Source organism: Rutidosis leptorrhynchoides, chromosome 8, assembly GCF_046630445.1.
Source record: "Rutidosis leptorrhynchoides isolate AG116_Rl617_1_P2 chromosome 8, CSIRO_AGI_Rlap_v1, whole genome shotgun sequence".
Lineage (NCBI taxonomy): Eukaryota > Viridiplantae > Streptophyta > Magnoliopsida > Asterales > Asteraceae > Rutidosis > Rutidosis leptorrhynchoides.
Window position 1 is genome coordinate 169,417,524 of NC_092340.1, and position 72,089 is coordinate 169,489,612.

At 32.6% G+C, this 72,089-nt stretch overlaps 1 protein-coding gene across 1 annotated transcript; it reads left to right on the forward strand.

The window, feature by feature from the left end:
- The first annotated feature begins 24,902 nt into the window (after positions 1 to 24,902).
- LOC139863937 (uncharacterized) lies at positions 24,903 to 26,768 on the forward strand. Its single transcript, XM_071852537.1, has 6 exons — positions 24,903 to 25,040; positions 25,175 to 25,444; positions 25,559 to 25,629; positions 25,737 to 25,867; positions 26,331 to 26,464; positions 26,583 to 26,768. Exons 1-6 carry the CDS (start codon positions 24,903 to 24,905, stop codon positions 26,766 to 26,768), a joined length of 930 nt encoding a protein of 309 aa, XP_071708638.1.
- Positions 26,769 to 72,089: the final 45,321 nt, after the last annotated feature.

Below are 72,089 nucleotides of genomic sequence, written 5' to 3' on the forward strand. Positions count from 1 at the left end.
GTTCTCCGTTGTTACTCAGTGGCGAATTAAAAAGTCTTCGGAAAAATCCCAAATTTTTACAGTAATTATATTTATTTATTTTAGTCATTATGATATAAAATTTGATCATTAATTTATTAAATAAAAATTACATCAACTGTCCCTCTCATTTCTGGGTAAAATATAAAAAGTGTTAAAACTTAACAAATAGTTTCTAAATACAGTTTTAATAAGCCTAAAGTTTATAGAACTCATTTTCGTATCACCGATTATTTTAAAATTACATAAGTTTGAATTTAACTTGCTTAATATCAATCAAAACATCAAACGAGTATTACAATCATTTAATATTTATTTTTAATTTTTTTTATTTATAAATAGAGATATATTTTAAATAATAATTATTATAATATTCTATTTTTATTTTATTAATTTTTAATAACAATAGCATATAATACTTCAAATTATATTTCGAATTATTATTTATATATTCATACACACATATCTATTTACAATTAATTGTTCGTGAATCGTTGAGAGCAGTCGAAGGTCAATTGAATATATGAAACAGTTCAAATTTTTTGAGACTCAACCTAACAGACTTTGCCTATCTTGTCAAAATCATATAAAGATTTAAGTTTAAATTTGGTCGGAAATTTCCGGATCGTCACAGTACCTACCCGTTAAAGAAATTTCGTCCCCGAAATTTGATCGAGATCGTCATGGCTAACAATATGAATGTTTTCCTTACGAACAGGAGCTGATAATTAGAGTTTTATTACTATTGAGTAATATGGATAAGATAATTCGATTACTCGAAAAGTACGAGTGAAACTATCGTAAAAGAGTGCAATGAAAAAGTAAAGTTTCGTCATATCTTTTGATGTAGTCACGATTGATTTCCGGAATTCAAGGGAAAATATAGGATTATCAAGAAAATATGTTACTGATATGTTTACAGATTATATAGAATGTAAGAGTCCTGTAACATGGCACATGATGACGTTATGGTCTGTGAATCATCACGTTCCATTAGAAACTCAGCATGACTTACGGTAATATAATCATGTTGATCAGGTGTCATTATATTATACTAACTCATGCTTCAGTTTCCAACACTACTTCAATAACATTCATATTTTAAACTTGAAGGTTTCAGAATTTAGAAACTAAAATAGGTTCTTTTATGATGTAACACAGATAGCGCGAAGAGGTAAATGATTTCGGATAACAATAGTTATGAAGATATCTTCAGAAACATCTGAGATATTTATAATGAAAGATATGATGATATCTTAGAACACTTAAGATCAGAGGATGATGAATAATATTGTCCTCAAGGGTTTAGAGTAAGGAGCAAGGTATTTGTTAATGAATTCAGTAGATACTGAATCATTTGAATTCTTTGAAGGCAGATTTAGTCTTTGTGATTTGTCCACAGCCTCCTTCATGGTTTGCCCAATCCGTTTTCCAGTTCCAACATTTCTGAGCTTTGCCAACCTACAATTCTTTGTCATCAAACTTTTGACTGTTAAGTCGTTTACAGTTTTTGCTATTTCATCAGCATTTTTCCAATTTCGAAGAACTAGTTCGCAGTTTGAGGTGTTTCTCAGAAACTGCACATTCGAAGTATGTAAGTCCAGGAGATAGACGTTATATGTATATATATAACTCTTGGCGTAGAAATGCTGCGAGATTCAAAATACTGATTGCTAATTCCCGGTGGTTGGTATGGAAATTATTGTTACAAGATGTAGATGAGTACTTGATAGAGTTTCAATAAATATAATAATTTTTTGGAAGTCAAAGATCAATGAGGTTGTTGATAAATTTACTGCTAATCTGGTGGGATATAAACGGTTCTTCGGTAACGATGATGAAAAGGCAACATATATATCGAGGTTATAATAAGGCTTATTCGAATGAAAAGTCGAAGTTGTCTTGCTGGAGCTGTGACAAAATTTGCTATTTTGAAAAGGAATTGCAAAATTATTTTCGGTAATAACAATGCCAAAGGAGCTAGCACATATACGTGTTAAACGTTTACTCAGGTTCCAAGTGTTTTCCGGTGCATGACTATATGCATCAATCTTTTCTTCCGTAGATAAAGTGCGGTAGGTTCATCCTCTCGATTGAGATGTTTTCAAGAATCATGAAAGGTTTGAATGCAGATTGTAATCATCAAGATATAAATGAGGTTTAAGATGAAATCAAGTGGCAAACTTGAAGAAATGTTTAGTTTCATATGTTATAATCAATATTTTAATTCATTTTAATTGTCCAATGTTGGTAGTCCACAGTTAATAGTCCATAGTTAGCAATTCAATAATTCATATATAGTTTAATATATAATATTCGAATTAATTAATACGTATCGTGACCCATTATATACATGTCTCAGACTCGATCACAACTGAAAGTATATATATTATTTTAGAATCAACCTCAACCCTGTATAGCTAACTCGAACATTACCGCATATAGAGTGTCTATGGTTATTCCAAATAATATATATAGATGCGTCGATATGATATGTCAAAACCCTATATACGTGTCCCGATATTTAAAATGCATAAATAACAGTATTTAAATGACGATAATTAAAGTGCGTAAAATAAATAACAGAAATAAAATGACGATAAATAAAATTGCGAGATGTGACAACCCAGAAATTTCCGACCAAATTTAAACTTGATCTTTATTCGATTTCAACACGATAAGCAAAGTCTATAATGTTGAGTCTCGAAAATTTTGAAACTATATTCATGAAATCAATTACCCTTTGACTGTGCTCAACGATTCACGAACAACTAATTGTAAATAGATATGTGTGTATGTATATATAAATAATAATTCAAAATATAATTTGAAGTATTATATGTTGCTGTTATTAAAAATTAATAAAATAAAAATAGGATATTATAATAATTATTATTTAAAATAAATCTCTATATATAAATAAAGTATATTAAAAATAAATATTAAATAATTGTAATACTCATTTGATGTCACGATTGATATTAAGTAAGTTAATTTCAAACTTATATGATTTTAAAATAAACGGTGATTCGAAACTGAGTTCTATGAATTTTAGGCTTACTAAAAATGTATTTAGGATCTAGTTATATTTTTTTTCTCTTTCTATATTTTAACCAGAAATGAGAGGGACAGTTGATGTAAATTTTATTTAACAAATTAAGGATCGAATTTTATACCTTAATGACCAAAATAAATAATGATATTTAATTTAAAAATTTGGGATTTATCCGAAGACTTTTATTCGTCACTAATTTACAACGGAGTGCGATACAACAGCCGTGAGAAATTATCGACAGAAATAATGGCTAGTACCTGCACGTTTATTTTACTTATATTATTATATTCATCAAATTGTAAACTTATGTATATAAATATGTATGTTACATATTTATGAAGAAAACCACACACCACCATCTTCCACATTACAAAGCTACTACCGGCCACCAATCACAACCGCTGCCACCGCCCTTCAACCATACCACCACAACACCTTCACAAATCACCACCTTCCATCTCCACTCTCAACCTTGAATCACCACTAAACACCTACAAGCTCGGACTATTTTTCTTTCAGTTTCTATACGAACCCACAATCACCAACTTCATTATCATTATGCTCCTACTTATGTTCAAACCATGTGCTACAGCCTGCATCAGAAACCAATCACCACTCGTTACCTACTGTTTCGTTTCTGTTTATATAACCATGAAATACCAAAAACAACCACAAAACCCACCACTTCAATCGGACACTTTGACACCACCTGCAATCCATTTTCTATTACTGTGCTGATCATCTCTGGATAGTGTTCGAACAAGACCCAGACTCTAAACCTACAAAAACTACTCATGATGGCCTGCTACTGCTCGCCTGCTATATTGTTTCTGTTTTTCTAATCGAGAACCACCATCCAATCTCATGCTCGACAACCACCATCCGTAACCCAAAAACCATCACAACCACTACCACCTCACTCTTTTCTCTATCTCTATCCTCTCTCTCATATTTTTTTGTCTGTCCAAATAGCCCACGAAAAACTCATCTGCTACTTCTGTTTATTTTCGAACCCATCACAGAAACCCTAGTGAAAACCATAACCTTTAAACTCACCTGCAACCTTGTTAACTTATACAGCCTTTAGGTTCCTGCTACGATGCAAAAGAAAAAGTTCCTACTATTAAACCTATCTATTTCTATCTCTGTCGAACAAAGGTATATGAAATTCGTGATTAAATAAAGATGATACCTGAGATAATGGAAAGGAAGATGAACACACGGTTGTAGCTGGGTTACCATTATTTCTGTAGCTGTAAGAATCTGTTTTTCTGTTTTCCTTTGCCCATTGAATAAATTAAATACCAAGAAAACCGACCCACTATCTTTTGTCTCTCTTTTCTTTTGGTTATAGTTTTCCACCGACAGAATAACACCTTTTGATATTAATAAATGGGTTAATGGACTTCTAGAGAGGGCTGCTATATTTCAGTGCTCAATTGGGCCGTGACCCAACCCAAATTGTCTGTTGGGCTGTGCTATTACCTGTACATGGTCACAGGAAATCGTTGTATATATATATATATATATATATATATATATATATATATATATATATATATATATATATATATATATATATATATATATATATTCTGTTAAGATTAAAAACGCAAACAAAGAAGATGATGTTATTTTGGTAATAAGATTGATGATATTGATAGTCGGAGATAATACATCGAAGTGATGATGTTATGAACAATAATTGATAATAACGGGTATAAAGATGTTAAGATAATGGTATAATCATGATTTTATGTGTTAACAAAAACGTATATGAGATTATCTATTATGATGAACGATAAAGAAAGATGTTAATAATATGATGGTGAGGATGATGATCGTAAGATGATGTTGATGATGGTTAAGAAAGGATAACAGATTCATACATGTTAATTATATAATCGTGCGGTTTAATTTAGAAACAAACTATTGGAGCAATGGTTGGGTGTGTGTTTGCTGAACGAGAGGTCACGGGTTCGAGCCCTGTTCGGGGCATTTTTTTTATAAAGCTATGGAAGGTAGTTTTCAATGTCAAAATTTTATCATTATTATTATTAGTATTATAATTATCATTATTATTATTTATCATTATTATTATGATTATAGTAACTATAATTGCTTTTAATATTATTATTACTAATATTATTAATATGTAAGTATTAGCCCTAAGTATTATTAGTAATACTATCACAATTAGTATTAATATGATTATTAATATTGTTATTATTATTAAACTTATTATTATCATTAATATTATTAGTAGTAAAGTGGTTATTTTTATAGTTAGTATTGTTATCAGTACTGATATTGCTTTAAACATACATATATTTCGACGCAATATCATTTATATTTCATCGGCTTTTACCGAAACGAAGACATTCAAATGCATAATTCACGAGAAAAACGACAAAAGTAAATGCGAGCTTAAAGTTTGAAGAAACGACGATAAAACAACGATAAAACGACAGATTTAAACCAAATATATATCAAGATAATGTTTACCCGAATGCAAGTTCAAGATGATCGAAGAAGAAGAGTTCAAAAGAAAGTTCCAAGTAGATATACGTCAACACGGGGTGAACAAAGAATAAACGAAAAAATAAAAATAAGAAAGCTGTCAAATACTCCTACGCGAAACGTGTGCAATGCTACGCGAAACGCGTAGTATTTTTGCCCTACGCGGATCGCGTATACCCCTACGCGAAACACGTAATGTTGCCACCAGATCCAGATTCCTAAAGCAAATGGGACGGTGGCTTTATGATTAATTATAATACTTTTGCAAACTTTATAGGATGTACACAGCAAAGCAGATCAAGTTCACATCACTTTTGACCTACTACTTCAAGAGAGAAATGTTATATACGGAGTACTAAGTACACAGAGAAAAGACACAGAGATAGGAATCCAACAGAACACATTTTGATACAGCTCCAAAATTATATACAACAACATTTACATCATTCAATTATTTTTAGTTACTGTATTTTATTTTCAAGTACCAATATTACTTTCAGTCCAAGATTCAATATTTAAGATAGTTTCAGTTTTAAGGGTGTATTGTTCGTGATTAAGGGTATTATTGTACGAGTGCAAGGGTGTTGTTATTGTAAATTTTCTACCATTTTGAAGTTAATGAAAGTGAAGATTTTCGTAAGTATATCCTATTAAAATTATCGTTATCAATATTTATCGTTATTATTATGTTTGTAAATTTATATTTTTATGTTTACCCTAGCATAATGAGTAACTAATTTCCCTAGTGTTTGCTTAGATGTAGAGCACCTAGTAAAATGGATTGTTATCATTTGTAAAAATTAAAATGTAACTTAAGTATTTTTAACATTGAGCCTAATTAAAAGAACTATTATTATGTATTTGGATATTTAACTCCTGTCACTTAATTTGTTAGATTAAAATAACGAAAGTTATTTTTAGCTATATAAATTAAGCTTCAACATTAAAAGTGATCTAGACGAACTTATGAATAATTTATTAACACTAAATTAGAAATAAAGTTCTGTGGTTTGGGTAATATCACTAGTCATATAATAGTGAAATTATAAAAAGGGAAACCGTTATAATTTGGGTTTTGGCGAAGGTCAAAATTGGGTTGGATCTTAATTTAAATACTTAAGAACTAGTAACTATCTAAATGGAATCCGATGAAAATTAGATTTAATTTAGTTAGTCATAACTTTATATTTATTCGAAAGAAAAATATAAAGTTTTATACTAAATCATTTTAATAGGTCTTAAACTCAAAACAATCCATGGATCTAGAGGTGACACATTTAAGTAAACACTCCCATTATATATTGCAAATTATTATTATTATTTACGTATTATTATTCAGCAAAACTAAAAAATATAAATCAAAATACTCGAATTTGTACCAGAACTATTTGTCACATCGAATATAGCTTACGCGGATCGTGTATTATCCACACGAAACGCGTACCATCAATATTATACGCGGAACGCGTATAAATCTACGTGAAACGCGTAAGTATTATATCAGTACTGTTATGAATTTTATTTAAATTCCAAGTTTTAACTTAAATCCTTTATTATTTTTTTTAAGTAATTAATTTATACTTAGTGTAATTATTATAATTTCCTATAAGTCATTTTTATTATTCAGTTAATTTAAATAAATTTGTATTATAATTTATTGCTCAAAACAAAATTCTAATCAATTAGTTTTATTAAAAGTTATTATTTTATTAATTATCATTTAGTAATAAACTTATTTAGATCACAAATAGTATAGTTTCAATTAATTCATTTTTAAGTTAATAATTATAAATAATGTATTCGTATAAATTAATAAGTAATATAATTAAGTTAAGATTAAGTTATATTTTATTATTATTATGTAGTAATATAAACTCCTAATCCAAAACCCCCTTTAAATAAGTTTAACTTCAAAGACTATTAAAAAATAATTTAAACACTGTCTCCCTGTGGAACGAACCGAATTTACCAACAAACTAAACCACACGAATAGGACTAGTTGCCTATATATGTGTGAAACCAAACTGAATTCATTAAAACACCACATATAAAATAAGTCAATTCGTGTAACAAAACAATTCAAATCCGTTCATAAATAAAGGTACTGTTTCAACGCATCAACTTTTTGGCGCCGCTGCCGGGGAGCAGTTTTGTTTAAAAGATTTTAATAGACTTTAGGTTATTCAATCCTTTTATAGGAATTCATTCTTAGAAAAGCTTTTGGGTTTATAAATTCATAATAGAAATTAATGCATGAATTTACGTTCCTCCAACACTCAATTAACTCCTCCATATCCTAAACCCGAAAGAGAATTTCACGAACGTTTAAGAGCTCAAGAAGTAGAGTCTCTCGCCGAGGATTTAGAATCACTTTCATTGCATTCTAACTCTGAACCAGATATTCAACCAATCATAGAGCCAGTTATTAAGGAAGAAGAAGAGATGGCTGTTACAAATCAAACGATGGAAGCATTAATGAAGGCGACAAGAACAGGTCAAGGCCACGCAATTATCCAACCTACGATGACTGAGGACTTTGAAATAAAAGGTCAATTCCTTCACATGGTGACTAATACATGCCAATTTGGTGGAGCTCCAAATGAGGATGCTAACGAGCATCTTCGTAAATTTGTAAGAATTTGCAAGCTATTCAAAATTAAGGATGTCTCCGATGAAGTCGCATGTTTGAAAATCTTTCCATGGTCCCTAAAAGACGATGCAAGAGATTGGCTAGACTCATTACCAGAAGGCTATATCGAAGACTGGAATGATATGATGGACAAGTTCTTGTCAGAGTTCTTCCCTGCTTCAAAAGCAACCAAATTGCAAAGTGATATAAACCACTTCAAACAAAAGCTTAATGAGACTCTTTATGAAGCTTGGACCCGATTCAATAAAATGCTTAGGGTATGTCCTCAACACGGGTTGAATACATTCCAAAAAGTCTAAATATTCTATAAAGGAGTAAACGTGGCTACTAGAAAAGATATAGATGTTGCAGCTGGAGGTTCGATCATGAAGAAAATACCGGAAGACGCTCACACTATCATTGCCGATATAGCAGCACAATCTCATAATTGGCATCAAGAGATAGAATTCTCTAGATCATCAACCGTTGCTAATATCGAAAGCAATGATGAAATTGCTTCTTTAAAAGTTCAAATGGAAAATCAAGCAAGACAAATTGAGAAAGTAACCAAGGAAATGCATGCTATCAGGGTAGGATGTGAAATGTGCCAAGGCCCCCATCTTACTAGAGATTGTGATAAAACAACGATGGAAGAGCAAGCAAATTTCTTAGGTTACTTGCGAAAAGGTGAAATGAATTTCAACGATTTTCCAGCGATAGAAGCAAATAACCGAAAATATCCTCCAATTAACAGCTACCAAATAGGAGGACCTTCAGGATTAAATAATAATAACTATCAAGGAGGAATTCTAGTTTATCAAAATAACCGGAATTTCCCAAATCAAAATCAAAATCAAAGAAATCCACCACCACGTTACAATAACCTAAACAACCGAAATCAACCTCAACGAATTTATTAAAATAATTTCCAACACAATCAACCACAACCACAAGCACTTATGCAACCATAATCTGAAAAGAAATCCGGTTTAGAAGATCTCTTAAGAGATTTATGGTTAAGCACGAGCAAACTGCGGAAATTCAAACTCAACAAATTCGAAATCAACAAGCTACGATTCAGAATTTAGAAAGAGATGTTGGAAGGATCTCACAGTTACTATCAGAGAGGCCACCAGGCGCTCTCCCCTCAAATAATCAAGTGAATTCCAACAACAATCAAACAAGGAATGAGCATGTAAATGCTATAACTACTAGAAGTGGTTTAACTGTTAACCCAGAAAATAGTAAAACCTCAGAAGTTCCTTTATCTTCTTCTAGTTTACAAGAACCTGTTAATATAAATGAACACGTTAAGAAAGAACAAGAGAAAAATGATCCACCTGAGATCATATCAAAGAAAAGTGAAGAAACACCAGTGAAGGTGCACAAGGCACCTATTCCATACCCAAAGGCATTAAAGAAAGACAAACTCGCGAGCCAATATAAGAGATTTGCAGATATGATCAAGCAAATTAGCATTAACATGCCACTCGCGGAAGTTCTTAGGGGTATGCCAAATTATGGAAGATTTATCAAGGATCTCATAGCCGATAAGGGTAAATATGAAGAGGTTTCAACCACATTCCTCAATGAGGAATGCTCAGCAATTTTACAAAAGCAAAAGATGCCACTGAAACTCGAAGATCCTGGTAGTTACATTATTCCGTGTCTGATGGGAGATTCAGTAATGTACGATGCATTAGCTGACTTAGGCGCAAGTATCAATCTTATGCCACACTCCTTGTACTTAAAACTAAACCTAGGAGATCTAAAACCAACTAGGATGTGTATACGCCTAGCAGATAGAACTTTTAACTATCCTATTGGTATTGCCGAAAACCTACCAGTTAAAGTCAATCATTTAATCTTTCCTGCCGACTTCGTTGTCCTTGAAATGGAAGAAGATAGCAAGGTTCCCCTAATTCTAGGGCGACCATTTCTAAATACCGGTGACGCAATTGTGCGTGTAAAAGATAAAAAGCTTAGTCTAGGTGTAGGGGAAGATAGAGTTACCTTAAACATAGATAAAGCTATGAAACAGCCTATCTCCTTCGATGACGAATGTTATAAGTTAGACATTGTTGATTTGTGTGTTGAAAAAGAATTGCAAGAATTACTAAATATAGACACCTCAAACTTCACCCCAATGAGTGAAGGTGATGAATTCGATGTAGAGCTTGAACTTGAAGAATTGATGAAAATAGTCATCGATGAAGATTGAAGAAAATCCCAAGGAAGATGAACCCTTTGAAGAAATTACCGATGGTAATAGGTTCCGGATAGAATCTTCCTTGGAAGAACCACCCACCTTGGAACTTAAAGAACTCCCGAAACATTTGGAGTATGCTTATCTCCAAGGTACATCACAATTACCTGTTAGAATCTCATCAAAACTTTCCAATGACGAAAAGAGTAGGTTAATGTCCGTTCTAAAAACTCACAAGAAAGCGATTGCTTGGAAAATAACCGATATTCTAGGGATTAACCCCGCTTATTGTACTCATAAGATTCTAATGGAAGAAGATTTTAAACCCGTGGTACAAAGACAATGAAGGTTAAACCCTAACATGAAAGAAGTTGTCAAAAAGGAGGTTATCAAGTTACTTGATTCCGGGTTAATATACCCTATATTCGATAGCCCATAGGTTAGTCCTGTTCAAGTGGTACCTAAGAAAGGGGGTACAACTGTTATTCTTAATGATAAAAATGAACTTGTTCCTACAAGAACAGTCACTGGCTGGAGAGTCTGTATAGACTACCGTCGTTTAAACGACGCCACAAGGAAAGATCATTTCCCTCTTCCTTATATTGACCAAATGCTAGAACGTTTAGCGAGAAAAGAGTACTATCGTTTCCTTGATGGATTCTCCGGTTATTTTCAAATTCCCATCGATCCAAAAGACCAAGACAAGACAACATTTACTTGTCCATTTGGTACATTCGCATACCGACGAATGCCGTTCGGATTATGCAACGCGCCAGGCACCTTTCAAAGGTGTATGATGGCAATATTTCACGACATGATAGAAGGAAGTATGGAAGTCTTTATGGACGATTTCTCTGTTTTTGGAGACTCCTTCGATTCATGCCTTTCAAACCTCGAGCGAATGTTAATTCGTTGTGAGGAATCAAATCTTGTTTTAAATTGGGAAAATGCCACTTCATGGTGAAGGAAGGCATTATTTTAGGACACAAGATTTCTCGAGATGGAATGGAAGTAGACAAAGCTAAGATTGATGTAATCTCAAAGCTTCCTCCTCCAACTAACGTTAAAGGAATTCTTAGTTTCTTAGGTCATGCGGGATTCTATCGACGATTCATAAAGGATTTTTCCAAAATCGCTCGACCCATGACTAAACTTCTCGAGAAAGACAGTACATTCGACTTCAATGACGAATGCTTACAAGCTTTCTCCATTCTAAAAAATAAACTTACGAATGCACCCATTATGGTATCACCCGACTGGTCCAAACCTTTCGAGTTAATGTGTGATGCTAGTGATTTTGCGATGGGAGCTGTTTTAGGTCAACGTCAAGATAACAAATTTCAACCAATCTACTACGCAAGTAAAACACTTACAGGAGCTCAGTTGAATTACACAACTACTGAGAAGGAGCTTCTTGCAGTAGTTTTTGCCTTCGATAAGTTTAGATCTTACTTAGTGTTATCTAAAACAATTGTTTATACCGATCATTCAGCCCTAAAGTACTTATTCAAAAAGCAAGATGCTAAACCTAGACTAATTCGTTGGATTCTTCTCCTACAAGAATTCGACAATGAAATTAAGGATAAAAAAGGAGCTGAAAATCTCGCTGCAGATCACTTATCCCGTCTTGAAAATCCTAACTTAGAAACACTCGACGAATCTGTTATTCACGATACTTTTCCGGACGAGTTCCTTATGAGAATTGAAACAGAAGAAGAAATTCCATGGTTTGCGGGCTATGCTAATTATCTAGCCGCGGGAATTCTTGTTAAAAATCAAACTTATCAGCAAAAGAAGAAATTCTTTGCTGATCTGAAGTTTTACTTCTGGGAAAGCCCTAACCTCTTTCGTATAGGGGCTGACCAAGTTATTCGTCGATGTGTATACGGCAAAGAAGCGCAACAAATTCTAGAGCACTGTCATGAAGGACCGGCTGGTGGACATTTCGGACCAAGCTATACAGCCAAAAAGGTTTTTGACTCAGGTTTTTACTGGCCTACAATTTTTAAAGATGCATACAATATGGTAAAAACTTGTGATGCTTGTCAAAGATCTGGAAATATCTCCAAGAGAGACGAAATGCCACAACAAAGCATCCTAATATGCGAAATATTAGACATTTGGGGTATTGACTTCATGGGTCCATTCCCCGCTTCTAACAAATGCAAATACATTCTCGTGGCAGTCGATTACGTTTCTAAATGGGCTGAAGCAAAAGCCCTACCCACTAAGGATGCTCGAGTTGTTGTCAGCTTTCTTAAAAATCTTTTCTCGCGTTTTGGGATTCCAAAAGCATTAATCAGTGATCGTGGAACTCATTTTACAAATCAACTACTCGAGAAAGTGCTAAAAAAGTACGGAGTTAATCATCGTTTCTCAACTTCTTACCACCCTTAAACGAGTGGCCAAGTTGAAAACACAAATCGAGGTCTTAAACGAATTTTAGAAAGAACGGTTAAAAATAATCCTAAAATCTGGCATCGAAAGTTAGATGATGCGCTTTGGGCATTTAGAACCGCATTTAAAATGCCCATTGGTACTACACCTTTCCGATTAATTTATGGTAAGGCGTGTCATCTACCTGTTGAAGTTGAACACAAGGCATACTGGGCTCTAAGAGAATGTAATACCGACCGTGTGAAAGCCGGAGAAAACCGATTCTTGCAACTAAATGAATTAGATGAATTAAGACTACAAGCGTATGAAAACTCTAAAACATACAAGGAGAAAACTAAAAGATGGCACGATGCACGGTTAAAAGAAAAGAAAGAATTTGAACAAGGGGATAAAGTATTAGTATTCCAATCACGTTTTAAGTTTTCACCTGGGAAACTTAGATCCCGGTGGACTGGGCCATATATAATAAAACAAGTTTTTCCATCTGGATATACAGAATTATATAGCAAAGACGGTGGAACTTTCAAAGTGAACGGTCATCGACTCAAATTATACTTTAAAGGAATCAATACTACGGAAAGAGACGAGATCACATTCTACCCTAAGGACAAGTAAATTCAGGGTAACTTTAAAATTTTCAACTCCATTCTCGAACTTTATTTTCGTCTTTAAGAGTGGGGTTTGTTCGGTCTTTCCCTAGCAGACACTAAAGAACTAGTCTTCTCCCTCCATTTTACCTTTTTATTTTTTTTATTTTCGCTTTTATTTATTGTTTATTTTCAAGATGCGCAATCAATATGTCTACAACCATTTCCTTTTGATGTGCGATAAGATTTTACCGAGAGATGTGGTTTTAGATATAAAGAGAAGATGCAATCAAGCGAGTAAATAAATAAGGCAAAAACTTAACGAGAAAAATTATGCCAAAGAAAAATCAAAATCAGCAAAGAAACGTCAAGCGTGTCATTTGGGCAAGTGTGTAAAATGTGGAAAACCAGCTCATTATGGAAATTGCCCAAAGAACCAGACGGACTCTAATTACGAGTACGTAACCTTATGCCGAGAAGGGCCTTTTAAATGTTCAAAGGAAAACCTCTTAAACCAACGAGGTTACGCCTACGAAGCCATGGGGGGCGAAATGATGCGACTCCACTACGAGGCGAGTCAACGCGGTTTCACAATCTAATTCTTTTTCTCGCCAATTGTGTGTTTGTGAATTTTTGTAATTTTGTACATTTTTGTGTGTTTATGTTTTGGTGTGTTTTAGTTGGTATTTGTTTATTGTGTTTTTATTAAAAAGGGTCTACCATTTAAAATTGATAAACCTTGAGTTTAACCTGTTTTCATTAAAAACGATAATGTTAAGTGTAACAACTGAATTGTCGTTCTTCAAATTGCACGAAATTTATTGTTGGATTCATAATATATCTTTTAAATAGTAAACCACCAAAAACAACAGAAAAATTAAAACTACAAAAAATATACTTTTTATCAATAACCGTAAAGATATATAACTTGTAAACTTTTGTCGTGGGCAATGATAGGTGTAACAACCGAGATTGTCTCTACCTAGTTAATAGGAAACAAAGTTTTAAGTTTGAAAATTAGTTAGTTTGAAAAATTTTTAAAAAATAGAAGGTATTTTAAATTCATTTAATTTTTATTTTTCATGTACTTGTTTTTAATTTTAAAATTTTAATTTTCTTTTAATTTTAAAAATTTAAAAAAAAGAAAAATATAGAGTGTTTTGTTTTATTTTTAAGTTGTTTTTGAAAAATATTAAAATTTTAACTTTTAAAGTATTAAATCTTATAAATTGAAATTAAAATTTATAAATGGATAAAGACTAGGTATACCAACCGAAATTTCTGTTACAACAAATATAAATTTAAAATTGATATTTTGAAATTTAAGTACTTATAAAGTTGAAAAAAAAAATAATAAAAAAAAATAGAATGTTTTGTTTTCTTTTTGTTTTCGTAAAATATTAAAAACTTTAACTTTTAAAGAATTAAATTTTATAAATTGAAATTTAAAATTTATAAACGAATAAAGACTAGGTATAACAACCGAAATCTTCGTTACAACAAATATACATTTATAAAAAGATATTTTAAAAATTTAAATACTTATAAAGTTGATAAAAAAGAATAAAACTTACGCGAAACGTGTGGTAAACCACGCGAAACACGTACAATCAGAAACCACGCGAAACGCGTAGCCCTACGCGAAATGCGTAGCCCTACGCGAAACGCGTAAGTTGAAATGTCAGATAGGATAACTGGTCAACCAGCACTTATCCTCCACACTTATTTTTTTTCTCTGCTGTGGACGAGAGGTAGGAGCAAAAACCCCAAAAATCACACCCAAAAACTAAATTAACACTCCCAATCTTCCCCAATTCTTCCATCTATCAACATGCCGAGATTGGGATTATTTAGAATGAGAGCTGTTAACCAACAACAAGGGGAAGAACAAGTAACACCGAAAATGGAACAACAACTTCGGAATCTGCACCCGAACCTGAGATTTCCTTATGATTTACCTAACCGATTACAAAAGGTACTTACGATGATGAGATTCGACATAGCGAAACACGAAAGCATTATTGTGATAAAAAGGATTGGCTATGTTCATATAATAAGCATTTTACAATCTCCAATTGCTTAACAAAGAAAGTTCCAAACACTTTACACTTTTTGTCCTCTCAAATTTATACATTTAATCTGATTTTATGTAATGAGGGCATTACATAATCTTAAGTGTGGGTTAGGAGTATATAAATTCTCGAGAACTTATAATTTAGTGGTTTTTATGAAATTTTTTTTCAATTTTTAAACAAATATAACTAATCAATTTTTAAGGTAATTACGAGCAATTAAAGATTAGGTGTCAAAAACTGAAATTATTGTCTCCATACATTAAAAATACATAAGTTTATTTGATTAAAACCTATAAAAGAAAACCAAGTATAACAGAATTTATAAACCCATATGTTTAGAACCATTTATCACATGTTTCTATGAAGTTTATTGCAGATATCATTGCTTTGTAATGTATAAACCTGAATATCTTATTAAGGAAGTAAAGTCTTCCATAATGACACACTTGCTAACTTATGTTAGAAGATGTAGTCCAGAACAGCTGTAGGTTGACGAAAAATCTTGAAAAGTCATCTCTATCATCGGCAGGAAATCCACCTCACCTCAGCATCAAATAGGGTTTTTGGTGGTCAGACTTATCCTAACCATGAGATGGATCTGTCTCGTACAATGGGGGGGGGCACATTGCAAATTAGCTTTTAAGACTAATGAATCTAATCCCCAGATGGATGATCTCCGTAAAGATCAACCGCATCTATGTTTGACTGCGGTCAACATACATATGCCATAACAAATTGAGGTGTGCAAACTCATGGTTCACCGATGATATTTGGACACGATATAATTTTATTCTAAAACTTATGCTATTTTATGAATTATATTGTGTAAAACCATTTTTAGGACATTCGGTTTCAAGTTCCATGATACTTCAATCATGGGGGTGGATAGCTTGCTAATCGCTGACTGAGGCTTCGGTTCTCAGTTACCCTCAACCGGAATTTGAGGTTAAAACCGGAAAACGTGTCTAGTGTAAAAACTAGCATGACATTTTAAAAAATCATAAAACGTTTTCACAAGGTCCAATTTTCCCTAAGGATCCAAAATTTTAAACCTAATCACGAGTTTCTATTTTGTTTCTGTTGCCAGAATTTCATTTCGTGTGGTGTGCGTGTGATCTAATAAATATTGTGTAGTGTTTCCAACTTATTCCATATAGCGTGTGTTTCATTTCGTGTAGCGTGTGTTGTGTGATTAAATGTTCGATATGGAAAAATATGTAATGTTCCAATTCTATTTAGAAGATGTAATTGCTTGAGGCAAGCAACGTTCAAGTGTGGGGTATTTTGATATTGCTTTAAACATACATGTATTTCGACGCAATATCATTTATATTTCATCGGCTTTTACCGAAACGAAGGCATTCAAATGCACAATTCACGAGAAAAACGACAAAAGTAAATGCGAGCTTAAAGTTTGAAGAAACGACGATAAAACAACGAAAAAACGACGGATTTAAACCAAATATATATCAAGATAATGTTTACCCGAATGCAAGTTCAAGATGATCGAAGAAGAAGAGTTCAAAAGCAAGTTCCAAGTCGATATACGTCAATACGGGGTGAAAAAAGAACAAATGAAAAAATAAAAATAAGAAAACTGTCAAATACTCCTACGCGAAACGTGTGCAATGCTACGCGAAACGCGTAGTATTTTTGCCCTACGCGGATCGCGTATACCCCTACGCCAAACACGTAATGTTGCCACCAGATCCAGATTCCTAAAGCAAATGGGACGGTGGCTTTATGATTAATTATAATACTTTTGCAAACTTTATGGGATATACACAGCAAAGCAGATCAAGTTCACATCACTTTTGACCTACTACTTCAAGAGAGAAATGTTATATACGGAGTACTAAGTACACAGAGAAAAGACACAGAGATAGGAATCCAACAGAACACATTTTGATACAGCTCCAAAATTATATACAACAACATTTACATCATTCAATTATTTTTAGTTACTGTATTTTATTTTCAAGTACCAATATTACTTTCAGTCCAAGGTTCAATATTTATGATAGTTTCAGTTTTAAGGGTGTATTGTTCGTGATTAAGGGTATTATTGTACGAGTGCAAGGGTGTTGTTATTGTAATTTTTCTACCGTTTTGAAGTTAATGAAAGTGAAGATTTTCGTAAGTATATCCTATTAAAATTATCGTTATCAATATTTATCGTTATTATTATGTTTATATATTTATATTTTTATGTTTACCCTAGCATAATGAGTAACTAATTTCCCTAGTGTTTGCTTAGATGTAGAGCCCCTAGTAAAATGGATTGTTATCATTTGTAAAAATTAAAATGTAACTTAAGTATTTTTAACATTGAGCCTAATTAAAAGAACTATTATTATGTATTTGGATATTTAACTCATGTCACTTAATTTGTTAGATTAAAATAACGAAAGTTATTTTTAGCTATATAAATTAAGCTTCAACATTAAAAGTGATCTAGACGAACTTATGAATAATTTATTAACACTAAATTAGAAATAAAGTTCGGTGGTTTGGGTAATATCACTAGTCATATAATAGTGAAATTATAAAAAGGGAAACCGTTATAATTTGGGTTTTGGCGAAGGTCAAAATTGGGTTGGGTCTTAATTTAAATACTTAAGAACTAGTAACTATCTAAATGGAATACGATGAAAATTAGATTTAATTTAGTTAGTCATAACTTTATATTTATTCGAAAGAAAAATATAAAGTTTTATACTAAAACATTTTAATAGGTCTTAAACTCAAAACAATCCATGGATCTAGAGGTGAAACATTTAAGTAAACACTCTCATTTATATATTGCAAATTATTATTATTATTTACGTATTATTATTCAGCAAAACTAAAAAATATAAATCAAAATACTCGAATTTGTACCAGAACTATTTGTCACATCGAATATAACTTACGCGGATCGTGTATTATCCACACGAAACGCGTACCTTCAATATTATACGTGGAACGCGTATAAATCTACGCGAAACGCGTAAGTATTATATCAGTACTGTTACGAATTTTATTTAAATTCCAAGTTTTAACTTAAATCCTTTATTATTATTTTTAAGTAATTAATTTATAATTAGTTTAATTATTATAATTTCCTATAAGTCATTTTTATTATTCAGTTAATTTAAATAAATTTGTATTATAATTTATTGCTCAAAACAAAATTCTAATCAATTAGTTTTATTAAAATTTATTATTTTATTAATTATCATTTAGTAATAAACTTATTTAGATCACAATTAGTATAGTTTCAATTAATTCATTTTTAAGTTAATAATTATAAATAATGTATTCGTATAAATTAATAAGTAATATAATTAAGTTAAGATTAAGTTATATTTTATTATTATGATGTAGTAATATAAACTCCTAATCCAAAGCCCCCTTTAAATAAGTTTAACTTCAAAAACTATTAAAAGTAATTTAAACACTGTCTCCCTGTGGAACGAACCGGATTTACCAACAAACTAAACCACACGAATAGGACTAGTTGCCTATATATGTGTGAAACCAACATGAATTCATTAAAACACCACATATACAATAAATCAATCCGTGTAACAAAACAATTCAAATCCGTTCATAAATAAAGGTACTGTTTCAATGCATCAAGTACTATTAGTATTATTATCATCAACACGATTTTATATAAACATAATTTTATCATCATTATTATTAAAAGTATCATTATTAAAATTATTAGAATTTTCACGAAAATAAGTATTATTATTATTATCATGACCATTAAGATTATCTTTTGTTAAAAGTTACATTTTTATTTTTATTTTTATTACTTTATTAATACTATTATTATCACTATCATTATTACTATAAATAAAGTGATAAATGTTAGTATCTATAATTAATAGTTTCAATATCATTATTAAATCTAATTATTTATTATCATTATTTTGGTATCATCATTAATTTAGCAAATAAATGGTTTTTGTATATAAGTATATTTAATACGCATAATTTTACTATATTTATATATGAGATGAAAATATGTGAATAAATAATAAAATTTATAAAGTATTAAATATATAAATTAGATCATTAGTAATAATATACAAATTTATTCGATTACTATTATATATTTTAATATATATATGAATAATTTAGGTTCGTGAATCCGAGGCCAATCTTGCACATGGTTCAGTTTCATCATGTGTTTTTACTACAAAATACAGTATTGTGAGTTCATTTGATTCCCTTTTACTCTTTACATTTTTGGGACTGAGAATACATGCGCTGTTTTTACAACTGCTTTATTAAATGCTTTTGAAATATATTTTGAACCGCGAATACATGAATTGCTTTTATAAATGTTTGATGAGATAGACACAAGCAAAACATTCCTTGAATGAATTATGTGGACATGATAATTGCCACCGTTGAATTATGTGGACATGATAATTGCCACCGTTGAATTATGTGGACATGATAATTGCCACCGTTGAATTATATGGACATGATAATTGCCACCGTTGAATTATGTGGACATGATAATTGCCACTATTGAATTATGTGGACAAGATAATTGCCACCATTGAATTATGTGGACATGATAATTGGTACCAATTGATGTGAATGTTATGTATCGAGAGAATGATTTTTATACACAGGTTATGTGTATTAGTTTTTGTGCACGAGATATGTGTACGGTTACTAAGATTTATGAAAAATGGATTTTGTACATGAGAAAGGTGTACTGTATTTAAAAGATATCGCATGTACATTACAGGTTGGTGTAGGATTCGGGCACATTTGTACCATGCAGCATTTAAATCTTGTGGTCTATAAAAATGATGAATTTTATTGTTTACGATAAACTTATGAACTCACCAACCTTTTGGTTGACACTTTAAAGCATGTTTATTCTCAGGTATGAAAGAAATCTTTCACTGTGCATTTGCTTATTTTAGAGACATTACTTGGAGTCGATCATCGCAATGGGACCAGATGTTGGTGACTTCGTCCAGATGGATTAGGACGGGGTATGACATGTGGTATCAGAGCGGTGGTCTTAGTAAACCAGGTCTTGCATTAGTGTGTCTAACTGATAGTTGTTAGGATGCATTAATGAGTCTGGACTTCGACCGTGTCTCAATGTCAAAAGTTTTGCTTATCATTTCGTGTCAAAAATTACCTGTTTATCATTTTTAGGAAATTACCTTCTTATCATTCTTAGTTGAGACGACCCGTCCTAATCCATCTGGATGAATACATTACATTTGGTTACATCGCGAGGTATTTGACCTCTAAATGATACAATTTTACAAACATTGAATTCATTTTTAAAATACAAACTTTCGTCACATCAAAACTTGACGGCATGCATACCATTTCATAATATATCCAACTATAATTGACTTAATAATAATCTTGATGAACTCGACAACTCGAATGCAACGTCTTTTGAAATATGTCATGAATGACTCCAAGTAATATCTTTAATGTGAGCAAATGCATAGCGGAAGATTTCTTTAATACCTGAGAATAAACACGCTTTCAAGTGTCAACCAAAAGGTTGGTGAGTTCATTAGTTTATCATAAACAATCATATTCATCATTTTAATAGACCACAAGATTTTCATTTCTCATAAATACACATCTCATATCAGGCATTTCGCAAACTGCATAGAGATAAAAATCATTCATATGGATTGAACACCTGGTAACCGACCTTAACAAGATGCATATAGAATATCCCCCAGTATACAGCATGCAGCTAATATAATAAATAATATAAGAAAAGCGCATGTATTCTCAGTCCCATAAGCATTTAAAAAGGGAGCAAATGAAACTCACAATACTGTATTTTGTAGTAAAAATACATATGACGATACTGAACAATGCAGGGTTGGCCTTGGATTCACGAACCTATATCATTTGTATATTTATTAATATACATAATTGTAATCGAAAATACGCACGCACACACACACACACACACACACACACACACACACACACATATATATATATATATATATATATATATATATATTTATATATATATATATATATATATATATATAAATTTATTAGTTACATCCTTTTTATATATCTTTGTTGTTATTTAGGATTTATTCTAAACTTCATTAAAAACATATTCTTTATTTATGTAAATCATATCTTAACTTATATGTTATATATATTTACTTTATATATATATACATATATATATATATATATATATATATATATATATATATATATATATATATATATATCATTACTATAATTAATATATATACTTTTAGTTATCTTGATATCTATATATATTTATATACACATATGTTTAGTATTATATTTAAAAATCGATATTGTATAAGTATTTTAAAGGTTAGTCTGTTTGATATATAGTTATATGGGATATTATTTTAATTATAATAAATGTAATAAGTGTCTTTTATGAAACTAATATTTATTTGTTAAAAATGGTGGTTTTGATAATAATAAGTTTATTAATAATAATAATAATAATAAATTTATTAATAATGATAATACTAATAATAATAATAATAATGATATTTTTGATAATGATGCTTATGTTAATGGTAATAATACTAATAATTATAAAAGTGATACTAATACTAATATTAGTGAAAATAATAATAAGTTGTATCATTTTCTTAATAATAATAATATTTTCCATGGTATTTATGTTTACACAATAATAATGATAATACATATATTAGTTGTTAATAAATATAATAATAATGATAATAATAAAATAATAATAATAATAATAACAATACTCTTAGTTATAACTATAATCATAATGGTAATAATGATAACAAATGCTTAAATGTCAAATTTATAATAATGAATACATTAATTGTGTTAATAATAATAATAATGGTTATATTCCTATAATTATGTTTGTAATATTAATTATGATACTAATAAAAATTATATTACTAGTAATACTAATAGAAACAATAACAATAATAATAATAAAAACAATAATAATAATAACAATAATAATAATAATAATAATAATAATAATAATAATAATAATAATAATAATAATAATAATAATAATAATAATAATAATAATTTTAAAAAATTGAAATCTACCTTTAAGAAGGGTTTCTAAAAAGAAAAGCCTCAAACGAGGCTCGAACCCGCGACCTCTCGAAACCCCGAAACACTACTAACCATTGGGCTGTGGCCCATTTATCTGTTTTGTAACCCATCAAATTTATTATAACCCGTTAACCTTTCTTCTTCTCTTCCATATTTCCATTAATTGGAAATTCGCAAAAACTCATAACAACAAATTACAGGTTCAGTTGAGATTTGGATTTGAAACAAAACGAACGTACATGAGTGTTCAGAATAGAAAGAAGGAAAGGAAAAAAAAATAATTGAAGCAGCAGCAAAAGCTCAATGAGGGAGATGAACTCCCAAAATTGATTTTAAAATTCAAGCACTTTTAGACTACGATTACTACATGAAATATGTAGTAAATCCTTCAAAGAATATTCTTGCATCATTAATTGAATCAGAAACATAAACACCGATTCGAATTTCATGTTGAACACATTGGTTGACTTTTGAATTTAAAACTTTGACTCAACAATTAGAGCTCGATAGAAAGAATTGGGATCTGAAACATTACAGGTAGTTTGAATAGACAATTCCTAACACAATAGCATTTTTAGTTTTTGAAATTTAATTAGAGTTTGGGTTATGAATAAAAAGTATGATGAACAGAGGAGTTTGAGTCGTTATTTGGATTTCTGTTTTCATTCTTCATGTACCAGAAATTGTGAATTTGATAATTGATAATGAGGGTGGAAGACTTGAATGATTTATATCAATATCGGGGTTTGATTGTTTTATGAAGTGGTTGTGGCTCGACATAAACCAGGCAGGAAGGAAAAAAATATATATAAAATAGATAAAAATTGATGCTGATTGTAAACGGGTTTTGTTTTGCATCCTGTAATATGAGAATGACATGTAACAATATAAGATAGGAAAAAAATTCAATTAAAATTTGATAGTGATACACTTCAATAATCTCGCAGAAGTAAAGACAGAGGGAAAAGAATAGAAGAAAAAAATATATATTAAAAAAGGGATGATGACATTGTTATGTACTGGAAATCGATTTGGATTTGTAAATCAGAGACAGAAACAAAACCATTAAAAGATTGATAGCTACCTGCAACTGAAAATGTAATTTATATGTATTTACATATGTATACACTGTATTTATATATCTTAAATTTTTGATATTTATATTTACAAGTATAAATATGTTAATATTATTAATAAAGTAACTAGTAATAATAATTGATAATTAATAATATTATTACTAAAAAATGATAATTTTAAATAATTTAATTACTAACAATAATATTAAAATGATAATAACAATCTCCCTACTTATTAAAAGAGGAGCAAAATAATGAAATAATTTTTCATTTTAACTCTTAAAATCTAATCCTAACCATTAGAGTGAAATAAGTTAGCCTCATCTAACCATTCATTCAAAATCCGAAAATTTATTATAATCATTTTTAGGCTTCATAATTCAATGTCTAATCTACCCTTAAAACAAAACAAATTTACAACATTTGAAATTTGAATAATATTCTTCCCACTAATTATGCTTAATTACCTTCAATTATTTATTTCTTCCTAAAAATAGAACCTCCTACCCAATTAATATTTTAATTAATTATATAAAAGTAAACAAACGTACTCTTTATTTTACATGAAATAATGAATTTTTATAAAATTTATATTATCATTTCGTAATTTGAATGTTTTAATAATTTGTATGTTTTTATTTCTCTCGGTATACTACATGTGTCCTTAAATAAAAAATAAAAAAATTATAATAAAATAAAAATAATAAATAAGGGTACTGCTATTATAACTATAAGAAATAAGAATAAGAACAACATCATCATCCTCATTCCTCACCACTAATAATCTATGAACGAGCCTATTAATCAAAAACATATTTCCATCTTTAATTTGCTAAATTTTTCCCTTAAATGGTTCAAATCAAATTATTCAGTTAATTTTCTCCAATAATAGGAAAGTGTTTGACCAAAAAAATATCATTAGGTTATTTTCCGGATGCAAATTCCTAAATTTGATTTCACTTCCATTCTTTTCTCAATCTATTCTTATCTTATTGAAGTCGTTCAACACTACATTTAAGTTGAGATGTTTCTATTTCGATCTCAATTCCAATCTCTTCCGTAATTTACTCGATTGATGGTTATTTCAAAAAATAACAGCCACATTTTTTCAATAGAATTAGGGTTTCGGAATCAACACTCATGGGTTATAAAAGGAGATTATTTCTCATTCATTTCATCACTCTCATTCCAAACTACCAATTCATTCTTTTTATTTACTTTGTCAGTTAAACCAAATGGCTTCAAACCAAGAATTCGTCCCTTTGAATATGTTGAACAATGAGTTGACTAATCCTTCAGTTCGAATCAAGGTGTTCTCGGTCTGGAACGGGAACTACTGGACCAATCCGAACATTTTAGCATCCATTGAGATGGTATTCATGGACGCGATGTATTATTTTGTATATAATACTAATTGTTAATAAGACTATGTTAATCACAGATACAGTTGATAATAATGATCTATTTGTACACTAGTATTAGTTAACTTTATGTGGTTAATACACAGGGTAACAAGATTGCTGCTACAAGTCCGAAGAAGTTGATTACATTTTTTCATAGAACATTTGTTGAAGGTAATTTTTTGGATCTGACCGGTTTTGGTGTTGTCCCTTACGAAGAACGGAACTATAGGATGGAAGCCAATGAGTGGAAGGTTGTTTTGTTTCTACAAACTATGATTCGCAGGGCTGCACCTTTTGTAATACAGAAAGATGGTTTTGTTCCTTTGTCATATATTGATGTTAATGAATGGAACGTTGATGGGTTCACTGCTTTTGTTAAGTATGATACATGCCATCTAACCATAGATTATATATACTTTTATATTATTTATGATTTACACATTATTAGCATTCAAAACTAAAGGGATTTCTTTATATTTTGTTTACAGATGTTCATTGAAATCAAATGGGATAAAGGAAGTGCTAAGAAGTCAATTACTTTTTACTTTCGTGATTTGGCGTATGAATACTCAACTCTATTGAAATATTAATTATTTTCCTTTGATTAATTTAATAAATTATCATTTATCAAAAACAAAACTTATACTATTTTAATGTTTAATGCAGTGGTACCCATATTAAGTGTACGTTATGGTCAAATCTTACTGACCATCTTTATCAGTATGTTGAGGCACATAAAGAAGATAAGTCTTTAATAATCTGCCTCATAAACAACTGCAAGCTAAGTGATTTTAAGGGTTAGCATACAATAGTATAAATAATACACAAGGCGTGATTAAGCCTTGAAATAATTTAAATTCAAGATAGTTTTACATATTCAGTATGCACAACAGGTCCGCATGTTAGTAACCAAATTTATGGATGCCGGTTCTTTATTGATGAAGACATAAGAACTATCAATGCTTTCAAAACTGCATATGTCATATTCTCTTGATACATTACTCATGCTTAAACTACAAAAGCAAATCCATAAATTTTATGGTAAAAAAATACTAATGTCGTCATATTATGCAGGAGTTGAAGTTATAGACATAATAATAATGCTTACATATCATAAAGTTTTTAGCAAATATAACACAAATAGTTCATAAAGTAATAAATGATATACCAAAAAAATAAAAATAAAAACTCATGATTCAATCATTACGAATTCACAATGTTTGTTCTTTCATTATTTATGATTCAAATAATGCCTTGAAGCCAACTTAACATCTGGAGTTCTACCTCTGGTCAATAAGGATGATTTGGTGTTGTCAACCAATGAGACCTTCAAAGCCAAGAAATTTCACGAGCTTCCTAAAGTAATAATGGCAGATGTTCATCAAATTCAAAAGGTGAAAATTTGGTAACTTAAATCGAGTCTTTTTTATGCTTAACACAGATTAATTATAATATGAGTTGCTTAAAGCTAAGTGTTGATGTTCATTCTGTTTTCAAAACAATTTTCATCAGGTTAAAAGCTTTGTCATATGCGGTAAAGTTGACAACATTTGTGATGGTGATGGTTGGTTTGGATTTCATTGTCAACAATGCAAGAAGAAGGTGCAACTAATGTATTGTTTGGATCAAGAAAAGCCTGATTACTTCTTCACCACATGTGATAAAGAAGTTTTTGATGTCACCCCTAAGTATGTGTGATGCCCCGTACAAAACCATCGTGTACGAATCATCAACAACAGGATCATTACAAGGTCAAACACTATATGCTATTTCAAAATACGTTTGCATTCATGATAAAAGGTGATGTCTTAACCAACATCAATGTTTAACAAACAAAGTATGCTTCAATGAATAGAAGCAAGGATAATAGTATGTGACCCATAGGTCGTTACAAATCATAGTTTCAAAAGTAATAATGTTTATGAATGCAAAATAAACGTTCATGCAGTGACATCTCTAAAGCAGCGGGTGTCTACAGCAAGACTAGTACACAGCGGAAGCAAACTTAAGCACCTGCGAAAAACATACTTAAAAATGTCAACACAAAGGTTGGTGAGCTATAGTTTAAGTATAACAGTATGTAAGGTAGGCCATGAGATTTCAGTGCTTCAACAAGCGTTTCAAAATAGTATGTAAAGTATATGTTTAACCGTGGGCACTTGGTAACTAACTTAACGTTTATACCCCATGAAAGTACACTTGGCAAGTGCGTATGTTTACGAAGTATTAAACACCCGTTAAATGCTTGCGCTACTAGCCCGAGTGGGGATATCAAACCCTATGGATCCATATCTAAGATTCGCGTTCACCGGTTCAAAAACCAATGACTAAACGTTACCGAGCTAAAGGGAATGTTTATGCCGTTGTATAAACCACACATATATAAAGTTTAAGTACTCGTGCCTATTATGTAAACGTAAAATGCTCATGTATTCTCAGTTCCCAAAATAGTTAAAGTAAAAAGGGATGCTATAACTCACAGTGGTAAAGTAGTGGTAAAGTCGAGTCGGGAAATAAGCAAGTACGTTGGTCCGGAAAGTCCTCAACCTAAGTCAAATAGTACTAAGTCAGTAAATCGTCCCAATAGGTTTAAAATTATGTAAATAAGGTCTTAAAGGTCATCATCATTCATCATCAAACAAAAGGTGTAAAGTAAGTTTCGTTCATGAAAAGAGTTTAAAACAAAGGCTGACTTCGATCAGTCACCACGGCCTCTATACCTACTGAAATAAGGTGAGACCAGTGGCCATGGCTTCGTATATGAGTCTTTTTGTTGTGGTAAAAATTCCAAAAGCTAACTCGTCTTCATTTGACCGTGGCGACGGTCTAAGTGCGAGTAGGTCAGAATTTTCAGCACAACGTTAAAAGGACATAGTGACGTTCGGAGGACCATAGATCCTAAACCGTAACTCGGATTAAGATGAGTCCTAAACGAAAAGATATCTACTCGAACAGAGCTAACTGAAAATTATCTTTACAGTAGCCCAGGTCGTACTGATCAGACCTAGAAACAGTAAAACAGTAGGTTCCAGTAGGTTCTTGGTGCTTGATGTTCATCACGGTTCTCATCCTTGATGCATATAGCTTCAAGTGTACAACTCGTTGATGGGTTTACATCATTTTTACCAAGTTTTGACCATCATAATACAAGTGCAAGTCTAAGATATGTAGCACAACTCACTTAAGTGTTGCAAGTGTTTTGATGAACCAAAGTTACATCAAAGTCTTAGATTTAACACATACATGAAATATAAAAGTAATATTTGAACTACAAACTAGAAAGTAAACTAACTAATCAAGATCTTAAGATGTAGATCATAGTTCTTAGTTAGATCTTGAAGATCCAAGAGCCAAAGGTCTAGATCTAAAGTTATTAAGTTAAATCTAACACAAGTGTATGAAGTTATAACTAAAAAGTTATACTTCTATGTTCTTGAACTTTTAAAGTTAACTTTAGTTCAAGAAAAATGAGATCAAAGTTAACTAGTAACACTTTACCAACAACAACATGATTCATGAATTTAAAAAGTGCAAGAATGAAGTAATAAACTAAATAAACAAGTAACTAGTTCATTGTTGTTCATACTTTAAAGGTTCAAGCCAAAGTCTTGATCTTTAGGAAAAGTAAACTTTAAGTTTACTAACATGAGTTACAAGTATGATTTTTACAACACATGAACTTTAATCTCTTAAAACTTTAAAGGTAGAACCATAAACTAGTAAGTCTAGATTCTTGTAAATACAAGATAAAATGAAGAATCAAACTAAAGAGTTTGATTCTTGAATACTAGTAAGTAATAACTAAAATAACAAGTAAGTAAGCTACAACAAAGAACAAGTAACAAATTAACAACAAAAGAATGATGATGAGAGGTGTATGCCACGGTTTTGCAAAGAAGAAAAGAAGAGAGAAAACTAGTTCAAGTTACTTACAAGTTTGAGAGAATATGAGAGAAAAAGAAGTAAGTTTGATGTGTGTGTGTAAAGTGAAATGGAACTAGTAAAGAATGCAAGTAATAAGTGATACAAAAAATGAAACAAAAACCCTCTCTTGCTCCATGTACGCCGACGGTATTGGGATCAAAAGGGGGAAGGAAAGAGTCCATAAGGTTCTTGCATGTAAAGGTTCAAAAAGATGGTTATTAGATGTATTTTCATGGGGATAAGATGTAAGTATATTGTAACTAGTCTTCCATGCATTAACCATCTAGTTCCATCTTAAGAGTAATACTTGCATTTATAAAGTGGGCTTATTAATCCATTTAATGTGTAGGGTAGGCTCTTAAGTCCATTAACACTAATAAAAGCCCAAGTTCCATTAGTTAACAAATAAATCCAATAGAAGCCCAAGTAATTAACTAATAACCTTAATTAATTAAATGATTAATAAGACTTAATCATGAATTTAAATAATACTCGAAAATATTATTCGTGAAATGTACGTGTGTCACAAAGACGTTTCGGGCATTTAAAAGTCAATCATGGTAACAAGTAAATGTATAACAATACATTCATTAAATCACAAGTATTAATAATAAATATTAATAAGTAAACGTTGGAAAATCCAGGGTCGTTACATTACCCACCTGTTAAAGAAAATTTATTCCCGAAATTTTAAGCTAAGGTAGATGGAGGAGTCGGGAAAAGGTGAGGATACTTCTGCATCATTTGATCCTCTCGCTCCCAAGTAAACTCAAGTCCTCGTTTAGCATTCCATCGTACTCGGACGATCGGAATCTTGTTGCATTTCAAAGTTTTGACCTCACGGTCCATAATTTCAACAGGTTCTTCCACAAAGTGGAGTTTGTCGTCAATCGTATGTTCTTCCAGTGGTATGATAAGTTCGGGTGCAGCAAGATACTTCTTTAGGTTTGACACGTGGAAGGTAGGATGAACTGAGCTTAATTGTGTTAGAAGATCCAAACGGTAAGCAACGGGTCCAACACGCTCCAAGATTTCAAAAGGACCAATGTATCATGGGTTTAACTTTCCACGTTTTCCAAAACGAATCACACCCTTCCAAGGTGCAACCTTCAACATTACACGGTCACCAACGTTGAATTAAAAATCTTTACGTTTAAGGTCTGCGTAAATCTTTTGACGATCACGGGCAGTCTTAAGTCTTGCTTGAATCTGAGCAATATTCTCCGTTGTTTCGTGGACTACCTCGGGTCCGGTGATTTGCTTTTTGCCTACTTCGGCTCAACAAATAGGAGATTGGCACTTGCGGCTATACAATGCTTCAAAAGGTGCGGCATTAATGCTCGAGTGATAACTGTTGTTGTAAGAAAATTCGGCGAGTGGCAAATGCCTTTCCCAGGCCTTTCCGAAATCAATGACACATGCACGCAACATATCCTCCAAAGTCTGAATCGTGCTTTCACTTTGCCCGTCAGTCTGTGGGTGATATGCAGTACTCATGTCGAGGCGGGTTCTCATGGCTTCTTGCAAAGAAAGCCAGAATCTAGAAGCAAAACGGGGATCGCGATCTGAGATGATCGATAAAGGTACACCATGACGAGATACAACCTCTTTGATGTATAGTTGAGTAAGTCTCTCCATCGTATCCGTTTCCTTCATAGCTAGAAAGTGTGCAGATTTGGTAAGACGGTCAACAATAACCCAGATGGTATCGTATCCGCCCACCGTCTTTGGTAGCTTGGTGATAAAATCTATTGTTATCCTTTCCCACTTCCATTGTGGGATTTCCGGTGGTTGAAGCAACCCAGAAGGTCTTTGATGCTCGGCTTTAACTTTTGAACAAGTCAAACACTTTCCAACATAAGTGGCAACGTCCTTCTTAAGATTCGGCCACCAATACTGTTCTTTAAGATCGTGGTACATCTTGCCCGCACCGGGGTGAATCGAATATCTCAACTTGTGGGCTTCATCTAGTATGAGGTTTTGTAGATCTCCATAACAAGGTACCCAAATTCTTCCGGCATAACATCGGAGTCCAGTCTCCCTAACCTCAAATCAAGAGACAAGTATGTTCAAATGTTCGTGAGATATATTCTCCTCCTTGAGAGCCTCATCTTGGGCTACTCGGATCTGGCTGTTGAGGTTCGAATGGATGGTGATGTTCAGAGCCCTAACACGAAGAGGTGCCATCCTCTCCTTTCGGCTTAAAGCGTCAGCTACAACATTGGCCTTGCCAGGGTGATAACGGAGTTCACAATCGTAGTCGTTCAACGTCTCGATCCATCGAAGCTGTCTCATGTTCAGTTGTTTCTAATCGAATATGTGCTGGAGACTCTTGTGGTCGGTGAAGATAGTACTTTTCGTTCCATACAAATAGTGTCTCCACAATTTGAGCGTAAAGACAACGGCTCCAAGTTCGAGATCGTGAGTAGTGTAGTTCCGTTCGTGAATCTTCAGTTGACGAGAAGCATAGGCAATAACCTTTGATCTTTGCATCAGTACATAACCAAAACCGCTTTTCGAAGCATCGTAATAAACGACAAAATCGTCACTGCCTTCAGGGAGATATAGGATAGGTGCGGTGGTTAACTTCTTCTTCAAAGTTTGGAATGCCGATTCTTGTGCGGGTTCCCAAATGAACTTCTTCCCTTTGTGAGTCAGTGCGGTCAAAGGACGCGCAATCAGAGAAAATCCTTTAATAAACCTTCGGTAGTAACTGGCGAGACCTAGGAATTGGCAGATGTGAGTTGGAGTAGTGGGGGTCTCCCACTTGCTGATAGCTTCAATCTTGGCGGGATCAACTTTGATACCCTGGTCGCTCACAACATGACCCAGAAATTGGACTTCCTTCAACCAAAATTCACACTTGGAGAATTTGGCGTAAAGTTGCTCTTGTCTCAAGAGTTCAAGTACTAGTCGGAGGTGTTGCTCATGCTCTTCTTCGCTCTTAAAGTAGATAAGGATATCATCTATGAAGACGATAACAAACTTATCCAGGTACGGCATTCAGACACGATTCATGAGATCCATGAACACGGCAGGTGCGTTGGTTAAACCGAATGGCATCACGAGAAACTCATAATGACCATAACGAGTTCTGAATGTAGTCTTCATCACATCACTCTCTTTCACCCTCAACTGGTGATAACCGAATTGCAAATCAATCTTAGAGTAAACACTCGATCCTTGTAGCTGATCGAAAAGATCATCAATTCGTGGAAGAGGATACCGATTCTTGATCTTCAATTTGTTGAGTTCACGGTAGTCGATACACATACGGAAGAATCCATCCTTCTTCTTCACAAATAAAACAGGTGCACCCCAAGGCGAGAAACTGGGTTGGATAAATCCACGGTCTAGTAATTCTTGTAATTGGCTCTGTAATTCTTGCATCTCGGAAGTTGCGAGTCGATAGGGTGCGCGAGCTACAGGTGCAGCTCCTGGTACTAAATCGATCTGAAACTCTACTTCTCTTGGCGGCGGTAATCCAGGCAATTCTTCAGGGAAGACATCGGAAAATTCATTCACAATTCGAACGTCGTTCACACTTTTCACCTCGGTTTCTACCGTTTTCACATGTGCTAGGACGGCAAGACGTCCCTTCTTCATGATCTTTTGCGCTTTCACGCAACTAATGAGGTCAGCTTCGAGGTACATCTCTCTCCATAAATGATCAGTGGCACACCATCTCCTTGCGGTATACGAAGAGCTTTATCTCCACAGATAATGTCGGCCCTTATCTTGGTCAACCAGTCCATACCGATGATAACATCAAAGCTTCCCAACTTAATAGGTATCAAGTCAATCTTGAAATCCACACCAGCTATGTTGATAATGGTTCCTCGACTAATATGGTCAACTTTCTCAAGTTTTCCATTGGCGACTTCGACAAGCATACTTTCTTTTAACGGGACTAACGACCAATTAATCTTATCGCAAAAATGTCTACATACAAAACTTCTATCGGCACCAGTATCAAATAGGATAGAAGCTAATAAATTTTTGATAGTGAATATACCTGTCACCAAGTCGGGATTCTCGCGTGCATCCCTTGCATTAACGTTGAAAGCTTTACCACGGGGTGGTCCGCCGTCTTTTCTTTTGTTGGGGCACGCATTTTTAAAATGGCCCGTTTGTCCGCATTCGTAGCACTTTTTAGGTCCATTGGTGTTCGGCTTCCCATTCAAAGTGGTGACATTGCAGTCATTCCCGATATGCCCAGTCCATTGGCACTTTTCACAAACAACGTTACAATACCCAGTATGGTACTTGTAGCACCGCTTGCATTGTGGTAAGGTTCCCTTGTAGTTGGGGTTGGAGTTCCCACCGTTGTTGTTTCCTTTGAAACCCTCATGTCGTTTCACCGGGTTTTGATCATAGGTCCTTCCCCTGTTGTTATCCCATTTGCGCTTCTCACTACTACCCGCTTCAGACTTAGACTTCTCCGGTTCATCGATGATAATTTGATTCATTAAAGTATGTGCCATGCGCATTACCTCCGGGACATTGGGTGGCTTGGACGAGGTGACGTTTCCCTTAATGCTCTTAGGAAGTCCCTAAAAGTATCTTTCCATACGCTTGAATTCCGGGGTGACCATGGTAGGACACATCAGGGCTAGTTCCAAAAACCTCCGGTTGTAACTATCAAGGTTGTTCCCAACAGCCTTTAACTGCATAAATTCAATCTCCATCTTTTGGATCTCAGTCCTAGGCCAATATTCCTTAATCAGGGCCCCTTTGAATTCCTCCCATGGGGTAGCAAATACCTCATCAATACCTTTTGCTTGAGCCAACGTGTTCCACTACGTTAGTACGCCGTCAGACAGAGTGCATGAAGAAAACTTGGTTTTATTCGCTTCTGAGCAGTTACTAACTCGAAACACGGATTCTAATTTCTCGAACCATCTAGTGAGACCAACCGGCCCCTCTGTTCCACTGAAGTTGTGGGGTTTGCAGCTTTGGAACTCTTTGTAAGTGCACCCATTACGAATGGGTTGAATAACCGGTGGCGGTGGCGGTGGAGCTTGGGGTTGAATTTCCACAATGGCCGCGGCTACCCTTTCGACAATCATCTCCTCGATTTAGGTTGCGGTAGGTGTTGATGTTGATCATCCGTTGGCCATGGTGTTCTAAACAAAAATTTTGACTCAAGTCAAAATCCAGTATTCAAATAGTAATAATATAGTATATGGTAACCAACATGGAATCAACACATCACATGTTTATTAAGTAATACAACCAGGTACAAATACCACAGAATCATAGAGTAACGTAAATAGAACATCGTGCAAAAATTAAATAACACAAAGTTCCATTCATTAATAATAATAAGTTGCATACATTCGCATAGTTTCGTATAATACATAAGTGAAACATAAAAATACAACTAGATTACATAATGAAATCTACTACAAAAGCCCTACGGTGATGGTGGGTGTAGGATGTCCAATACGTGGGACATCTGGTCCTCGAGCTCAGTTACCCGAGCACGGAGGATCTCCACCTCCCTCATCAGTTCCTCGACAAAGGGAGTGGGTGGGGTAGGCGGTGCAGTCTGTACGGGTGGTGCTGGTGGAGCTGGTGGTGCAGACGGTCTGGCTCCAGAAGTAGAGTCTGTAAAGCGGTAAGGCTTACGGATGAAGGGATCAGCAGAATACGGCACAAGCCGCTTACGGGCGGTAACTCTACGACGCCGACCATATGCTTCAGTGAATGCTCGACCTCCGTTGATCCCCGGAATAATGGTGTCGTCGAAACGGTACCGCTTCTTCGGCAGGGTGGAGGGTGGCTGAACAGTTGCGTCATCAAGGTCCTCCTCGTCGGAGTCATCGTCACTAGAGTCGTCTGTGGATGGGTCGTCAGATGACGGGTCATCTGAATCATGTGGAGGTGGCTGCACGGGTGGCTGTACTGGCTCTCCTCGGGAGTCCATCATCTGTCAGTATCTAAAAGGCGGGATCAGTACGAGTCATCCATCAGGAGCGCGTCAGCACCAACAAATTCCGCGCGAATCATCTGATTACGGAATGGACCTTCCCCAAATTCCGCGTGAATCACAACACCACCGGGATGGTGCTGTGGCTCCTGAGGTACCGGGGCAAGTGGAGCTGGAATCTCTGGGAGGTCCTGGGCTCCGTCTGCAGTACCCACTGGGGCAGGCGCATGACTACTAGCTCTGGAGGACGAAGCGCCTGGATCACTAGAGTGTGTCATCGACGGGATCGGTGGATCGGCAACAGCGGCAGGTGAAGTGGCTGAAGTGTCTGAACTGCCCAAAATGATAGCAGGTGGAATATTCGACATCTGAACAAGGAAAAATAAATTTTCCATGTCAGTAAGTCATAAAGCAAGCACGTATTAGGCCAAGTAACTACAACAATCTAAATCATGTATAACAGTAATTAGCATGGCAATAATAACGAATCGTACGGAAGTAGCATGCAATCGAAAGCAAATAATAGCATGCAGTAGTGAAATCATGTAGTAGCATACAGCATATAGTAGTAAAAGTAAGCAGCAGCATGCAGTAAGTTCAGCAGAAACAAGTAAACTAGCAAGTTGTAGATTAGTCCTATTAGTGAATCCTACTCGGGTCGGTCCAGACTCACTAATGCAACCTAATTCCCTACAACCTAGCTCTGATACCAAATGTGGTACCCTGTACAAAACCATCGTGTACGAATCATCAACAACAGGATCATTACAAGGTCAAACACTATATGCTATTTCAAAATACGTTTGCATTCATGATAAAAGGTGATGTCTTAACCAACATCAATGTTTAACAACCAAAGTAGGCTTCAATGAATAGAAGCAAGGATAATAGTATGTGAGCCATAGGTCATTACAAATCATAGTTTCAAAAGTAATAATGTTTATGAATGCAAAATAAACGTTCATGCGGTGACATCTCTAAAGCAGCGGGTGTCTACAGCAAGACTAGTATACAGCGGAAGCAACCTTAAGCACCTGAGAAAAACATGCTTAAAAACGTCAACACAAAGATTGGTGAGCTATAGTTTAAGTATAACAGTATGTAAGGTAGGCCACGAGATTTCAGTTCTTCAACAAGCGTTTCAAAATAGTATGTAAAGTATATATTTAACCGTGGGCACTTGGTAACTAACTTAACGTTTATACCCCCTGAAAGTACACTTGGAAAGTGCGTATGTTTACGAAGTATTAAACACCCGTTAAATGCTAGCGCTACTAGCCTGAGTGGGGATGTCAAAACCTATGGATCCATATCTAAGATTCCCATTCACCGGTTCAAAAAACCAACGACTAAACGTTACCGAGCTAAAGGGAATGTTTATGCCGTTGTATAACCTACATATATATAAAGTTTAATTACTCGTACCTATTATGTAAAACGTAAAATGCGCATGTATTCTCAGTTCTCAAAATAGTTAAAGTAAAAAGGGATGCTATAACTCACAGTGGTAAAGTAGTGGTAAAGTAGTGGTAAAGTCGAGTCGGGAAATAAGCAAGTACGTAGGTCCGGAAAGTCCTCAACCTAAGTCAAATAGTACTAAGTCAGTAAATTGTCCCAATAGGTTTAAAAGTATGTAAATAAGGTCTTAAAGGTCATCATCATTCATCATCAAACAAAAGGTGTAAAGTAAGTTTCGTTCATGAAAAGAGTTTAAAACAAAGGCTGATTTCGGTCAGTCACAACTGCCTCTATACCTACTAAAATAAGGTGAGACCAGTGTCCATGGCTCCGTATATGAGTCCTTTAGTTGTGGTAAAAATTCCATAAGCAAACTCGTCTTCGTTTGACCGTGGCGACTGTCTAAGTGCGAGTAGGTCAGAATTTTCAGCACAACGTTAAAAGGACATAGTGACGTTCGGAGGACCATAGATCCTAAACCGTAACTCGGATTAAGACGAGTCCTAAATGAAAAGTAATCTAATCGAACAGAGCTAACTGAAAATTATCTTTACAGTAGCCCAGGTCGAACTGATCAGACCCAGAAACAGTAAAACAGTAGGTTCCAGTGGGTTCTTGGTGCTTGATGTTCATCACGGTTCTCATCCTTGATGCATATAGCTTCAAGTGTACAACTCGTTGATGGGTTTACATCATTTTTACCAAGTTTTGACCATCATAACACAAGTGCAAGTCTAAGATATGTAGCACAACTCACTTAAGTGTTGCAAGTGTTTTGATGAAACAAAGTTACATCAAAGTCTTAGATTTAACACATACATGAAATATAAAAGTAATATTTGAACTACAAACTAGAAAGTAAACTAACTAATCAAGATCTTAAGATGTAGAACATAGTTCTTAGTTAGATCTTGAAGATCCAAGACCCAAAGGTCTAGATCTAAATTTATTAAGTTAAATCTAACACAAGTGTATGAAGTTATAACTAAAAAGTTATACTTCCATGTTCTTGAACTCTTAAAGTTAACTTTAGTTCAAGAAAAATGAGATCAAAGTTAACTAGTAACACTTGACCAACAACAACATGATTCATGAATTTAAAAAGTGCAAGAATGAAGTAATAAACTAAATAAACAAGTAACTAGTTCATTGTTGTTCATACTTTAAAGATTCAAGTCAAAGTCTTGATCTTTAAGAAAAGTAAACTTTATTTTTACTAACATGAGTTACAAGTATGATTTTTACAACACATGAACTTTAATCTCTTAAAACTTTAAAGGTAGAACCATAAACTAGTAAGTCTAGATTCTTGTGTGTTCTTGTAAATACAAGATAAAATGAAGAATCAAACTAAAGAGTTTGATTCTTGAATACTAGTAAGTAATAACTAAAATAACAAGTAAGTAAGCTACAACAAAGAACAAGTAACAAATTAACAACAAAAGAATGATGATGAGAGGTGTATGCCACGGTTTTGCAAAGAAGAAAAGAAGAGAGAAAACTAGTTCAAGTTACTTACAAGTTTGAGAGAATATGAGAGAAAAAGAAGTAAGTTTGATGTGTGTGTGTAAAGTGAAATGGAACTAGTGAAGAATGCAAGTAATAAGTGATACAAAAAATGAAACAAAAACCCTCTCTTGCTCCATGTAGGCCGACGGTATTGGGATCAAAAGGGGGAAGGAAAGAGTCCATAAGGTTCTTGCATGTAAAGGTTCAAAAAGATGGTTATTAGATGTATTTTCATGGGGATAAGATGTAAGTATATTGTAACTAGTCTTCCATTCACTTAACCATCTAGTTCCATCTTAAGAGTAATACTTGCATTTATAAAGTGGGCTTATTATTCCATTTAATGTGTAGGGTGGGCTCTTAAGTCCATTAACACTAATAAAAGCCCAAGTTCCATTAGTTAACAAATAAATCCAATATAAGCCCAAGTAATTATCTAATAACCTTAATTAATTAAAATGATTAATAAGACTTAATCATGAATGTAAATAATACTCGAAAATATTATTCGTGAAATGTACGTGTGTCACAAAGACGTTTCTGGCATTTAAAAGTCAATCATGGTAACAAGTAAATGTATAACAATACATTCATTAAATCACAAGTATTAATAATAAATATTAATAAGTAAACGTTGGAAAATCCAGGGTCGTTACAGTATGTGTAATTTTACATGCACCATTTCTTAAAATTACTTACTTATAAGGTTTTAATCATTAACCTTTTTGGTTCAGAATTCGCATGAATATAAGCGTGGTGGATAAAACTGGCAAATTGAAGATTACTTTGTTTGAGACACAATTGGCAACAATGGTAAACAAGAGTGTAATTTATCTATTTAGAAGATAATTTATCTTATTTTTTATTTTTTTTGTGGAAATGCTTTGTTGATAAAGTAGACTTTTTAGCAATGAACAATTTCTCAAATCAAATCTTTGAAAATCTTGGAAAAATATCCGTAGTTAGCAGCTTCTATGATCAGTTAGTTTTACAATTATGACATTAAAATTTCATAATTTTTGTGAATTTAATTAAATTAATCTTCTTCTACAGGCCGATGAATTGCGTATTTCAACATTTGAAAAATTACAACCGATACTCACTATAAGGCAAAGATCTTTGGCATGGATCGCACTTCACAATTACCAAAAAAGATTAATTTAATTTAATCACTAATGGCAAGCAATACATATATAACAGTTTTAGTATTCGTTTATATGGTATCAAGAACTTGAATAAAAGTGTATGGAAAACGAATGTTATTTCTTGTATATATTATTATAAGGCTTATTTTCGGCCCATCACTTAGCTTTTCAATTACTATATGAATCGATCATTTCATAATTTCCCATAGATCAAATTCTCATTCAACTATTTATTTTTAACTTAACCCGCGAAGTCGCGGGTCTTTAACTAGTCTTATTAGTTATAATAATATTAATATTATAAATGATAATGATAATATTAATAATAATAACTTATACATATTAAATTATATTTATATATTTATATCTCATATCAAAATTAATAATATTAATAATACAAATATTAATATCAATATTAACATTAGTAATACTAATGAAAGTAATAATAATAATATTGATATATCATTTAGATTCTAATTTGTAATTTCAAATAATGTATTAACTTTACATTTCATTACTTACGTAATACTTATTCTATAATATATTTGAATATTTGAATATTAAAATATTTATATATATTTTATATATATATTACAACATACATATTATACTAATTGTATATAGAATTTATATTTATTTATTTTAATAACATCTTGATTATTTTGTATATTACTCTACCTATTTAATTCAAATTAAAATATACACTTATATTTATATTTACGTATATACATATTTATTTACATAGTTATTTACACACAATTGTTCGTGAATCTTCGGGAATAGTCAAATGTTAAATGAATTCATGTAAATAGTTTCAAAATTTTGTAACTCAATTTTACAGACTTTGCTTATCTTGTCAAAACTATATGAGATATAAGTTTAAATTTGGTCGGAAATTTCCGGGTCGTCATAATACCTACCCGTTAAAGAAATTTCGTCCCCAAAATTTGATCGATGTCGTCATGGTTGACAATAAATATGTTTTCATGACGAATATGAGCTGGAAATTAGAGTTTTATCATCATTGAGTAATATAGATAAAACAATCTGATTTTGTGAAGAGTACGAGTGAAGTTATCATAAAAGAGTGAAATGAATAAATGTAGATTCGTCATATCTTTTGACGTAGATAGAATTGATTTCCGGAGTTCAAGGGATTTAGAGAAAATCTTGTAATAAGATTTGATTCTTCGGTAATTAAGAAAATTAGAATCCTCTTGGTTAAATGCGATGATCTGTTTTGATTGCTCTGTTGGATATTTCACTATAAATTCATCTCCTTTATTTCATTATTTCCACACTCCCATTTCTATTTCGGAGTTTCATTCATTTGTTTTCTCTTTTTGCCATTAAGCACAGCAAGTAATGATCCAGAATTCGTAGGTATGAAGTTTCGAATGAACATAGTTAATGTTCTAAGAAAGAAACGGTAATAGCACAATTTGACTTGTCAAATTACCAGAATTCAAGGGAAAAGATAGAACTATCAGGAAAATATATTCTTGATATGTTTACAGATTAGATAGAATGTAAGACTCGTGTAACATAGCACATGATGACGTTATGATATGTGAATCATCACATTCCATTAGAAAACTCAGCATGACTTACTGTAATATAATCACGGTGATCAAGTGTCATTATATTATACTAACTCATACATCCGTTCCCAACACTTACTTCAAAAGCATTCATATTTTAAAATTGAATTTTTTAGAATTTAGAAACTAAAACAATTTCCCTTCTGATGTAACACTGATATCGCGAAGAGATAAATAATTTCAGATAAGAATAGTTATGAAAATATTTTCAGAAATATCGAGGATATTTATAATGAAAGATACGATGATATCTTGGAATTTCTAATATCGAATGATGATGATGAAGATTTGTCCGTAAAGGTTTAGAGTCAGGAACAAGATATTCGCTAATGACTTCAGCAGATATTGAATCATTTGAATTCTTTGAAGGCAGGTTTATTCTTTGTGATTTGTCCACAACCTCCTTCATGGTTTGCTCAATCTATTTTCTAGTTCTAACATTTCTGAGTGTTGCCAGCATACTATTCGTTATCATCAAACTTTCAACGGCTAAGGTCGTTTATGGTTGTCTACCGTTTCTGATGTTTCATTCAGCTTTTTCACAATTTGGCGTATTGATTCGTAGACTGAGTGCTTTTTACAATTTCAGAAAAGAAGATCATAATTCTAAGAGATAAGTGTTATATGTATACCTATAACTGTTGATGTAGAAACGCTGCGAGATTTGAAATACTGTTTGCTGATTCTCGGTAATTGGTATGACAATTCTCGTTAAGATGTGGATGAGTATATGAATAGGTTTTAACGAACAAATATAATGGTTCTTCGAAGAGACTTAAGTCAATAAATAATGAAGTTGCTGGTGAGTTTACTGCTAATGAGGTGGAATATAAAGGGTTCTTCGGTAACGATTATAAAGGTGTAATCTTTATTATAAGGTTTATTCGAATAAAACATTGAAGTTGATTTGTTGGAGCTGTGTCAAAATTGGCTAATTTGAAAAGAATTTGTATTGTTATTTTCAGAAATATCAATGCCAAAGGAGCTAGCACAGATACGTGTTAAATGTTTACTCAGGTTCTGAGTGTTTTCAGGTGCATAACTATATGCATCAGTCTTTTCTTCCGTAGATGAAGTGCGGTTGTTTCATCCTCTAGATTGAGGTGTTTTCAAAAATCATAAAAGGTTTGAACGCAGATTGTAATCGTCAAGATACAAATAAGGTTTAAGATGAAATCAAGCGGCAAACTTGAAGAAATGTTTAGTTTCATATGTTATAATATTCAATAATTCAATAATAGTCCACAGTTAGCAATTCAATAATTCATATATAATTTAATATATAATATTTGAATTAATTAATACGTATCGTGACCCGTGTACATGTCTCAGACTCGATCACAACTCAAAGTATATATATTATTGTAGAATCAACCTCAACCCTGTATAGCTAACTCTATCATTACTGCATATAGAGTGTCTATGGTTATTCCAAGTAATATATATAGATGCGTCGATATGATATGTCAAAATATTGTATACGTGTCCCGATATTTAAAATGCGTAAATAACAGTATTTAAAGGACGATAAATAAAGTGCGTAAAATAAATAACAGAAATTAAATGACAATAAATAAAATTGCGAGAATTAAATTGCGATAAAATAAATTGCAATAAATAAAATGTAGTCAGTTAGCTAGGATTTTGTTAGCGTGGATTCTTAACAAAATTTTTCATAGTTAATTTGTCTGTTTCTAACAAATTTTATTTTTGTCCAGTGTTTTCTTCATTAAGCCACTTTTTGAATTCTGATAGATCAAAATCCAAATATGAAATTGAATGAAAATGGTTATTCTGCGGTGAACGGATACGTATATCTGTGGGTGTAAGTAGGATAGTAAATGACTGTTGAACCAGATTCGAAGAATGTACAGTGTAACTTATTTATGTGAAATCTAAATATTTCTCGGGTATTACCTACCCATTAAAATATCTTCACCATTAATCGTTTGTACAAAAGAATTTTTAATTACAATCTTTATGAAAATATACTTACATATATATTCTCTTCAGATGTAATCATGGATTTAATGAGTCAATATGATATTAAACTCATTTGATTTACCGTTAGAACAAGAATATATAATCTCTAGAACATTAGAGATTACATAATCGTCATGTCGAACGGAGATAAATGATGTAGATCGATTCGTAGAACGATGATTATGATTGAGGTACATAATGAGATGTTGAGGCGTGTGATGTTGAAACATGGGTTGTTGGTGGTACTGGTATTGATGTTGGTGGTATTGTTGGTGCCGGTGATGTTACTGAAGCTGGTACGTTTTGCACCATATTTTCCAAGGCTACAACTCGGGCGCGGAGCTCGTTGACTTTATTACTCCAGGATGATTGTCGGTAGGAACGAACGAATGAATAAGGTTTAGAATCTGGCTTGTGATATAGTCGTGGCGAGATACTCAGGAAATGAGAGAAAAAATGGTATTACGAATAGGTTCGCAGGTAAGTGCTTTAGGTTCTTCGCCAAGAGGTGATTTCGGTTGATGGAAAGGATCACCTTTTTCTTGTCTCCATTGATTAAATCGACTACGAACCCATCAGATAAATTGGGGATGGCTGATTGGTTGATTCATTCCGGTGACGCTGCTTCCAGAGCTTAGGTGAACATCCATGTCGGAATAGCTGTCGGGTTCCGAAGAACTTGCACTAATGGCGAGTTCCATTTCGTACGACTGAGTAAAGGATTTTTCGATAGGAAATGATTTTCGGCTATCGAATGGTATTCTAATTACATAGAATATCTATATATATAGAACAAAAGATTTCGTAGATTACGGAGGAATTTATGGAATATATCAGGCAAAGTTTACAGTAACAGATACGCTACGATATGAATTAGCAGATACGCTAATATATGAATTTTGTCTATACACTATTCATGCAATCAATGTAGTAAGATGTGTCTAGACTAAGAATGATAAGCAGGTAATTTTCGACACGAAATGATAAGCAAAACTTTTGACATGCAGACACGGTTGAAGTCGAGACTCACTAATGCATCCTAACGACTTATCAGTTAGACACACTAATGCAGACCTGGTTCGCTAAGACCACCGCTCTAATACCACATGAGACGACCCATCCTAATACATCTGGATGAATACATTACATTTGGTTACATTGCGAGGTATTTGACCTCTAAATGATACAATTTTACAAACATTGCATTCGTTTTTAAAAGACAAACTTTCGTCACATCGAAACTTGACGGCATGCATACCATTTCATAATATATCCAACTATAATTGACTTAATAATAATCTTGATGAACTCGACAACTCGAATGCAACGTCTTTTGAAATATGTCATGAATGACTCCAAGTAATATCTTTAATATGAGCAAATGCACAGCGGAAGATTTCTTTAATATCCGAGAATAAACATGCTTTCAAGTGTCAACCAAAAGGTTGGTGAGTTCATTAGTTTATCATAAACGATCATTTTCATCATTTTAATAGACCACAAGATTTTCATTTCTCATAAATACACATCTCATATCAGGCATTTCGCAAACTGCATAGAGATAAAAATAATTCATATGGATTGAACACCTGGTAACCGACCTTAACAAGATGCATATAGAATATCCCCCAGTATACAGTGCGCAGCTAATATACTAAATAATACCTCGAAGTACTAAAGCATCCATACCCTGGATGGGGCTCGTTGGGCCCGATAGATCTACCTTTAGGATTCGCATCAATTAGGGGCCATTTTCCTAATTCTTAGGTTACTAGACTTGAAGGGGCGATATTCGGTTTCATAATCCAACCATATAATGTAGTTTTGATTACTTGTGTCTATTTCGTCAAACATTTATAAAAAAGCGCATGTATTCTCAGTCCCAAAAATATATATTGTAAAAGCTTTAAAAAAGGGAGCAAATGAAACTCACAATACTGTATTTTGTAGTAAAAATACATATGACGATACTGAACAATGCAGGGTACACACACACACACACACACACACACACACACACACACACACACACACATATATATATATATATATATATATATATATATATATATATATATATATATATATATATATATATATATATATATATATATATATCATTTCTATAATTAATATCTATACTTTTAGTTATCTTGATATCTTTATATATTTATATACACATATGTTTAGTATTATATTTAAAAATCGATATTGTATAAGTATTTTAAAGGTTAGTCTGTTTGATATATAGTTATATGGGATATTATTTTAATTATAATAAATGTAATAAGTGTCTTTTATGTAACTAATATTTATTTGTTAAAAATGGTGGTTTTGATAATAATATTTTATTAATAATAATAATAATAAATTTATTAGTAATGATAATACTAATAATAATAATAATAATAATGATATTGTTGATAATGATGCTTATGTTAATGATAATAATACTAATAATTATAAAAGTGATACTAATACTAATATTAGTGAAAATAATAATAAGTTATATCATTTTATTAATAATAATAATATTATCCATGGTATTTATGTTTACACAATAATAATGATAATACATATATTAGTTGTTAATAAATATAATAATAATGATAATAATAAAAATAATAATAATAATAACAATACTCTTAGTTATAAATATAATCATAATGGTAATAATGATAACAAATGCTTAAATGTCAAATTTATAATAATGAATACATTAATTGTGTTAATAATAATAATAATGGTTATATTCTAATAATTATGTTTGTAATATTAATTATGATACTAATAATAATTATAATACTAGTAATACTAATAGTAACAATAACAATAATAATAATAACAACAATAATAATAACAATAATAATAATAATAATAATTTTAAAAAATTGAAATCTACCTTTAAGAAGGGTTTCTAAAAAGAAAAGCCTCGAACGAGGCTCAAACCCGCGACCTCTCGAAACCCCAAAACACTCCTAACCATTGGGCTGTCGCCCATTTATCTGTTTTGTAACCCATCGAATTTATTATAACCCGTTAACCTTTATTCTTCTCTTCCATATTCCCATTAACCGAAAATTCGCAAAAACTCATAACTACAAATTACAGGTTCAGTTGAGATTTGGATTTAAAACAGAACGAACGTACATGAGTGTTCAAAATAGAAAGAAGGAAAGGAAAAAAAAAATAATTGAAGCAGCAGCAAAAGCTCAACGAGGGAGATGAACTCCCAAAATTGATTTTAAAATTCAAGCACTTTTAGACTACGATTACTACATGAAATATGTAGTAAATCCTTCAAAGAATCTTCTTGCATCATCAATTGAATCAGAAACATAAACATCGATTCAAATTTCATGTTGAACACATTGGTTAACTTTTGAATTTAAAACTTTGACTCGACAATTGGAGCTCGATAGAAAGAATTGGGATCTGAAACATTACAGGTAGTTTGAATAGACAATTCCTAACACAATAGCATTTTTAGTTTTTGAAATTTAATTCGAGTTTGGGTTATGAATAAAAAGTATGATGAACAGAGGAGTTTGAGTCGTTATTTAGATTTCTGTATTCATTCTTCATGTACCAGAAATTGTAAATTTGATAATTGATAATGAGGGTGGAAGACTTGAATGATTTATATAAATATCGGGGTTTGATTGTTATATGAAGTGGTTGTGGCTAGACATATACCAGGCAGGAAGGAAAAAAATATATAAAATAGATAGAAATTGATGCTGATTTAAAACGAGTTTTGTTTTGCATCGTGTAATATGAGAATGACATGTAACAATATAAAATAGGAACAAAATTCAATTAAAGTTTGATAGTGATACACTTCAATAATCTCGCAGAAGTAAAGACAGAGGGAAAAGAATAGAAGAAAAAAATATATATTAAAAAAGGGATGATGACATTGTTATGTACTGGAAATCGATTTGGATTGGTAAATTCAGAGACAGAAACAAAACCATTAAAAGATTGATAGCTACCTGCAACTGAAAACGTAATTAATATGTATTTACATATGTATACACTGTATTTATATATCTTAAATTTTTGATATTTATATTTACAAGAATAAATATGTTAATATTATTAATAAAGTAACTAGTAATAATAATTGATAATTAATAATATTATTACTAAAAAATGATAATTTTAAATAATATAATTACTAACAATAATATTAAAATGATAATAACAATCTTATTAGTTATAATAATATTAATATTATAAATGATAATGATAATATTAATAATAATAACTTATACATATTAAATTATATATATATATATTTATATCTCATATCAAAATTAATAGTATTAATAATACAAATATTAATATCAATATTAACATTAGTAATACTAATGAAAGTAATAATAATAATAATAATAATAATAATATTGATATATCATTTAGATTCTAACTTGTAATTTCAAATAATGTATTAACTTTACATTTCATTACTTACGTAATACTTATTCTATAACATATTTGAATATTTAAATATATATATATATATATATATATATATATATATATATATATATATATATATATATATATATATATATATATATTACAACATACATATTATACTAATTGTATATAGAATTTATATATATTTATTTTAATAACATCTTGATTATTTTGTATATTACTCTACCTATTTAATTCAAATTAAAGTATACACTTATATTTATATTTACGTATATATATTTATTTAAATAGTTATTTACACACAATTGTTCGTGAATCGCCTGGAATAGTCAAATGTTAAATGAATTCATGTAAATAGTTTCAAAATTTTGTAACTCAATATTACAGACTTTGCTTATCTTGTCGAAACTATATGAGATATAAGTTTAAATTTGGTCAGAAATTTCTGGGTCGTCACATTAGTCTAGACACATCTTACTGCATTGATTGCATGAATAGTGTATAGACAAAATTCATATCTTAGCATATCTGCTAATTCATATTTTAGCTTATCTGTTACTGTAAACTCTGCCTGACATATTCCGTAAATTCCTCCGTAATCTACGAAATTTTTTGTTCTATATATATAGATATTCTATATAATTGGAATACCATACGATAGCCGGAAATCATTTCACATCGAAAAATCTTTTATTCAATCGTACGAAATGGAACTCGCCACTAGTTCAAGTCCCTCGGATTCCGATATGGAGTATCACTAAAGCTCCGAAAGCAGTATAACCGGAATGGATCTACCAATTAGCCATCATCTATTCTGGATGAATTGGGGATGGGTTCGTAGTTTACTAAATCATTGGAGACAAGAAGAAGGTGATCCCTTTCATCTACCACATTTACCTCTTGGCGAAGAACCTGAAGCACTTACCGGTGAACCTATCTGAAACACCATTTTAGCCTCATTTCTAGAGTAGCTCATCACGATTATATTCTATCCACAATTCTAAATATTATTCATCCGCTCGTTTCGACCGAAAATCATCCCGGAATAATAGAAGAAGTCAACGAACTTCGCGCTCGAGTAATCAACTTAGAAAATATGGTGCAAAACATACCAGTTTCAGCAACATCACTGGCACCAACAGTACCATCAATAACAGCACCAGTACCATCAACAATCCATGAATCAACATCTCATTCTATACCTCAAGTATAATCACTGTTCTACGTATCGATATACATTAATTGTCTTCCTTCTTCATGGCGATTATGTAATCTCTAAAGTCTTAGAGATTATTTATTCTAGCTCAAACCGAAAAGCAAATGAGATTAATATCATATTAACTCATTAAATCCATGATTACATCTGAAGAAAATATATATGTAGGTATATTTTCATAAAGATTGTAATTAAAAATTCTTTTGTACAAACTGTTAATGGTGAAACCATTTTAACGGGTAGGTAATACCCGAGAAATATTTTGACTTCACATTAATAAGTTACACTGTACATTCTTCAAATCTGATTAAACATTCATTTGCTATCCTACTTACATCTACAGAGATACGAATCCGTTCACCGCAGAATAACCATTTTCATTCAATTTCATATTTGGATTTTAAACTATCAGAATCCAACAAGTGGCATAATGAAGAAAACATTGGACAAAAATAAAACTTGTTAGAAACAAACAAATTAACTATGAGGAATTTTATTAAGAATCCACGCTAACTGTTCCTAGCTAACTAATTACATTTTATTTATCGAAATCTAATTATCGCAATTTATATTCTCGCAATTTTAATTATCGTCATTTAATTTCTGTTATTTATTTTACGCACTTTTAATATCTGGACACGTATACAAGGTTTTGACATATCATATCGACTCATCTATATATATTATTTGGAATAACCATAGACACTCTATATGCAGTAATGCTTGAGTTAGCTATACAGGGTTGAGGTTGATTCTACAATAATATATATACTTTGAGTTGTGATCGAGTCTGAGACATGTATATAATGGGTCACGATACGTATTAATTAATTCAGATATTATATATTAAACTATATATGAATTATTGAATTGCTAACTGTGGACTATCAACTGTGAACTATTAACATTGGACAATTAAAATGAATTAAAATATTGATTATAACATATGAAACTAAACATTTATTCAAGTTTGCCACTTGATTTCATCTTAAACCTCATTTGTATCTTGACGATTACAATCTGCGTTCAAAACCTTTCATGACTCTTGAAAACACCTCAATCGAGAGGATGATCCAACCACACGATACCTACGAAAGGAAGAACTTATGCATATGGGCATGCACCTGAAAAACTCTTGGAAGCTAAGTAGAAGTTTAAAATGAACTTATAGTTCCTTGGCATTGTTATTACCAAAAAATAACTTTGCAACCTCTTTCCAAATTAGCCAAAATTGTCACAGCTCCAACAAGTCAACTTCGACTTTTCAGTCGGACTAGCCTTACTATAACCTTGATATATATGCGTGCTCTTTTACTGTTACCGGGGAACCATTTATATTCTATCATATTACCAGCAGATGTACCAGCAACCTCGTCGCTCCTTGGTTTAAATCTCTCCGAAAAATCACTATATTTATCTATTGAAGTCTCATCATGTACTCATTCGCATCTTGTAACAAGAATTACCATACCAATTACCGGGAATTAGCAAATATGTATTGTGAGTCTCGCAACGTTTCCACATCAACAGTTATATGTATCCATATAACATTTATCTCTTAGAACTATGATCTTCCATTCTGAAATTCTAAAAAGCACCCAGACTGCGAATTAATACTCTGAATTTTGAAAAGTTGAATGAAGCAACAAAAACTGTAAACGACCTCAACAGCCAAAAGTTAATGATAAAGAATTGTATGTTGGCAAAGCTCAGAAAAAGTTTGAAACTGAAAAATTGATTGAGCAAACTACGAAGGAGTCTCTGAACAAATCACAAGGACTAAACTTGTACATTAAGAATTCTGATGATTCTGTTTCTGATGAAATCTTTAGCGAATACCTTGCTTCTGACTCCAAACTCTTGCGGACAAATTTTCTTCACCATCCTTCGATATTAAAAATTCCAAGATATCATCGTATCTTTCATTATAAATATCCTCCATATTTCTGAAGATATTTTCATAACTATTCTTATCTGAAATCATTATTCTCTACGTGCTATCATTGTTACATCATATAGAAACTGTTAGTTTCTATAATCTGTAAACTTTCGAGCTTAAAATATGAATGTTATTGAAGTAATGTTGGGAACTGATGCATGAGTTAGTATAATATAATGACACTTGATCAACGTGATTATATTACAGTAAGTCATGCTGAGTTTCTAAATGGAACATGATGATTCACAGATTATAACATCATCATGTGTCATGTTACATAACTCTTTCATTCTGATTAACTTCTGAACATATCAAGAAAATATATTCTTGATAGTTCTATTCTTAGTGATTCTGGTAATTTGACAAATCAAATTGTGCTATTACGTTCTTTCTCATTTTGAACATTAAGTTCATTCGAAACTCCATACTTACGAATTCTGGACCATTACTCGCTTTACTAGAGGTCGAGAGGAGAATAAAAAGGTAAAGAGCTCCAAAATATAAGAGATAATATAAAGCCATATAAAAACACGGAGGTTACAAACCGTGGATATTAATACGAATAGTAATATAAAGACACGGTAGAATTAAGAATAGTATCACCCCAAAGTAATAGTAAAAGTAAACAGATTTTTCTGATGGAAGATTGAAAAGAAGGATGACAGAAATGATAATTAGGAAAATATCAAGGATTAGAACCAGATTAAGCATTTTCACAATCTTTTGGATGTACGAACTAAGAAATAAAGTATAGGAATGGTGGGAATAATAGAACGGAAGAGTTTAATTTATAATGGAAATATCAAACAGAGCAATCGAGGTAGATCACGGTAATTAAATTATAGAGATCTTAATTCCCTTATTCACCGAAGAATCAAATCTTTTAGATTTCAAAGATCTTCTTTAAATCCCTTGAATTCCGGAATTCAACCATGACTGGTCAAAAGTTATGATGAAATATGTCTTTCTCATTTCACTATTTAGTGATAGCTTCACTCGTACTCTTCATAAATGAAATGTTTTATCCATATTACTCACTGATGATAAAAACTCTAATTTCTAGCTCGTATGCGTCGTGAACACATATTTATTGTCAGCCATGACCATCCCAATCAAATTTCGGGACGAAATCTCTTTAACGGGTAGGTACTGTGACGGCCCGAAAATTTCTGACCAAATTTAAACTTGATCTTTATTCGATTTCGACACGATAAGCAAAGTCTGTAATGTTGAGTCTCGAAAATTTTAAAACTATATTCATGAAATCAATTACCCTTTGACTGTGCTCGACGATTTACGAACAACTAATTGTAAATAGATATGTGTGTAGGTATATATAAATAATAATTCGAAATATAATTTGAAGTATTATATGTTGTTGTTATTAAAAATTAATAAAATAAAAATAGGATATTATAATAATTATTATTTAAAATAAATCTCTATATATAAATAAAGGATATTAAAAATAAATATTAAATGATTGTAATACTCATTTGATGTCCCGATTGATATTAAGTAAGTTAAATTCAAAATTATATGATTTTAAATTAAACGGTGATTCGAAACCGAGTTCTATGAATTTTAGGCTTACTAAAAATGTATTTAGGATCTAGTTATTAAATTTTAACACTTTTTATATTTTTACCCAGAAATGAGAGGGACAGTTGATGTAAATTTTATTTAACAAATTAAGGATCGAATTTTATACCATAATGACCAAAATAAATAATGATATTTAATTTAAAAATTTGGGATTTATCCGAAGACTTTTATTCGTCACTAATTACAATGGGGTGCGATACAGCAGCAGTGAGAAATTGTCGGCAGAAATAATGGCTAGTACCTGCACGTTTATTTTGCTTATATTATTATATTCATCAAATTGTAAACTTATGTATATAAATATGTATGTTACATATCTATGAAGAAAACCACACACCACCATCTTCAACATTACAAAGCTACTACCGGCCACCAATCACAACTGCTGCTACTGCCCTTCAACCATTCCACCACAACATTTTCACAAATTACCACCTTCCATCTCCACTCTCAACCTTGAATCACCACTAAACACCTACAAACTCGAACTATTTTTTTCTGTTTCTATACGAACCCACAATCACCAACCTCGTTATCATTATGCTCCTACTTATGTTTGAAGCATCTGCTATAGCCTTCATCGGAAACAAATCACCACTCGTTACCTACTGTTTCGTTTCTATTTATATAACCATGAAATACCAAAAACAACCACAAAACCCACCACTTCAATCGGACACTTTGACACCACCTGCAATCCATTTTCTATTACTGTGCTGATCATCTCTGGATAGTGTTCGAACAAGACCCAGACTCTAAACCTACAAAAACTACTCATGATGGCCTACTACTGCTCGCCTACTATATTGTTTCTGTTTTTCTAATTGAGAACCACCTTCCAATCTCAGGCTCAACAACCACCATCCGTAACCCTAAAACCATTACAACCACTACCACCTCACTCTTTTCTCTATCTCTATCCTCTCTCTCATATTTTTCTGTCTGTCCAAACAGCCCACGAAAAACTCATCTGCTACTTCTGTTTATTTTCAAACCCATCACAGAAACCCTAGTGAAAACCATAACCTTTAAACTCACCTGTAACCTTGTTAACTTATACAGCCTTTAGGTTCCTGTTACGATGCAAAAGAAAAATTTCCTACTATTACACCTATCTGTTTCTATCTCTGTCGAACAAAGGTATATGAAATTCGTGATTAAATAAAGATGATACCTGAGATAATGGAAAGGAAGATGAACACACGGTTGTAGCTAGGTTACCATTATTTCTGTAGCTGTAAGAATCTATTTTTCTGTTTTCCTTTGCCCATTGGATAAATTAAATACCAAGAAAACCGACCCACTATCTTTTGTCTCTCTTTTCTTTCGGTTATATTTTTCCACCGATAGAATAACACCTTTTGATATTAAGAAATGTGTTAATGGACTTCTAGAGAGGTCTGCTATATTTCGGTGCTCAATTGGGCCGTGACCCAACCCAAATTGTCTGTTGGGTTGTGCTGTTAGCTGTACATGGTCACAGGAAATCGCTGTATATATATATAATTATGTTAAGATTAAAAACGCGAACAAAGAAGATGATGTTATTTTGGTAATAAGATTGATGATATTGATAGTCGGAGATGATACATCGAAGTGATGATGTTATGAACAATAATTGATAATAACGGGTATAAAGATGTTAAGATAATGGTATAATCATGATTTTATGTGTTTACAAAAACGTATCTGAGATTATCTATTATGATGAACGATAAAGAAAGATGTTAATAATATGATGGTGAGGATGATGATCGTAAGATGATGTTGATGATGGTTAAGAAATGATAAAAGATTCATACATGTTAAGTATATAATCGTGCGGTTTAATTCAAAAACAAACTATCAGAGCAATGGTTAGGTGTGTGTTTACTAAACGAGAGGTCACGGGTTCGAGCCCTGTTCGGGGCATTTTTTTTTTATAAAGCTTTGGAAGGTAGTTTTCTATGTCAAAATTTTATCATTATTATTATTAGTATTATAATTATCATTATTATTATTTATCATTATTATTATGATTATAGTAACTATAATTACTTTTAATATTGTTATTACTAATTTATTAATATGTAAGTATTAGCCCTAAGTATTATTAGTAATACTATCACCATTAGTATTAATATGATTATTAATATTGTTATTATTATTAAACTTATTATTATCATTAATATTATTAGTAGTAAAGTGGTTATTTTTATAGTTAGTATTGTTATCAGTACTATTAGTATTATTATCATCAACACGATTTTTTATAAACATTATTTTATCATCATTATTATTAAAAGTATCATTATTAAAATTATTAGAATTTTCACGAAAATAAGTATTATTATTATCATGACCATTAAGATTATCTTTTGTTAAAAGTTACATTTTTATTTTTATTACTTTATTAATATTATTATTATCACTATCATTATTACTATAAATAAAGTGACAAATGTTAGTATCTAAAATTATTAGTTTCAATATCATTATTAAATCTAATTATTTATTATCATTATTTTGGTATCATCATTAATTTAGCAAATAAATGGTATTTGTATATAAGTATATTTAATACGCATAATTTAACTATATTTATATATGAGATGAAAATATGTGAATAAATAATAAAATTTATAAAGTATTAAATATATAAATTACATCATTAGTAATAATATACAAATTTGTTCGATTACTATTATATATTTTAATATACATATATGAATAATTTAGGTTCGTGAATCCGAGGCCAATCCTGCACATGGTTCAGTTTCGTCATATGTGTTTTTACTACAAAATAGAGTATTGTGAGTTCATTTGATTCCCTTTTACTCTTTACATTTTTGGGACTGGGAATACATGCGCTGTTTTTACAACTGCTTTATTAAATGCTTTTGAAATATATTTTGAACTGCGAATACATGAAATGCTTTTATAAATGTTTGAAGAGATAGACACAAGAAAACATTCCTCGAATGAATTATGTGGACATGATAATTGCCACCGTTGAATTATGTGGACATGATAATTGCCACTGTTAAATTATGTGGACATGATAATTGCCACCATTGAATTATGTGGACATAATAATTGCCACCATTGAATTATGTAGACATGATAATTGCCACCATTGAATTATGTGGACATGATAATTGCCACCAATTGATGTGAATGTTATGTATCGAGAGAATGATTTTTTTATACATGTTATGTGTATTAGTTTTTGTGCACGAGATATGTGTACGGTTACTAATATTTATGAAAAATGGATTTCGTACACGAGAAAGGTGTACTGTATTTAAAAGATATAGCATGTACATTACAGGTGGGTGTAGGATTCAGACCCATTTGTATCACGCATCATTTAAATCTTGTGGTGTATCAAAATGATGAATTTTATTTTTTACGATAAACTTATGAACCCATCAACCTTTTGGTTGACACTTTAAAGCATGTTTATTCTCAGGTATGAAAGAAATCTTCAGCTGTGCATTTGCTCATTTTAGAGACATTACTTGGAGTCGATCATCGCAATGGGACCAGATGTTGGTGACTTCGTCCAGATGGATTAGGACGGGGTATGACACGAGAATTAAAATTGCGATAAATATATTGCGATAAATAAATGTAATAAGGAATTAACAGTTAGCTAGGAATAGTTAGCTAGGATTTTGTTAGCGTGGATTCTTAACAAAATTTCTCATAGTTAATATGTTTGTTTCTAACAAATTTTATTTTGTCTCATGTTTTCTTCATTATGCCACTTGTTGGATTCTGATAAGTCAAAATCCAAATATGAAATTGAATGAAAATGGTTATTCTGTGGTGAACGGATTCGTATATCTGTGGATGTAAGTAGGATAGTAAATGACTGTTGAATCAAATTCGAAGAATGTACAGTGTAATATTATTAATGTGAAATCTAAATATTCCTCCGGTATTACCTACCCGTTAAAATATTTTCACCATTAACAGTTTATACAAAAGAATTTTTAATTACGATCTTTATGAAAACATATATACATATATATTTTCTTCAGATATAATCATAGATTTAATGAATTAACAAGATATTAATCTCATTTGCTTTTCGGTTTGAGCTAGAATAAATAATCTCTAAGACTTTAGAGATTACATAATCGCCATGAAGAACGAAGATAATTGATGTAGAACGATACGTAGAACGATGATTATACTCGAGGTACTGAATGAGATGTTGAGGCATGGATTGTTGATGGTACTGGTGCTGTTACTGATGGTACTATTGGTGTCGATGATGTTGCTGAAGCTGGTAAATTTCGCACCATATTCTCCAAATTGATTACTCGAGTGCGAAGTTCGTTGACTTCTTCTATTATTCCAGGATGATTGTCGATCAGAACGAGCGGATGAATAAGATCTAGGATTGTTGATAGAATATAATCGTATCAAGCTACTCTAGAAATGAGGCTGAAAATGGTGTTTCAGATATGTTCGCCGGTAAGTGCTTCAGGTTCATCGCCAAGAGGTGAATTCAGTTGGTGGAAAGGATCACCTTCTTCTCGTCTCCATTGGTTAAGTCGACTACGAACCCATCCCCAATTCATCCAGAATTGATGATGGCTAATTGGTTGATTCATTCCGGTGACGCTGCTTTCGGAGCTCGAGTGGATATCCTTATCAGAATAGCTGTCGAAAGCCGAGAAACTTGAACTGGTTCAGGGATCCATATCGTACTATCAGATGAAAGATTTTCTATATGAATTAGATTATAAGATGTAGATTAGTGTAAAGACCCGTCCTAATTCATAAGAATGAATATAATAACATATGATTACATTGCGAGGTATTTGACCTCTATATGATACATTTTACAAACATTACATTCGTTTTAAAAGACAAACTTTCATTACATCGAAAGTTGATTGGCATGCATACCATTTCATAATATCCAACTATAAATGATCTAATCTGTCATTTACTTAATCATAATCTTTTCTGAACACAACAACTTGAATGCAACGTCTTTTGAAATATGCCATGAATGATTCCAAGTAATATCTTTAAAATGAGCAAATGCACAGCGGAAGATTTCTTTCAATCCTGAGAATAAACATGCTTTAAATTGTCAACCAAAAGGTTGGTGAGTTCATTAGTTTATCATAATCGATCATTTTCATCATTTTAATAGACCACAAGATTTCATTTCCATTTCTCATAATATACGTCCCATGCATAGAGACAAAAATATCATTCATATGCATTGAACACCTGATAATCGACATTAACAAGATGCATATAGAATATCCCCATCATTCCGGGACACCCATCGGACATGATACATTTCGAAGTACTAATGCATTCCAAATTACAGAATGGGGGTTGTTAGTTCCCGTAGATCTACCTTTAGGATTCGCGTCAATTGGGGCCAATTCCCTAATTCTTAGATTACCAGGCTAAAAGGGTGTGACGCCCCATTCCAAATCATCATGTACGGACCATCAACAACAGGATCATTACAAGGTCAAACACTATATGCTATTTCAAAATACATTTGCATTCATGATAAAAGGTGATGTCTTAACCAACATCAATGTTTTACAACCCAAAAGTATGCTTCAATGAATAGAAGCAAGGATAATAGTATGTGACCCATAGGTCGTTACAAATCATAGTTTCAAAAGTAATAATGTTTGAATGCAAATAAAACGTTTCATGCGGTGATAACTCTAACAAGCGCAGCGGGTGTCTATGTAGTGACCCGAACTTTTCCATGTTTATATATATTAAATGAATTTTATATTTATATCATTAAGCGTTTCCAACATGTTAAGCAATCAAAATTGTTAAGACTTGATTAATTGAAATAGGTTTTATATAGACAATTGACCACCCAAGTTGACCGGTGATTCACGAACGTTAAAACTTGTAAAAACTATATGATGTCATATATATGGATATATATATATATATATATAGTTAACATGGTATTATGATAAGTAAACATATCATTAAGTATATTAACAATGATCTACATATGTAAAAACAAGACTACTAACTTAATGATTTCGAAACGAGACATATATGTAACGATTATCGTTGTAACGACATTTAATTGTATATATATCATATTAAGATATATTAATATATCATAATATCATGATAATGTAATAATTTAACATCTCATTTGATATAATAAACAATGGGTTAACAACACTTAACAGGATCGTTAACCTAAAGGCTTCAAAACAACATTTACATGTAACGACTAACGATGACTTAACGACTCAGTTAAAATGTATATACATGTAGTGTTTTAATATGTATTTATACACTTTTGAAAGACTTTAAGACACTTATAAAAATAGTTCTACTTAATAAAAATTCTTACAATTACATCCTCGTTCAGTTTCATCAACAATTCTACTCATATGCACCCGTATTCGTACTCGTACAATACACAGCTTTTAGATGTATGTACTATTGGTATATACACTCCAATGATCAGGTATTAGTAGCCCATGTGAGTCACCTAACACATGTGGGAACCATTATTTGGCAACTAGCATGAAATATCTCATAAAATTACAAAAATATTAGTAATCATTCATGACTTATTTACATGTAAACAAAATTACACATCCTTTATATCTAATCCATATACCAACGACCAAAAACACCTAAAAACACTTTCATTCATCAATTTTCTTCATCAAAGTGATCTCTCTCAAGTTCTATCTTCAAGTTCTAAGTGTTCTTCATAAATTCTATAAGTTCTAGTTTCATAAAATCAAGAATACTTCCAAGTTTGCTAGCTTACTTCCAATCTTGTAAAGTGATCATCCAACCTCAAGAAATCTTTCTTATTTACAGTAATATATCTTTCTAATACAAGGTAATACTCATATTCAAACTTTGATTCAATTTCTATAACTCTAACAATCTTATTTCGAGTGGAAATCTTACTTGAACTTGTTTTCGTGTCATGATTCTGCTTCAAGAACTTTCAAGCCATCCAAGGATCCTTTGAAGCTAGATATATTTTTCTCATTTACAGTGGGTTTATCCACAAAACCTGAGGTAGTAATGATGTTCATAACATCATTCGATTCATATATATAAAACTACCTTATTCGAAGGTTTAAACTTGTAATCACTAGAACATAGTTTAGTTAATTCTAAACTTGTTCGCAAACAAAAGTTAATCCTTCTAACTTGACTTTTAAAATCAACTAAACACATGTTCTATATCTATATGATATGCTAACTTAATGATTTAAAACCTGAAAACACGAAAAACACCGTAAAACTGGATATACGCCGTCGTAGTAACACCACGGGCTGTTTTGGGTTAGTTAATTAAAAATGATGATAAACTTTGATTTAAAAGTTGTTCTTCTGGGAAAATTATTTTTCTTATGAACATGAAACTATATCCAAAAATCATGATTAAACTCAAAATGGAAGTATGTTTTCCAAAATGGTCATCTAGACGTCGTTCTTTCGACTGAAATGACTACCTTTTCAAAAACGAATTGTAACCTGTATTTCTGACTATAAACTTATACTTTTTCTGTATGGATTCATAAACTTAAGTTCAATATGAAATCATAGCAATTGGATTCACTCAAAACGGATTTAAAACGAAGAAGTTATGGGTAAAACAAGATTGGATATTTTTACTTGTTGTAGCTACGTGAAAATTGGTAAATAAATCTATACAAATCATATCCTAGCTAACTTATATTGTATTATACATGTGTTCTAATATATTATTTAATCTTGGGATACCATAAACACGTATGCAAATATTTTTACATATCATATCGACCCATCTATATATATTATTTGGAACAACCATAGACACTCTATATGCAGTAATGTTGCAGTTAGCTATACAGGGTTGAGGTTGATTCCAAAAATATATATACTTAGAGTTGTGATCTAGCCTGAGACGTGTATACACTGGGTGGGTCAACATAATATATATCAATTTATTTCTGTACATCTAACTATGGACAACTAGTTGTAGGTTACTAACGAGGACAGCTGACTGAAAATATTTAAAACATTAAAACGTATTAAAAAATGTTGTAAATATATTTTGAACATACTTTGATATATATGTACATATTTGTTATAGGTTCGTGAATCGACCTGTGGCCAAGTCTTACTTCCCGACGAAGTAAAAATCTGTGAAAGTGAGTTATAGTCCCACTTTTAAAATCTAATATTTTGGGATGAGAATACATGCAGCTTTATAAATGTTTTACAAAATAGACACAAGTATGCAAAACTACATTCTATGGTTGGATTATTAAACTGAATATCGCCCTTCAAGTCTGGTAGCCTAAGAATTAGGGAAATGGCCCTAATTGACGCGAATCCTAAAGATAGATCTATTGGGCTTAACAACCCCCATTCAGGTTATGGATGATTTAGTACTTCGATATTATTATACAGACAAGAGGTTCTGTTTTGGGGATATTCTATGCATTAAGTTAACGTCGGTTACCATGTGTTCAACATATGTATGATTTTTATCTCTATGCAGTTTGCGAAATGTCTGATAAGAGATGTGTTATAAAAATGAAAAATCTTGTGGTCTATTATTATGATTTAATAATATGTAGGTTAAACCTATAATTCACCAACCATTTTGTTGACGTTTTAAGCATGTTTATTCTCAGGTGATTATTAAGAGCTTCCGCCGTTGCATACTAAATTAAGGACAAGATTTGGAGTCCATGCTTGTATAATATTGTTTAAAAACTGCATTCGAAGACTTATGTTGATGTGTAATATTATTGTAAACCATTATGTAATGGTCGTGTGAAAAACGCTATATTTTAGATTATCATTATTTGATAATCGTCGTAATATTTTAAAGGTTATGGTTTGTTTTAAAATCGAATGCAGTCTTTGAAAAACTTCTCATATAGAGGTCAAATCCTCGCGACGAAATCAATTAATATGGAACGTTTATAATCAATATGAACGGGACATTTCAGTTGGTATTTGAGCGTTGGTATTAGAGAACCAGAAATTTGCATTAGTGTGTCTTATCGAGTTTGTTAGGATACATTAGTGAGTCTAGACTTCGACCGTTTTTTCTTTAAAAAAGATTGCTTAACACTTTTGTTGGAAATTATATATTATTAACATGTAAATATTATGTGATATATTAACCTCTTAATGTTTTTGATATTGTGTGATAGATGTCTACCACTAGTACAAATCCCATCGACTCACCTAATAATAATGAAGAGTCGAATATAATTTGGGAAGATTCACAAATTTCTGAAGAGGAACTGGAAGAAGAGGAACCGGAAGAAGAGGAACCGAAAGAAGAGGAATCAGAAGAGGAGGAACCGGAAGAAGAAGAGGTTCCGGAAGAATAAATATTGATACCTATAGTAAATCGATTAAATAAAAGAAAATCCTCAACCAACAGACCAAAGTTAATAATGGTCAATGGTGTTTCTGCCGAGGAAGCAAAATATTGGGAAGATTATCAATTTTTCGATGAATCGGATCCCGATGAGGATTCCGATGATGTTATAGAAATTACCTCGACCCAATTTAATAAAGCGAAAGAAAATAATAAGGGAAAAGGTATAAAAATAGAGAAACCCGATTCCAACCCCGATGAACTTTATATGTATCGGCAACATCCATATTTCCTAAAATGTAACAATGACCTGGGAACCTCTAAACCACCAGGTTTTTCTAAACCATTGTTGAAAACGACAGCTCGTATTAGGGGAGCATCATATATCCCTAGGAAATTAGCAAAACGAATCAAGTCCGAAGAAGAAGAAACGAGTGAGTCGGATTAAAGAGTTGTAATCATGTTGTGTAATATATGTAATATAGTGTGCTTGTACTTTTATGTTCTATGTAAAAATTGCTTGTATTATTTGTTAATTATTAATGGTGTATCCTATCGTATACACACATAAAAGGCATAATGGTTGCATAAAAGTAGCATCAGGAAGGCTGGAAACAACAGTTTTGTGGAGTTGTCCGTCTAGCGTTCTCCGCTGTACACGCTGCTCCGTCATGCTTAAGACCTGAAGGCCGCCTAGCGCGTAAGCCCTGGCAGGAGAACGCCACCATCAGCGTAAATTTCGGATCACAAGTAACAGAACGTATCATCATCTGACACGTGTCCCCAAGCAATCTGGTGGATCTGACACTATAAATAGACCCCTCGGGTCGTCATTTTACACAGTTCAGATATTCTGATAACTTTGAGAGCTGAGACTTCACTTCTCTCTTTCTCTCTCTACTTTCTCTCACTAGAAGTCATCCGGCTAGCACTTCTACGCTCTACGGACGACAGATTGATTAAGCCACCCCACAAGTTTCCACACTTGTGAACCGGGTCTGCAAGGATTATTTCCCAAGGGTAAAAATAAATCTGCAACACTCCACCCTCCTAAAGCTAGATTACTTCTAGTATCTTGTTGACACACTAAGCCTTACCTCATAAGGAAATAGGTGTTAACAATGGCGCCATCCATTAATGCAAAGAACACACTAAACGGAAAAGGAACAAAAACAACTGAAGCTCCATTTGTACTTGAAGCAGTCAATAATCCATCAAGTGACGACATGATAACTGTTGAAGATGTACCTGTTCCACCACTAGATGGTACGATTGAAGAAACCGTTGCTGAAACTATAGAAAGGCTTAAACATTTGGCAACTAATTCGGAGAAAAGGCCAATAATCGAAGAAACGACGGCCAAAAGTATAGAAAGACTTCCAAATTTTGTTGCTAATCTAGAGCGACGACCATTGATGCAACCACAGCGATGTCCATCATATATACCTTTTCGGCGGATGGCTGTTGGGAAAGACAAGCAAATAATGAAAAGGCAATCCATATCAAAATACAAGTTATCCAGGCTACTTGACAAGCTGGGCAATCTTATTGATGATTCTGGGGATGATAACGACCTGAGCTATGATAATAACGACTCTGATGATGAAATTGACAAAGATGAGTTCATGTCAGAGAAGCAGGCAGTGTTGCTTTTAAATGATATTCTTAAGCAGACAGCCCCGGCAAAATATAAGCAACGCTTAGCGCAACCCTCCGTCCGTGCTGTGGCCGTGGACAATTTCTTTGCCCTCATTACTGGAGAGCAAGCCACCAAGCCACCAGTTATGGCAGAATCTACACAGTGTTTCATTGATCGAATTGCTAATTATCCATTGCCCAGAAATCTTGCTATACCAACAATTGGAGTTTATGATGGCACAACGGACCCGGAAGATTTTCTGACTATGTTTGAAGGTGTTATGAGGTTGCAGCATTGGGAAGATGAAACTGCATGTCATATGTTTCTTATGGTACTGCGGAAAATGGCACGCGAATGGTTTGCTAGTTTGCCACCAAGGAATATTACCAGTTTTCTTGATTTGAGAGCAAAATTTGTGATGCAATACCAAAATCTACGGAGCTGTACTCTGACACATCTTGATGCACACGAGATCACAATGCATCATAATGAATCTTTGAGCAATTTTATGAAGCGTTATACACTTGAAGCACAGAAGATCCCTGATTGTCCAGAATCACAGCTTGTATCTGGTTTTATTTTCTATCTGGACCAGCGACAGTTTAGTGCACTTGTTCATGCATTACGGTATGACTTGCCAAAAATTTTCCATCAAGCGTTGGAGGTTGCACAGAGGCATGTTCGAGCTGGTGAGCGTGGGTTGAACAAGTTTGATATTGGCAGCAGTAGCAAGCCGCACAACGGAGGACGGTATTTTGACAGAAATCAGAGAAGGAATGACAATTCAAATGGAGGATGGAGAGGAAACAATCACCCTAATGATTTCCACCACAACAGAAGGCCAATAGAAAGGCACCCGCTAATAATGGCGATTACCAAAACTCTAAAAGAGATCCTCTTCACTGAACCAATTCGGACCACTTTCAATGCTCCAGCACCTATGGAAGAAAGGGAGGGTCCAAAGAGTGAGTTGTGGTGCAATTTCCATGAGGCTTGGGGCCATGATACAGACAATTGCAAATCTTTGATGAGAGAAATCATAGCGAAAATCAAGGCAGGAGAACTGAATCATTTGTTGCCTGGAAAACAGTACAGAAGGAATGATCCTCACAGGAAATTTGCGTGGCAAAGGAATGATGGTAACAGAGGATGCCGTGGAGAGAACAGAAGAGAGCAGCATGGTGGAAGAGATAATCGGAACCAACCGTAGTACGGAGACCGGATCACAGAGCGCGAGACAACTCCAGAAGTTGTAATCAGGATGGTTTGGATCAACGACAGTTATTATGAAGAAGGTGAATCATCAAACAGCAATTTGGACAGCTGGAGATATGCTCCAATTATCTTTCAGCCAATTTAGAATTGGGCGTTGTCCATCCAACCAGTGATCATTTCAGCAGAGATAGCAAATAAGTTTGTCAACTGTATCTACACAGATACGGGAAGTGAAGCTGACATCATTTACTGGCATTGCTTGAAGACTTTTCCAAGGCAAGTGCAGGGCAGAGCTAGGCAAACAAGGTTGAAAGTTTCTGGATTAACGGGAGCACCGGTAAATGCCATGGGGCAGATTCGTTTAGAAGTTGTTATGGACACATTCCCATTGTTGAGGACAGAAACAATCGATTTCACAATCATAGATGGAAATTCTCGATTTAATGTCCTTTTTGGAAGGGCAGCGTTGGCTAAATTCGGAGCGATAACATCGACAGCTCATGCAGAGATCAGGTTCCCAACTCCTAATGGAGTAGCCGCCATACATTCATAGTATGTGGCACCGGCTAGGGAGAGATCCACATTTGTGAACTTACCAGAAGGCAACGTAAACTGGAGAAAGCATGATCGGTTATTTAGTGATGATGAAGTTCAGGAGTTTTTCATTCCATAATCAAGTGTGTAGGCCGGATAGCGCTGGGCGCTCGGCGTATGAAGAAGCAAATCTCAGTATGTTATCAAGAACAAAAGTTTATTATCAGAGCAGTTTTTTAGCATTTTTATGAAGACATTGCCTTTTACAATCATTGTATTCATGCCAAAATACACATGTTTGGCATTTGAAGAACATATTTTCGCATTATATGAAGAGCAACGTTTATCAATTTACTGTGAACCCTTGTGGTTATTTTACAGTGCATATGTTAGCAATTACATACATTAAATATTCATGGCGTACTAATTAGGCTTGATCCACCTAAATTCGTCATCAATCGTTTATGTATTGCACAGTACCGAACAATAAATTTTATATTTTTCTTAAACAAAGTGCTGCCCGTGACAAATGTAAAACATTACATTTATAACCTGCCCACAGAAGGAGTGTATTTTTAAAATACCTCCGATGGTGGAAGCTTTTGTGCTGGCCAGTAAAGGCACAAGGGATCGGCTAGAAAACGTTTAAGTTTTACTAGAACGCACCGAGGCATGATACAAAACTCAGATACTTGTCATGACAAAAATTATAAAAACTTATTTCACAGAATGAAAAGAAGTTTATATATTCTATGAAGGAAAAATAATTAGCAATTCTTCCTCATATACTTTATGACAGAAGGTGTAAGACGAAGAGTCTATTGATTTGTAATCATTCTTCTAAAACACTTCATAATTCTTCCTCATTAATTTTATGATGGAAAGCGTGTAATAGAATTCAGACATCATATTAATTTAGCAAAACTTAATACTACAAGGCGTCTACATATGAATTACCTTATACACTTTTCAAAATGATTTGCTCAATTATACACTACACAATTGTGTATAGAAATTTTATGCTCGGGTGCATAATCGATTGGTTTTAAAGCATTAAGCATCAAAATATTTGTAACAAGCATGTAAACACACATAGTCATCACAATAAAGTCAGTATGTTTATAATGTCAAGATCAGAAGGAAATTTATTACAAAACATTGTTTGACATTTTTACAAAAATCAATCAAATTTCACGCTAAGCACATCTTGAGCAGATGAATCTTCTTTGCTGCATGTTTCATCATAAACGTTTATCTTCAAATTTATCAATATGTCTTTAGTCTCATCAACCTTTTCCTGAGTACCAGGGGGCATAAGTTTGGTAATAGCAGCAGAAGGGGTTTGGTTGGGAGCAAGGCGTTTAAACAGCTTGCCGGTCACATCAGCAATAGCATGGGTGCGGACAGCATCAACATAATCGTTGTAGGGATTCGCCACAAGACTGGATCCAAGCACCTTAGCTATCAGACCTGGTATACCCTTCTTAAGCTCAGCAAAATTACCTTCGCCTTTCTCCGCCCTCCGGAGAAGCTCAGCAGACTTTTCCCTCTCTGCATTCAGCTGCTTCTCCAGCTCACCCACTTTCACCTGCTCCTCTTCAAGTCTTTTCTTCTCAGCATCCCTTTCCCCTTGCAGAGCAACAGTGACATCTTGAGCACTTTTTAGCTCAACTTCTCTAGCCTTTATTATTTTCTGCGCATCACTTAAGGCACGCTCAGCATCAGCAGCTCTTTTACGAGCATTTGCACCTTCAGTTATGTCTTTACGGGCTATAGCAAGAATAGACTCCTGATGCTTCTGCAGTTGCAGCACAGAGTCTAGATGATTGGTTAGCAATACATGAGCTGCCATAGTTGATTCCCTGAGTTGATCAGAGCAGAGAGCAGTGAATTGGGGTTTCAGCTCAGGGATAACACAACCCTGTACAAGAAAAAATTTTATGAGTAATTTCAGGCAACTCACATCAATAAATTACAAACATATACATGTAGAAGGTCTTATCATTCATACCTAAAGAAGAGTTGCAAATTCTTTATCCTTAGTAGCAGGGTTTGCAATGATGGCCTGCAATGCCCTCACATGAGCAGGAAGAGTTGGCTCTTGAACATTGGAGGATGTGATAGCTGGGTTAGTGATATTAGGAGGAGGAGAATGATAAGCAGAGTTGCCTTCCGGCCTATCTTCATGAAATTCAGATTCATCGAATGGAGTAAAGTTTGGGTCAGGCGTTTTCAGGCCCTTCTCTCCTTCACTTTCAAGATTTTCCTCGGCACCCGTTCACCGCCCTCAGTAGCCTTCCCTTGGCTATCATCAGATTCTGCTAAAATCACTAAGAAAAACAAATTAGCATCATGAATAAATATAACAGTTAAAAAAAAATGTGTAAGCAGAATGGGCATACTTCTTCTACGTTTCTGCTTTTTGCCCTCCTCTGTACTCTTCGCCCTTTTAGAGCCTATGCTCTTCTTTCTTGTCTTTTGGGTTGGAGGAGGAGTGGGGTTAGTTTCACCTGTGATGTCAACTGACCCTGATGTTTGTTGATCGGCGGTGGTGGTATCATCCGCTGTCCGCTCAGTGTCTGTATGTTCAGACCCGGATTCACTGTCTGAGCTGCTCACAGCCATTACTTCTCCCTTTTCAACAGCAGCAGCATCAGCAGCAGCTTTAGCTTCAGCCGCAACTCTCTCCTCCTCTAGCTCTTCAGTAGTTTTGCCACGAGCAGTGATCTCTACATCATCATCAAGATCAACGGATGAAAGAGCAGAATGAACCCGCATCACGGTGTTGGCTGCAAAAATAACACATGAACAGCAATATAAGTAAACATGACAAACAATAGACACAAATCTATATATATAATTGGATGATCATATCACATCCTACCCTGGTTTTTCTCACGAAGTACTGGCATAGAATTTCTTGGCCATTCTTGACTCACTTTGCACAGCACAAGAATTCCCTCATACCTTTCGTATGATCTGGGCTGAAGGCGGAGCTCTTTCAAGCTATTTACTATCCGCTGCTCTGCGGGAGAAATCTTAACACCCTTTCTTATGCCAGCATCAATAGCACCCCATTCCCAGACAACGGAGTATTCCTCCGGAATAACATTTTCATCAACAAAGAAAAATGGACTTTTCCAGTCCTTCAAATTTGAAACTCTATTCGTACCAACAAAATGAGTATTTTTCTTACTATCAATAGTAAGCCAGCAGTCACTAATTGTGCGAATTCTAAACAAAGAGATAAAAACTTTAATGCAAGGCTTTATATTAATAGCATTGCAGTACATTTCAAAAAGGATGATTTTTTGAAGGCCATGGGGATGCATCTGACTAAGACAGGCCCTATAATATCTAAGAAGGCGAAGAAGAAAATTAGTAAGGGGAACACGGAGGTTGCCGTGGGTAATTTGTAAAGCGAATAAAGTAATTTTCCCCTCAGGAGGGTTGTCAGCAGTTTATTTGTTGGTAGGAAGAACAGGGTTGTATTGATTGAGATGGCGGAAGGCAATCTTTAAGCCATCTAAATATTCACTTGTCAATGATGAAGCCATCGTGCTAACTTCTGGAATGTCAGCGGTATTTGACGAAGAAAGCTTAGTGTGCTCTTGGCCAGTACTCCATGTAGAAGCCATGATAATACAGTAAAAGATATCAACAAGAAGAAAATAGCTGTAAGATGAAGTGTACTGACCTTGGAAGACGGTAAACCTTAAAAAGTTGAAGATTGAAGAAGGCGATGAAGATTTGGGGGAGAAATATGCTTTTTAGATCTTGGTAAAAGTAAAAAAGTGATGGTAACAGGGTTATGCCGGTTTTTATAGGGGTTCATCGGTGCAATTTTTATGGCCATGATTGAGACACGTGTATGGGTGAGTTTAAACGAAGGGTACGAAATAACACTTTTTACAGCTGGAGGCGCGTTTTAACAACCGGTCCTAATCCTCCTGGACGAAGTCATTAACAGTTGGTCCCATCGCGATGATCGACTCCAAGAAATGTCCTTAACATGAGCTAATGCACAGCGGAAGACTTAATTCGTACCTGAGAATAACATGCTTTAAAAAGTCAACATAAAGTTGGTGAGATATATAGGTTTGATGCTAGCAGCGTTATAACTATGGACCACAAGATTTCATATATAAAAAAAAAATAATACACTCGCAAGTGTATGAAAAGCATTCCAAGCAGTGGGCACCCGGTAACTAGCCTTAACAAAAGTGTGTACCCCTGAGTTATAATAATATGTGCACCGAATCAAGTGCGTTTCGTTAACCTCGAAGTACTAAACACCCGTTCTTCTAGTTTAGTAGTGACTAGAACAACATCTGGGTGGGGATGTAAAACCCGATAGATCTATCTTTAGGATTCGCGCCTACCAGTTCATAAACCAATAGTTAAAGTTACCAAGCTAGGGGATTTTTGATTCAAACCCATGTAGAACGTAATTTTAGTCACTTGTGTCCATAACATAAATCATTTATAAAAATAGCGCATGTATTCTCAGCCCAAAAATATTTAGAGTTTAAAAGGGACTATATACTCACCATACTGTATTTTGTAGTAAAAATACATATAACACCATTGATCAAGTATAAGGTTGGCCTCGGATTCACGAACCTATATCATTTGTATATTTATTAATACACATAATCGTAATCGAGCAATTTATTTATTATATCTTAATCTCATTATAAAAAAATATAAATTTGTTATATTATATGCATCAAATATTTTATATATAAATAGTTCATTCGTTTGTTAAAATAGTACTCATATTAATACTTAGAGCATTTAAAATAGTAGTAATGATAATATTAATGTTAATGATAATAATATAAACGATTGTTTTAAATGATAAATCTTATAAAATGATAATAACATTAGTTTTTAATAGAATAAAAGTTTAATAATAATAATAATAATAAAAATCACAATTTTGATAATAATACATAATACTTAATAATAATTATTATTATAGAAATCTTATTACAAATGATAATTTTTAATAATACTTAAATTAATAATAAATTCTAATTCTAGTAATTTATAAAATGATTATAATATTAGTATTAATGAAATCATTACAAATTTTATTATTTTCATAATAATAATAATCATAATTATAATACAAATATTTATATCAACAATATTAATAATGCTAGTAATACTTATGATAATACTAGTAATAATTTTAATATTTTTAAATATAATAATAATGATAATAATTATAACCTTAATAATAACAACAATACTAAATTATCATAAGTATTGTATTAGTAACAATGATAACAATAATATTAATTATAATGATATTAATAATAAACTACCTTATAAAGAGAGAGTTTAAAAAAAAAAACTGTTGTTGTAGAGTCTTGAACCCCCGACCTTTCATTAACCCGCTAACACTCCTTGCCATCCCTCTGTTTTCGTTTATATGCTAAACCTCTCACTCATTTTTATTTAACTCGTTTCTAACAGATTCCTTACTTCATCTTGTTCACGGTACAAGTCGAACAGATACCAGAACAATCAACCATTTACGTTATCGTTTGTTTTGAATACTCATAATCAAAAGGACAACGATTCATATGATAACTTTATATCTAACAGAAAAGGAAATTAAAATCGATATATTAGTTACAGCGACTATTTTGACCCACGATGAACTCATAATCGTTTTTCAAATTTAAGAGTGTTTTAGACAATACTTGCAACATGAAAAAGATCTTAATTCACTCCTAGAGACTGATGGAGTTGTTAGTTTAATCTAAAACATGATTACAAATTCAAATTTTCTTATGAATCAAAACAGTTGACTTTTAGAACTTTAACTTTGACTCGTAAATTGGTACTCGATAGATAAATTCGATACTCGAGCTTCTACAGATAGTTTATACATAAGATTTCAAACAACTTTGTATTTAAAAGTTTTGAAATTCGTTAAAAGATCGAAGAGTTTGAATAATTGGTAACAAACAGAGGTCGACTCTTTTTTTTTTCTTTCTTTTTATCAGATGAATGCAATAGCAGATGATAATAGATAATCGGTAATGAACTCCAGTGATTTTCAACAACAGAGGGATTCGATGTATATATTGAAGGTATAAGTCGACATGAAGTCACGGGCAGAACATTTAATCAGAGAAAAAAGAATAGAACAGAAAATGACATAAATTACGCTTGGTAATCTGTATATGTTTATATCTTTAATTTTCTGTATCTAAAATTACAGTATATATTTATATCAGCTATTTATATATATATTTTTTTATATATCTGTAATTATTATATAATCAGTGTTATAATTTGTTTATAAAAATATTAGTATTAATAATTAATAGTAATATTATTAATTACGTTTTTTTTAAAAAATATATATATATATATTAAAATTGATATATTTGATAAATTTAATTATTCCTTTAATAATATTAATAATGATTCTTTAAAACTCATAATAGCTAATAATATTGCAACTAAATAATAATGTTAATCATCCTTATATTATTATTATTATTATTATTTATTTATTATTTTTTTTTTATAATAATAATTATTATAATAATAACTAAAATTATAATTTCTCTATTAATATTAATGATGATAACAATAATATTAGTAATAATAATCCTATAATAAATTAAATGTATCAACTTTCATATCTAAATACAATATATATTTTGATATAAATACATTATATAATATATGTTGACATATGAAAATATAATTATCTTTAATTTATATTTATATATATATATACATATTTTAATTACACACATTTGTTCGTGAATCGTCAGGCTTGGTCAAGGGTAACTGATTATCCAAATATAGATTTCACACTTTCTAGACTCAACATTACAGATTTTGCTTATCGTGTCGGAAACATATAAAACTTAAGGTTTAAATTTGGTCGGAAATTTCCGGGTCGTTACAGTACCCACTCGTTAAAGAAATTTCGTCCCCGAAATTTTGAGTGAGGTTGTCATGGCTAACAATAAAAATGTTTTCATGACGAATATGAGGTGATAATGGGGTTTTATCATCATTGAGTAATATGGATAAATCAATTCGATTATGCGAAGAGTATGAGTGAAGCTATCGCGAGAGAGTGAAATGAGTAATCGTATATTCGTTTAACCGATGACGTAGTTATGATTGATTTCCGGGATTCACGGGATTTAAAGAAAATCTTCGTAATAAGATTTGGTTCTTCGGCATTTAAGAAAAATCAGAATCTTCTTTGGTTAAGCGCGATTATATGCTTTGATTGCTCTGTCGAATATCTTACTATAAATCCACTCCTTCGTTTTCTCTTCCCGTCTTTGAGACAAGCGAGTAATGGTCCGAAAATTTGTAGTTATGAAATTCAGAATGAACATAGCCAATGCTCTAAGAAATAAATGGTATTGGTACGATTTTGATTCGTTAAATTACCAAAATACCCTGGAAAAATAGAACTATCAAGATGATTTGTTCTTAATATGTTTCGGAATTGGATAGAATGTAAGAGCC

What these genes read in the sequence shown, in the direction of transcription:
- LOC139863937 (XM_071852537.1), top strand. Translation starts at nt 24,903, where the DNA reads ATGGCTTCAAACCAAGAATTCGTCCCTTTGAATATGTTGAACAATGAG. An exon ending in TTTTAGCATCCATTGAGATG is followed by an intron (nt 25,041 to 25,174) that starts GTATTCATGGAC and finishes GTTAATACACAG; the next exon opens with GGTAACAAGATTGCTGCTAC. An exon ending in TTTTACTTTCGTGATTTGGC is followed by an intron (nt 25,630 to 25,736) that starts GTATGAATACTC and finishes TGTTTAATGCAG; the next exon opens with TGGTACCCATATTAAGTGTA.